This window comes from Lampetra planeri, chromosome 72, assembly GCF_965212315.1.
Source record: "Lampetra planeri chromosome 72, kcLamPlan1.2.h2, whole genome shotgun sequence".
NCBI lineage: Eukaryota > Metazoa > Chordata > Hyperoartia > Petromyzontiformes > Petromyzontidae > Lampetra > Lampetra planeri.
Window position 1 is genome coordinate 1,882,841 of NC_136177.1, and position 72,089 is coordinate 1,954,929.

The 72,089-nt window shown below is 46.3% G+C and overlaps 1 protein-coding gene across 1 annotated transcript; it reads right to left on the reverse strand.

The window, feature by feature from the left end:
• Nucleotides 1-23,245: 23,245 nt before the first annotated feature.
• On the reverse strand, nucleotides 23,246-44,063 carry LOC144737689 (putative methyltransferase DDB_G0268948). Its single transcript, XM_078620515.1, has 6 exons — nucleotides 43,741-44,063; nucleotides 33,007-33,167; nucleotides 31,031-31,244; nucleotides 27,721-27,821; nucleotides 24,791-24,928; nucleotides 23,246-23,618 (listed from the first exon to the last, which is right to left on the reverse strand). Exons 1-6 carry the CDS (start codon nucleotides 43,849-43,851, stop codon nucleotides 23,519-23,521), a joined length of 825 nt encoding a protein of 274 aa, XP_078476641.1. The 5' UTR covers nucleotides 43,852-44,063; the 3' UTR covers nucleotides 23,246-23,518.
• Between the last annotated feature and the right edge of the window lie 28,026 nt (nucleotides 44,064-72,089).

Below are 72,089 nucleotides of genomic sequence, written 5' to 3' on the forward strand. Positions count from 1 at the left end.
GCGTCATCACATCCGCGACAGGCGATTCCATCTGCCATTCGCGCCGACGCACAGCCGAGTCCCGGGGATAGCAGCCTACAGACGTCCAAGGCGAACGCTGCGCTACAACAACGGCTGCCTCCGCTGAAAGAATTTGTTGGTGCAGAGGGCGACTGGGGCGGCTTCCAGCGACGCTTCATCGCCCACCAAGAAATGGCAAGGTGGTCCGACGATGAAGCCCTCTGCGCGCTGCCGGCGCTCCTCGACGCAGACGCGCTCGCCGCCCTCACATCGGCGCCGAAAGAGAAGCGGTCTACTCTGCCGAAGGCACTACAGCTGCTGGCCGGGGTCTATGGACCTTCAGCGGAATGCAGAGAGCGGTTCTACGAGCGCAAGCGGGGTGAGAAGGAGTCGCCCCTGGCATACAGGACGAGCCTCCTAGCGCTGGCTAAGACGGCTTTTCCCCGTATGGACGACGATGGCGTGGACGCGATGGTCACGGAGAAAATACTCCTCCTGGCAGACGACCTGGACATCGCTGTCGTCGCACAGGAGGACGCCGAGATGACCTCTCTTCAGGCGGCGCGCCTCCTTCACGCCAACCTTCTGTCCCTGCGGCGGAAAGCCAGCAGGGCATCGGCAGGGCGTGCGGTGGCTGCAGCCACCCTTCCGACGGAGGAGCTCTTCGCCGTCGACCATCGACGGCAACAGGCGCAAGAAGTACGGTCGGCCCGGGACGGGTCAAGCCGTTTCAACCGCCCGTCGTCTCCACCGGGGCTCCCGCGGTGTTTCAACTGCGGCGTCCGGGGCCACGTCGCCTCGGGGTGCCGCTCTCCTCGACAGCGCGGGACGACGGCTCGACGGGACGCCGGGCCTCCTCCTCCCAAGCTCCAGCAACATGACCCGGCGAGTCGCGGCACCACACATGTTTGGCCAAAGCACCTACCCGTTGCACGCTCTCGCACCACAACAAACGGGGGGCCGATGTCGCGTTGCGAGGGGCCAACGCGGATCACTGCGGGGACTCAAATCGAGCCCAAACAGTGGTCCGTGTTGGCCCATCGCGTGGTAGCCGCGTCGTCAGGGTCGTCGGCCGTAGTCGGACACATTGACGGGGTAGAAGTACGCATCTTGGTCGATACGGGGGCATCGGCGACAATCATTTCGGAATTAATTTACAATATTCTGCCCGTACAAAGCCGGCCTTTACTGCCGGTTAACGTCCCATTCTATGCCGCTAACGGGGGCTCTCTCGGCATCATGGGACAGATTCGAGCGCAAATTTCTATTGGGGACATCAAATTGTCGGGGCCGATTTTCGTTTCCTCCTCGCTGGCGGTTCCGTGCCTGCTGGGGACGGATTTCTTAGGTAAAATGCCCATTCGTATTTTGATCGACCAAGGATGCATTGAGCTTCCATCGGGGCGGCGCATGGCGTTCCTGCCATCCCCTGCGGCGGCTCGGTCGGCGTTCGCGACGGTACCGGCGTTCGTCGTTGAAACTGTTCGTGTGCCGCCGGGAGCTCAAATGCTAGTGCCTCTGAAACTTCGTAAGCCCTTCGCTAAGGGCATAGGGGATCAGGGTGTTTTGCTGGGACCGTCTAGGGCCGGGGTTAATGGGCCTCATTTGATTCCGGCCCAGACCGTCGTAAGAGGGGACGGGGACCCTTTCATCGCGGTCCTAAATGTGGGATCGCAGACGGTGGTGGTTCCTCAAGGGACGGTGCTCGCTCACGCGACGCCAATGCCCTGCGAGGAACCTGTCGCGAACCACGTTGGCACTGCTTCCCGGATGCTCCCACATTCGGACAGCGATGAAGGGTGGATCGACGCGCTTTGTGCGGGATCGACGGACCTGACAAATTCAGAGCGCCAACAGCTTAGAACGCTACTGAGGGAATTTTCCGACGTTTTCAGTCGTGATAAATATGATTTGGGTTGCACTCACCTGCTGCGTCACCATATTGACACGGGTGACAGCGCGCCAATTCGCCAAAATCCGTTTCGGTTAAGTCCCGCCGAAAAGGACCATGTCAAATCGGCTGTTGATGACATGTTAGCCGCCGACATCATTTCTCCCTCCACCAGCCCGTGGGGAGCGCCGATCGTCCTGGTTAAAAAGCAGGACGGCTCGTTGCGGTTTTGCGTGGATTTTCGGCGCCTTAATAAAATTTCGGTTGCCGACGCATACCCGCTCCCACGGATGGACGAATCGCTGGACGCTTTGGCGGGAGCGCGATTCTTCTCCACACTAGATTTACTTTCGGGATTCTGGCAGCTTCCTCTGGACGATGATTCTAAGCCTAAAACTGCTTTCCGTACACCGCACGGCCTGTTCCAATTCAACCGGTTGCCGATGGGCTTACACTCAGCGCCGGCAACTTTCCAGCGATTGATGGAATTGGTTTTGGCTGGATTGCAATGGGAATCGTGCCTGATTTATTTGGATGACGTTATTGTCTTTGGTAAAACTTTTGATGAACATCTCCAGAGGTTGCGGGCGGTTTTCCTAAAGATGCGGGCTGCTAATTTGAAATTTAAGCCCCAAAAATGCCATTTGTTACGCGAGTCGGTGCGTTATTTGGGGCACATCGTAGGGCGCTCGGGTATTGCTACCGATCCCGCCAAAACGCAGTGTGTCAGCTCCTGGCCGACTCCCACCTCGGTGGGAGAGGTCAGGAGTTTTATTGGCTTCGCATCATATTACCGACGCTTCGTCGCTAATTTTGCAACAATTGCCAAACCCCTACACGCGTTAACATCTAAAGGGGTTCGGTTCCACTGGGGTCAGGATGAGGAAGCTGCTTTCTGCTCCCTTCGGGACGCGCTGGTGAAGGCTCCTCCCTTGATTTACCCAGATTTTTCGAGGCCGTTTTTGCTCGACACCGACGCGAGCAACACGGGTATTGGAGGCGTGCTTTCCCAGGTGGTTGACGGCGTGGAACGGGTGGTCGCGTACGGCAGTCGGGTGTTGTCTCCAACGGAGCAAAGATATTGTGTCACCCGTAGGGAACTGTTGGCAATTGTCTATTTCATCCAACAGTATCGCCCATATCTGTACGGTCGGCATTTCACCGTCCGCACAGATCATGCGGCACTGCAGTACGCCCTGAAGGTTCAACAGCCATCGGGACAATTGTCCCGATGGCTGGAGGTCCTCCAGGATTTCAGTTTTGAAACCACTTATCGTAAGGGCGTTCGCCACACCAACGCTGACGCTCTGTCACGGATGCCAACCGCCTCCGAATGCGCATGTCTCCTGGGGTCGGGGCGTTGCAAGCCAGTGGGGGACGTGATGGTTCCGGTCCTGGCGGCGGCCGCCGACGATGAAACGGTAGTCCCCATTGATATCGCCGAACAGGGGAGAGATTCCCTGCTTGGATTGCCCGTTGATGAATGGGGGCGCCTCCAGTTGGAGGATGCCTCCCTCCTCGCGTTGCGTCGTCGCGCCGGGGAGAGGGGGCGTGTGACGGGTCATGCCGACGCATGGGAAACCCATGCGGGCTTGCTTATGCATTGGGACGGGAAATCCCAGCGTCACCGGCTGGTGGTCCCTTCTGGCCTACGAGGTAAGGTGGTGTGGGCTGCTCATGAGCGCCTCCTCCACCTAGGTACCCAGAAAACACTCGCCTTGCTTCAGCTGAATTTTTTTTGGCCGGGTATGACAAGGGATGTTGCTGATCTGTTGGCGGCATGCCCTCAGTGTGCGCAGCGCAAACCACCGGCACGGGAGTCGAACCCGCCCTTACAATCCATCCAGGTCTCCAGAATAAATGAACTGGTCGCACTGGATATTCTGGGGCCATTCCCCGCCACCTCCAGGGGAAATAAATATTTGCTTACTGGGGTCGAATATTTTACGCGCTGGCCTATGGCCTGGCCCCTGGCGAATCAGTCGGCAGCAGCCATCGTCGACGCCTTTGTCCAAGGTTATGTCATGGACAAAGGTGCCCCGGAGCGGTTGTTGACCGACCAGGGTAGAAATTTTTCGGGGAAACTCCTAAAACAAGTCTGTGATCTCCTGGGAACGAAAAAAATTCGAACCTCCCCCTATCACCCGCAAACGGACGGGATGGTCGAGCGTCTGCATCGCACCATCACGTCTATGTTGTCGCAGCAAGTTTCGGACTCACAGGCTGATTGGGACTTACAAATTCAAGGGGTTCTAGCGGCATACAGATTGGCTCCCCATGCTGCGACGGGGTTTTCACCTTTCTTTCTTATGTATGGCCGCGAACCCGACCCACCTGTTCGGGCACAGTTGCAGATCCACGTGCCGCTGGGCAAATCTAAATTGGACGATCACGTTAAATTTAACCTTGACAAACTGACTGAGGCGCGGGATGCGGCGAGGCTAAATTCTGACAGGCGTCAGAAGGCGAACGAGCGCCTCAGACTGGCTCGCGCGCACGTGCTGCAGTGGAAGCCGGGGGACAGGGCATGGCTGCACTGTCCCCAGGTACCACTCGCGACCTCCTCTAAACTCGTACGCCCGTGGCGGGGCCCCGTCGAGGTTATTGAGGTTTTGAGGCCTCAGTGCGTTCGAATCCAATGGGGGAGGCGCCGGTGGTTTGTACACCCCTCTAGGCTGAAGCCGTTTGTTGCGGTGCGGGGGCCCACGCCACGCACGCGAGGCCAAGCATGTGGGGGGTCGACCGACTCGGAGGGTCCGTCGCTGCTCTCGCCTGATGTGTTGCCGGCTGTCCCACCCACAGGTGTACCGGGAATGACGGGCTCACGCCCTGGAACCCCCACAGGTGATGCCGACAGTCGCGCGACTTCAATCGCGACCTCACCTCGAATGGGACAGCCGCCACCGGATGGTCCGCCGTCCGGGGTTGCCCCGTGTGACGGGCCTGCGGCAAGGACGCGCGCTAAAATGCGCAGACTCTTATAATATACAGCAGGGAGAAAAAGAAAAAAAAAAAACTTTTCTTATTTATTTTCCTTCACGTGTCATGGTTACTGTATGCTGCGTCGGTGGTGTGCTCCTTGCACACTGAGTGTGTTGTGTTGTGTGGGCGCGGTGTGTGTGTTGTGGGTGCGTTGTGTGTCGTGGGTGTGCTGTGTGTGATGGGGGAGTTCCTGGCTAGTTGTACATACGTGCTTACGGATTTCGTATTTATGCGGGGGGGGGGGGGGTGCGTCGGACATTCCCTTCGGGGGTATGGTTGTTGTTCTTGTTGTTGTTCTGCTATTTGCATTTTGTTGAAAAATGAGGCACACACGGGGTCGAGGGGTAATTGTTCCTTTATTTGGAATTGTTGCAGCCGGGACGGCTGCGAGCTGTAATGGGGGGGGTGATGTAGGGCTGTTACGGGAGGGCTGTAAGTGCATACGATCCAATGGGTAACAAACACAGTGGGCGGAGTTACGGGAGTACACGGGGGGGGTGCCCGCAGCGACGTCCGCATCAGGCAGCCTGGGGGGTTGTGATCCTGATGGGGGGTATAAAGGGGGAGGACAAAGAGAGCTCGGGGCTCAGTCTGGGAACGAAGGAGGAAGAGTGAAGATCCTCTAGCTAGAGCCCTGGACTCCCCTCGACGCCGCCCTTGTCAGGGCTGCAGAGGAGCGAGCCAGAGGCGTGGTTCCGTGAACCAGGGTTAGACCCTGGGACTCCGGAGACCGTAGCCCGACTCACCAGTGTCGGGCCAGTTAGCCTCCCCTAGCTCGTTAGAGGAGGACTTGGGGATAGGTGAGATTAGCTAGGGGGTATCCCCAGTTATCCGGGTGAGGGGGCCGCTACCCCCTCTAGTGTTGTCCTGTACCGATAAGCTGAAATAAATATACGTGTGCCTCAACCTGGGTGTCCAGCGTCTTCACCGGTACTTCACAAGCAAGCACGCAAGTGAACTTAATATAAAGGATTTAAAAATGTGTCACGTTGACAAAAGACAAATAGTTCACTGCTTTAGCCCACCGGCTTCAACACACCGGTGGGCTAAAGCAGTGAACTATTTGTCTTTTGTCAACGTGACACATTTTTACTGAATGGCCGTGTCGGGTGGTGGAGGGTTACGACACATTTATAAATAACGCGATCTAAACCCAAAAACGTTGATTATGAATAACATTGGTCGCGAAAGCCTACGTATTAAACTGACTGTTGACACATCCGGTCCGGGTTAATTATGGGAGCTCGTGTTGAAGTGTTGAACCTCAGGATCATTCTGGACAACAATAGCTATCTATATTTATCTTATCTTTAAAAGTAATTTTGTCTGTTTGTCTGCCTGTGCGTGTCTGCCTGCTTGTGACGCGTTTAACGGACAAACTATTGGGTTTCAAATTTAACAAGTAGACAAATACAATAAATTAAGCTTCCAGATGAACATTTAATTTTTTTGGCCCTTAGTGCAGTGCAAATAAAGTATGGAAATCAAACTTTGCAGAATGTATGCTGATCTGCGTAATGATACATTAGAGCTGTGCGCACATCTGCGCATGCGCGGAACTCCGACTCGCGGTTGCACCAAGCAACCCAAAAAACGTTGCTTAGCGACAGTTGTCTTCAGGCATGATGTAGCTCACAGAACTTAAGTCCATGATGGCTGGAGTGGATGGCACCACCAGAGAAAGGAGCCTTGATGCTTGCTCCTACACAACCTTGCAGTTTGTCGATTTTAGTGTTTTTTTTATTTTTACTCATAATGTCTTTGCTATTATTTCTTATGACCACAAAGCACTTTTAGGTCCCTTTGTTCGGACCACACCCCCCCCCACCCCCAAAGCAGCTCAATTTATCTTACCTGGTGTTCTTCTGCGGAGATACCAGCGCAGACCGGGCAGGGGAGCCGGCGCTCTAGTGAGGCTGAGAAGATAGGCTAATCGACCCCCCACCCGACTTCCCAATCTTAGTAGCCAATGTTCAGTTCCGTGAGAAAAAGCTGGACAAGTGAAGATCGAGAATCTCCTACCAATGACATGTGATGGAGTAATGTCCTTCGTTTGACCGAATCATGGCTCTCCATACTGGTGTTGGACCTCGCAATTCAGCCCACTAGATGTTTCATCGACCGGGGGGGGGGGGGGGGGACAAAGGCACCAGTGAAAAGCAAAGCAGAAGAGTAAGGGTACGCTTCACGATTAACCACTCTTGGTGGATACAAAGCCCTCCCCCGTGGCCACCGTTCGGCAAATCAGATCACACTTCCATCCTGCTCCTACCCATCTATTAGGCAGACGCAGGAATTGCCTGTTACTAGAACTATTCAACACGGGTCTAACTAATCGAAATTTGTGCGTCAGGACTGTTTTTCTTCCGTGGACTGGGAAATGTTCCAGGTCACCGAGAATAACAATCGACAAGCACAAAGACTCAGTTACCGGGTTCATCAAGAAGTGCACAGAGGATGTTGTTCCAACAGTAACGATTCCTACATATCCCAACCAAAAACCGTGGATGGTAGTATTCATGCAAAACTAAAAGTGCGAACCACCACATTTAACCATGGTAGGGCGACTGGGAACATGGATTAATACAAACAGGCCAGCTACGACCTCCGAAAGGGAATCTTTGTGTTCATTCATCCCATGCATACAAGCACATAGTTAGTGCCATTTGGATTTCTTAAGATATTTTCGTGATTTTTTTTTATCTTTCCAATGTTTGTTAGACATTCTATTGCTATGTTGTAGATCTGACAACCTCAAACATTTCGTTGCACCTACAATAACATCAGCTTCACTGTGTCTGTGAGCAATAAACTTGACTGAATACAGGGAGTCAGCCAACGCCGAAGTGGATGATGCAGAAATGTTTCTACTCAAGCCAAGATCATAAAAGTTATAGGTTAAGGAAAAATATTTTTTAAATGACGTTTAATATTGTGCTTTTTTTACTTTAAAATGTTTTTAGTCATTGTTTAAAACCTGTCACAAATATTAATTCTATTAAAAGGAAAAACTTTTTAATTGTATAGGGCTGCTTCTAAATGCTCATCAAAATGGTTTTCAATTAAATGTTTTATAAGTGTGATGAATCCCGTTCAGACGACGTCTTGACTTTAGAGTTGTTTATTCGTTTCTCCCGTTTACAGCCTTCCACCGCATTCATACACTCGGTTCCCTTGCCTCCCTCTCCGCTCCCTCACGCTGCTGGCAGACAGCGTGAGAGAGACTGCCGCGGCCCGCCACGTGGCTGGAGCGGGACCACGGCACCAGCGTGGCTTCCCCCCCTTCATTCCTCCGCACACTGACCACGTGCTGTCTTTCTCCACGTCTTAGAATACCTGGCCCACGTGATACCACGTAGCCAATCCTCAGCCACACCGCTGGAAATTTCTCGAAGATACTGTCCAGCTCCAGGGCTACGCCCCTGGCTCGACTCCCCATTGGCTGAGGCCGGCAGAACCCATAACTATCGCACAAGGGGTAACCTCATTACATAAGTATAAATGCTGTTTGAAGATTAAAACACAGAATTGGTTAAGTGTACATTGTATTTGTAGGCGCAGCTTTCTTGTACCAAAAAAAGCTACGCATGAACCTAAATGGAGCAATAAGTCTGACACGTGTTTGATATGTCTTAAATAAAACTACTGTTTCTTATTTCTTATTTACACAACGAACGATTTCCAAATTTATATCTAGTCTTTTACTTTATCACGTTATCACACTGTCAAAGACTTGTCTACTCTCTCTATCTGGTTCTTCTCCTGGCTTCCCTTTTATACTGCCAGACCGGAAGTGACGTCATGAGTTCAACCAACAGTGTGTCTAACCAAGGGGGATTCTAAACAGTTGGAATATTGAGAATAGGTATCCCCCCATTCTGTTTTTCCAACAAAAAACAACGCTGTCTGATAATAGGTTCCCATTTTTTCTGGCAACAAACAGGTGTTAAGATGTTAAAACAACAAACTGAAACCTTTTACAAGGAATCATGTCCACATTAACCACAATGTTTGTGGTCAGAATGCAAACAAGAAACATATCATAATATATACATTGTCTTTTAAACTGATTGGTCCACACCAGACAGCTTTTCTTTTAGCCTAGTCTCAAAACAGTGTTATACAAGACCAGGACAAAAGGCGTCCCCTCTGTTGCCAAAAAAAAGGGAAAATCCTATTCACATATTTTGTTACTGGCAAAGGAGGTCCCATGAAGTTGGAATATTCCAAGTCAAGTATTCCCAAGCTTCAAAAATGTATGACAGATGTACAGTACATAAAATGTCTACACAGAAATAATACATTCACTGTCTAATGGCTCTTACCGTGATGAACTGTACAGTTCAGGTACTGCAAATGTACAGTACGTTTCCTGTACATGTACAGTACGTATTCTGGTTAGGTAATACACATTTCCCTAATGGAACAGCTCCTATGGGAGAAATTTCCCCAGCTTCCCGTTGGATCGGCAATGTATACATTCGTACGGTTCCCATCACCTACCATTTCCATATATTCACATGGGGGAGCGAATTCCTCGTTATACATCTTCTCGTTATAAGGTCGCAATTTCCTGGTCCCCAACCCCAATGTTTATATCGGGAACACTTCTGAATAACATTTAATGTCAACCATTCCTGGGCCCCTTCCCCCCCTCAAGTGGAGTGACTTTCACTTGCTCAGGCGGAAGCATTGGTCCTGGGTTGTCATTTGTAGCAAGCCCTTGTGTAAATAAGCGCGACTTCATAACAATGTATTTGTTTGGCAACTGGAAGCCAATGCAGCTCGGTGAGCACTGGACGGGCATGGTCAGATCTTACAGCAAGTCACGGCGCGTGCCAAAGAGGCCTGTACACACGCTGCAGTTTGATATTGTTTTTGCCAGACGTCTAGTCTGGGAACAGCCCTCGCTGAATGAAAGATTTGCCAGGTGGAAAATCAGCGGGACAAGCACGTCCGAGCACGATTCTAGAATCGACGTGCGTATGTAGTAGAGTGGCGATGTCTTTATTTGGCAGCCATGTGATGAATAGACACATCTGCTGCCGACGTTAGTGTCAGGGTCGAGTTTTACATTGATTCTCGGTTAAATCAAACTTAAATGGCAGACGGGGAGAATGCGCTGCCTTCCAGTTAGAAACCGCAGACTTGATCGTCATTATTTTATTGGCGAAGAATAGTTTACAAGTACTGTGCACAGACCGGTTTTATTGGTTGATGGGTGGTTTGAGTGATGAGGTGGTTGGAGTGGGGAGGGTCAACTCAATCTTTAACCCCTTTTAGGTCGATAAAGTCCCTCCCTGGTTGGATAATTGACTGATCGGTCTACGTTAGTCGTAAACTTATTGAAATTCCACCGCCCTACCCCGTAAAGGTCTCCTGGCTTGTGTTCTGGGTTGTGAGACTTGTTTAATCTCTCAATGACTCGTTGTCATGGGTATTTTTGTTTTCATTATTTTTTTACTTCCTGCAGGATTTTAATTTGCTTGCTAGTTGCTATAAAAAGGGAGGGATGTTTTCCCTCTTTGTACAATTAATGTGCAGTGTTGCAAGATTAATTTATGAATGACGCGATATAAAGTATGATTGCAGGGACTCCTACTTACGAATATTAGACTTCGGAACTTTCAGAGATACGACCAAACGTGTCCACATGTCCAGTTGCCCGTTTGGACCGAGAGTCATAAGTTCAACTGCCGTGCAATACATGGAGGCTGTTGCATCTACTTCTGCAGAACATTAAGTGACATGTACATCTACAGGAGATTATACAAGTGTAATGTAACTCAGAGACGCCGTCTTCTCTGTGTGTTTATTATCAAATAAATTTAAACCAATAACGCAACATGCAACTACGAGTAACTATATACACACGGGTGTTTCACACGACACTATTCTAGGATAACATAACTTCTTCTTGTAAGACAACTCGTGGGCGATGAAGACGGCCCGGTTATTTAAAAGCTTTTATTCCAACTATATACAGTCACCGTTTCAAACAGTTTCAAAACAATAACAACAACCCGCAAGAGGGACATTGCCGCGAATACAAGATCCCCTACAGTTCCATAACACATGGAGTGTACGGATAACAAAAACTTTGCTGGTCCATCCAATACATATCAAACAAGAGTCCGCGATTGCCGAACCGAGTCTCGCTCCTCAATTCCCGGTGCAGTGGCCGAAAACTCTTCCAAGTGCCGCCTGTGTCAAAGTTTGATACTTAGCAAAACAAGTCCCATAGATACCAATGGACATGTTACAAACGTGGTGTCTCACCAGGCCCCGTGGTGTCCAGCTCTCGTTGGTTTCTCTATTTGCGGTGCTACGATTCAGCTTTGTATGGTCTTGCAGCAATGTACCTGCGGGCCCCGAATGATCTGCCATACGACCGGGGTGTATATACTACTACCACGTACTTCAGGAGCAGGACGTACTACTCTCCCAGCCCTCGGCTCTTGCACTCGACGCTGGGGAAAAGGAGGTCGAGCCTTCTCAACCGTTGCTCCAAGGATCTGGAATGTCTGTCCTGTAGTGATCCGGCACCCTACATGCCTCTGTGTTGTTTAGGAGGAAGTGTATTTTATTTGAGTGCACAATGGTTTTGATACCCCTTGAGTGGAGGTAATATTACATTTAAATAAATACGGTATAAGCTACTGAACTAAAAAATAAACTACGTTTTTTTTTATTTTACCAGGTAAGGCCCCACCTAGCTGTTTTAGTCTGCCTCGGCAGCAGACCAAGCTTTCCCACCTGATGGACGCTTGTGTTGCACCAGAAACGTCGCGATTTATTGTATACCTACGTGACTTTACCGAAAGAGCCAAAGGAGTATCTTTATAGCCACTATAGTTGGCACTCCAACGGAGGAGAAGCAAAACTACTTCTTGACCAGCAGAACTCGACATTGGCATTCAGCCCCCGAACGTATTGCCGCCATACGCAGGAATATAATTCACGTGACAAATAGGAAACAGGACCCTGCGGGGTGGGCTGGTAGGAACGAATAATAAAAGAATATAAACATAATGTATTATTACACTTGCTTAGCCAGGAAAGCCTCACTGAGTCTAAAGGTTTTTGTAGGGTCCTGCCAAGTGTTTGCAGTAGGGGGCGATGTTGCTACACCTAATCGGACGATACGAAGGGTGAGTTTGAGGCCTAGTTCTAGGCTTTAGGCTTAGCTGTAGGCTTTAGGCCGCTGTGATTTAATTTTTAATTTAAATGTTTTAATTAATAATGTAAAAGCTTTAAATTGAAATGTTTCTATTTAAAAACCTAAGGGAATGTAACTTTGTTCAACATTAACTCCCTTTCACACACGCGGGGGTACGATACGAAGGGAGAGTTTGAGGCCTAGTTCTAGGCTTTAGGCCTAGCTGTAGGCTTGAGGCCGCTGTGAGTTTATTTTTAATTTAAATGTTTAAATTAGGAGCTATCTCAGGGAATTATAAGGGAATGTTACATTTGTTTAGCCAGGAAAGCGTCACTGAGTCTAAAGATTTTTTTAATTAAAAAGCTATCTCAGGGAATTATAAGGGAATGTTACACTTTTTTAGCCAGGAAAGCGTCACTGAGTCTAAAGGTTTTTGTAGGGTCCTGCCAAGTGTTTGCAGTAAGGGGCGATGTTGCTACATGGACGGACGGACGGACGGATGGACCATATAATCTATTGTAGGCTGGTTCACTTCGTTCCTACCAGAATAAATCCACGCCTATGCGATGGCTGTTAAATGGCAGTGCAGTAATGTTGTAATCTCCCCGTATAACCTGGTGGGTCCGCAAAGTCAAATTCGGCAAGAAAAACATCAAGCACGACCCACACGAAGACGCTACGATCTCGTTGCATTTCGGTGAATGCGTGGGCGGTGTTGTGTTGCATCCGAGAGTGAAGCCACGCTCCAAACATACACAATTCGTCGTGATTTTTTATTTTATTTTTTATTTTACTTTTATCAATTTTAATTTTTACCTACGTGACTTTACTGAAAAAACCTAAAAATGGCTCTAACAGTCGGAGATAAACGCGTAAGTTAAATTCAAGGGGGGTGGGGGGACCCAGAACAATACAATTAACCTGACGCCACACCGAGCACACAGTTTGGACAAAGATACGAATAAATGTCCTCGCGATCTCAATGCCGGTCCCAATTAATGAGCCCCCCGTGGCGTTCGGAGAATGAAAAAGTTGAATAATTACACCACTCAGTTCAACACGTGGTAGGGGTTTCGCGACCAATATCATCCATGATAGAGGTTAGTTGGGTTAGATCGCATAAATATAAATGCGTCGTTAAACCCGACACCACTCGACACAGCCAATTTGTTAAGGTTTGTCACGTAAACAAAACGTGGTCAATTCGATACTAGTTCAGCAGTAACGGGTTGCTGTGTTGGAAAGTAAACCCACTGCAACATTTACAATTCGAGTACCGTAACGTTTCGCCAGTAATTACTACAATAACAAGCAGCATCATCGAGCGACAGCCAGAAGTTGTGGATAAATTCTCCTGTTTCCGTTTGAAATAGAGGAAGGGATATATGTGATGTCGTCACTTGTGCGAAGGCCATTACCGGTTGGGTTAATTACAACTACCACAAAGGAATATTCTTAAACATCATCATGGTTACTACAACGATGCAACCTATGGCCCGACAGGATTGACGTTACTATTTTTGCATTCCCTTAACAACCACTGTTGACACATCCGGTCCGGGTTAATTATGGGAGCTCGTGTTGAAGTGTTGAACCTCAGAATCATTCTGGACAACAATAGCTATCTATATTTATCTTATCTATGAAAGTAATTTTTACGTGTTTGTTTGCCTGTGCGTGTCTGCCTGCTTGTGACGCGTTTAACGGACAAACTATTGGGTTTCAAATTTAACAAGTAAACAAATACAATAAATTAAGCTTCCAGATGAACATTAATTTTTTTGGCCCTTAGTGCAGTGCAAATAAAAGTATGGAAATCAAACTTTGTAGAATGTATGCTGATCTGCGTAATGATACATTAGAGCTGTGCGCACATCTGCGCATGCGCGGAACTCCGACTCGCGGTTGCACCAAGCAACCCAAAAAACTTTGCTTAGCGACGGGAGTTTCTTTCACATTAAAAACCTACTAATTTTGTTCACGGAAAAAAACTTCCCCCCAAAAATCTCAAGCCTCTCCAAGACAAAAACGAACACAAAAAGAGTGGCATTGTGGCATGCAAAACAAACGGTGGAGTCGTGGCTGTCTCACACAGCAAACAACGCAGGCAACTCAGTAGCACGGGCTGAGGAAACATTTTTTGTATTAGTGTAGTGGTTTAACATGTGCCAAGGGGGGGAAATTGCACACACGTGCGTGTGGGGTGCAGTGGGGCCATTTCTGGACACGCGGCTGTTACCAGGGGCCGAAGGGTGAGTCGGAGACGGGCCGCTGGGCAATTAAGGACGCGGGGCTGTGATTGGCTGGTTGTTGTGTGTGGGATGGCGCCTTCAAGTCTGGGAAAAGAGACAGGTGGCAGCAGGGGCTGGGGGCGAGGGGCGTCGGGGGGATGCCAACTAATTAATTGAGAATTAATAAGGATGGGGATAAATAGAAGGGAGTTTTGGAGTTGCGGGGAGTTGGAGTGGAGTCGTGCCTGGGAGCGGATGTAGATGGTCGGAGCTGAAGACAAGAAGTCTAGAGTAGCGGTGAAGTAACAGAAGAAGTCTAGAGTAGCGGTGAAGTAACAGAAGAAGTCTAGAGTAGCGGTAGAGTAACAGAAGAAGTCTAGAGTAGCAGTGGAGTAACAGAAGAAGTCTAGAGTAGCAGTGGAGTAACAGAAGAAGTATAGAGTAGCTGCTAGAGTGGAGTGAGGCGGAGAGACCGCGAGAGAGCGGCTGGAGTGAGACGAAGTAGCCGAGGGAGGGGGCCGGACTGTGACTGAGGAGTAGCAAAGAGAGTCGGGAGAGACGTCAGAGTGGAGGGAGCGAGACCGGCAGAGCGTGGCGAGTGGGGAACGCGCCAGAGAGTGTTACTGAAATGTGCTGCGTTAGTAGAAATAAAGTGACGACAGAAAAGCAACAAGTTGTCCTTGTAAAGTACAGCACTACAATCGTATTTGTGTAATGGATATGTTATGTTTTTTTAAGAGAATACAAGTTTTGAAATATCTATGTTTTTCCCTTGGGCAAATCTGGAGACTCCCTGCTAGTATATTCTAATTGTAAATTCTAAGCGACCAAGATAATATATGTAGTGCCTGAAATACGCGCCACACGCGGGAGTGTGTGTACGTGCGCGCAGAGTACAGTGGGAGCAAACGAGGTCGAGTTTGTTATTGTCGTTAGGCGTGAGGAGAAGGCCAGAGAAGGGTAGGGGGCGATTAAGGACACAGGGCACTGATTGGCTGGGAGTTGTTATTGTCTAAATGTGATGCCACGCTGTCTGAGGACAGTAACAGGTGGTAGGGGGCGATTAAGGGTGCTGATTGGCCGGGAAGTTGTTGTTGTCGCTAAGTGGCGCCGTGTTGTCTGGAAAATATGGCAGGTGCCAGTTGGGGCTGGGGGGCAAGGGGCGTCGCGGAAGATGCCACCGATTTAATTGGAGATTAATTGGCTTGGGGATAAAGAGAGGGGGGTTTGAAGGAGACAGGAGTTCGCGCCTGGGAGGAGAAGGATGTTGGAGCTGAAGCAGCGGAGCCAGAAGCAGTGGAGAGGTGTAGTGTAGCAGTGGAGAGGTATAGGGTAGCAGTGGCGAAGTATAAGGTAGCAGCGAAGTATAAGGTAGCAATGGAGAAGCCAGCAGAAGCAGCTGGAGTGTGACGGCGAAGCCAGCAGAAAGTGGCTGGAGTGTGGCGGAGAAGCCGATAGAGATACGGCTGAGTGTGACGGGGGGCTCCCCCGTCAGTAAAGAGCGGCTGAACTGTGATGGAGAGAGTGGACAGGAGAGTCGACGGAGGAGAGATGCGGAGTGAGCGAGGCCGGCGGAACGCGGTGAGCGGAGAGCGCGCAGGAATAATGTTAATTGGTGTTAGCTGGAGGAATGTTGATTGGTGTTAGCTGGAGGAATGTTGATCGGTATTAGTGAAATAAAGTGAGAGAGAAAAGCAAGAAGCTGTCGTGTCAAGTCAAGCACTACATATATACCAGCCATTGCATACCGCAGAAGCTAATAATTTTAAGGCTGAGTCAATCGAAGGAGGAGGGGTGACCAGGGCCGGTTCATACAACTGCCACTGTGTCGATTATGGGTTAGAACCAAACTCGGCAAACCATGTTCATCGGCGAACTTTATACTCACCATCTAACTGTACCTTGTCAGAAACATAATATGTATTTTTACTGAGGAATATCATTATTCTTTCATTATTTTTTTTCTCTTTTATATATAAACTTCTCCGCCCGCACTCACTTGCGAGGGATTTGGCTCAAGAACGGTGGGATATATCTCAAATTTTTTTTGCCATCCAGCATGCCATCAGCCCCGCGGTGGGAATAGGGTATTCCATTTTCACGTCCGTCACCTTTAAATTACGTAAATTAGCGATTTAGTGTGATTTAGATAGATTTATTTATTGCGCGAAATCGACGGTACCAACTCACGCCACTTGCGTGGGGGAGGGGCGGACCCTGCCAAGTCATGCGTGCTCACGGGAGACATTTTCTTTTACGTGTTTCACATTCTATAAATATATACATAACGCTATTTCTTCAGTCTGATGTCCTCTTCGCCGCCCCCCCCCCCCAACACGATGCGTACAGTTACTGATATAAAGTCCTTACATATTAATAGTACTACAGCGCTTACATAGTATTATTGCGGCTTGGGCGGGGTAGCGGCCCAGCCCCCAGCCTGCCAATGTGTCACTTTCTCTAGCTGGCCAATGTAGGCCAGGATGGGGGCTCCGCACGGGACAAGGCCTCACCACGGCTATAGTAAGTACAATTTTCCTTGTTTCCTACGCTAAGAACTCTGGTTCATTGTTTACTATTATTAAAGTAATAATTTGGCAAATATTACTATTATAATGTTTGTGTGCAGAAAACTCATTTTTCATTATTAGGTTGCTAAATATTTCCTTTAGTTATTTTTTCATGATGTTGTGATGGTGTACTGCCAGTCTGTGCTGTGGACTGCTGCCTGCTGATTAATTAACGTCAGTGCACTGGCACTCTATCTACATTGATAATTTTCCTTTAGACCAGTATGAGTGTATGCCAGTCTATAATCTGTTTCCTTCTTATTTACCTCACTCAGTGTACTGCCAACCTTTTATGTCGACTGTATCCTGCTTTTTCAGCTGCTGCCTGTATTGCCAGATTTTTATGTCCACTGTAGCAATGCTTATGTCTGCATTAACCACACGTGCTTATGGTAAACATGTAAACAAAAACATTATTGATAATATATGCATTGTCTTTAAAACGTATTGGTCTACACCAGACACAGCTTCTTTAGTGCCTATTCTCACCAGTGTAAGACCAGAGAACACCGAAAGGCGAACATTACAATGACAATGCACTATCAGGGCATTTATAGCTCGGGGTGAGCAGCTACAACATGAGTCATTTTGTGCCAGTATAAAAGTATGAAAAAATAAGATTAGGTTTTGGCCTTTCTGGCAATAAAACAGGCAGTTAGATGTTCAAACAACAAATAGAAACATTTTGCTAGGAATCATGTCGGCATTAACCATACGAACAGGCATAAAAATATATATTTTGTCTTTGAAACAGATTGGTCTACACCAGAGACAGCCTTCTACACCAGAGAGCCTTTTATCGTTCGCTGGTCTGACATTGGTGAGAATAGACCCTAAAAAAGGCTTTTCCTGGTGTAGATGTTGTATATACAAGTCTTTTTCCAAAAAGTTCACATTAAGAATAATTCTGCCAATTTTTTTTTTATAATTGATCGGGGCGAGCATGGGACATCAAAGGGTGCGGCACACCCCACCCATCACACAGCAGCTGCCACTCACACCGACCAGGCAGCCGGAGATAAGCCATTTAAAAAACCCCATAAACAAAAGAGAAAGTGGGGGGGGGGGGGGATTGCTAATGAGATTCTGGGGAAATCTCGACACGGCTTCAAAGCACGTACAATAACAACAGGCGTCACCAACTTCCCGGGCGGCGAAAACCGAACAGACAAGTTTTTTTTAGGTTATTTTAGTTAACGGAAAAGTCCAAAAAAAGATAGCGACCAGAATAAGTGGGCATCATAGACTCCCAACACACTCACCCAGATTAAAAACCAGACTGCAGTCACATTGGTGGCCTTGATTTGTTAATTACCTTATTTTACTCTCATTCACCTTGCATATTGTTTCTTGTTGTATCTTGCTATCTACGTGACTTTACCAAAAACCAAAGAATATGAATTCCAGCAGTCAAGAAAGCTTAAGTGAAAACTGAGTTAGGTCTCTAAACTCAGGACATCAAAATATAACTCGAGTAAAACAACACAAATCCCTAGATACAGACAGACAACAAAGGTCAATAAAATCCTAGGAATATACGTGGTAATAACAATGCGAAATCTCAAATCTTGGGAAACATAAACCAAGTAACAAATATGTCCATTGATGGCGGGATAGCTTGAGGAAGGCGACAGGAACCAGGCCTTGATGAAACTTATATTACTTCAATAAAATTAGAACACACACACACACACAGGCCGGACGAACAGCTGTTCCCACAGGCTGAGAGCGAAATCAAAGAAAGTTCCAGTCCTTTGTGAGAAGGCGAGCCGAGGGGAGAGAATTTCATATAAAAATAGAGACACGACACACACAATAGAGTGCTGCGATCGGTAGGCTCCGGGAACCTGCCCCCGTGACTGGCACATCATCAACGAGCTGCATCAGCAGAAGCCACGAGTCAACCGCCAGCTACAGAAGATTACTGCCAGCGAGCAGACTCTGGGGCATGGCCTCGAGATCAACAATGGGTGTGGTGTATCGCAGAGAAGAGGGGCGAGGTGATGCTTGGTGCTGAGTTCGGCATGGACCGACAGAGCATCGCTGAAAGTTTTATTCTACATTTATCCTGATGTTTTGAGTCGCTTGCAAAGTCAAGTAATGCGATAAGTTGTATTGTACTAAGCTTTCACAGTGGTTTAAGAGGTGTGCGAATACAATTTACAAGTTTTGAGAGTGAGTGCCAGCTCCCACGGGCAGCTGCAGCTCGAGTTGAACTGACGAGCAACGTCAAGCAATCAACCTTGAGAAAGGGCGGAAAGCGCCAAGCATCGACCAAGCCAGCATCACAGAGAACCAGCTGCACGCACAATCGTACACCGCCAGAGAGCATGGAGCAGGAGAGAGCACGCAGCAGCGCCAGCAGCGCCACCAGCACCACCGAGCAAGGGTGTCAGCTGCCAGCGGACAAGTGGCGAGCGCTACGAGCACCTTCAAAGACATACGTCGTGACAACTCAGCTCATCCAGCAGAGGAAAGAGCCTGACCAACCGCCCGTGAAAAAGAGGAGAGCGCCAGGGAGAGCAACGTAGGTTCGACCCCACACACCGACCAGCACCAGCTGGGAACCAAGACAAGAGTGAGCAACGGCGGCCAGCGGACGAGCTGCTGGCGCTATCTGACGACGGAATCATCATGCACCGCTGACGGCGAGCGTTGTGCCGACTCTCTTCATCCAGCAGTGGACAACAACTGCTGCTGCCTCAAAAAGAGAGAGAGAGAACGAGGAAGCTGTTCGTATGACATGCCCAAACTCACACACTACAACGCATTGCCCGGCGTCTGCCTGATGCAAAGAATTGATCAAGGAGACAAAACCACCACACACACATAAAACACATACCCGGACTAATAATAAGGATCAAGGAGACAACCACCACACACACATGAAACACATACCCGGAATAATAAGAAGAAGACTAATGATAAGGGTGCGTCAACTATTAGCTGATAACGAAGAACATTGCTGCCCATTGAGTTACGTGGATACGGTCGTTTAGAAGTATATTAGTCGTTATTTATCGTTTTAATTGCATACATTTTACCAATGAATTAATTGATGTAAACTAAACGTTTGAAACCTACGTTACAGAACTACATGCGCACAGGGAGAATATTGTGTTAAAATCTTTATTTTAATCACAGAATCTTCCCAGCGAATTTATTGAAGCCTTAGCCAATTGATAAGCATCTGCTGAAGGCACACTGCCGCACACCATTGTTCCAAGACATTTAGTGAAATGCATAATCTTACCGATGAATTCATTGGACGTATACTTTTGCCTTCGGGACATGTTTCTTTATTGCCGTTCGTATGAATATTGCCGCATGCATGTTTAAGGACTTTTTCCTATCGCCGTATAGGTTCGTGTTACTCTGAGGAATTAATCGAATGTTCTGTTACCCAGTTAACAACGTAATCATTGAGGGTTAAATGTACGGATCAATGAGGAGAACATCTCCAGGAGTACTGTGACAATTCCAAGCATAGGAATTCGTATATTAGAGTTGTGTTTTTGTTTAAAAATTAAAATTGCTTAACACAGAAGAGTCTGAGTGGTTCCTTCTTGAGTTCATGCATAATGATCTTATTTATAAGAACTGTATCCTGCGTTGAGATTTGAATTTGGAGACCTGACATAAAAACACTAAGACACAATCAGTAAATGTTAAAGTGAGAATAATAAGTGTATTATCCCGATTGATAATACAACCCTAGACAACTATGCAGAGCCTAATTATCATAACATCATGTATTATCATAATGACATGCATTTACTTCATATGACCACCTTCCTAATTAGCATAATGTATGCGCATACTTACATACATTAGCGTAAATTCGGCATATACAACATAGACCAATCCGTTTCAAAGACAATGCATATATTATTATCAAAGCATGTTTTTTTTGCATGTTCACCACAAGTACCTGTGGTTCATGCAGACACCTGTTTGCTTGCCAGAAAGGATTAAACCTATTATAATTTTTTCATGCGATGATCTACTGTAAATATATTCTAAACACATAGATAGTCCCTCGGTTTACAGTGACATCGGTTTAGGGTCTTTGCAGTTAACGTTTCGCCTCCCATAGTGACACTCATGGTTTCGAAAGAACGGCACAAATGTTGACTAACGGTATCATGTTTGCGTTGTGTGCACGTGGTGGCGCCAATTTCGGCCAATGTGCGTGCTCGTAAGTGGGGCTGAGCCAGGTCCTCATCCAATCAGCAACGTCCCTACCATTTATGAGCGGTTTAGACCTCAATTGGCTTTGTTTATGTAGCCGGTATGGGCTTAATGTAATGAATCACACTAATAATAATTACGAATAGTTAATGATGACCATGGACCCATAAACTCACGTGACTGCAAAGTAGGCCACGCCCACCAGTGGAGTAATCAATTCAGGATACAGGGCAGCTATTCAGATTCAAATGAATGCTGTACAGATACACGATACTCCTCAGAAGAACACTTGGAAATAAAGAGTTGCTATTCCACAACCCTCTGGTGTCCCGGGAGGGGAGCGAGTGGACAGTCTTTGACCGTGCAACAACGTGATACAGTACCTGAACAGGCGAAGATATAACTTTAGAAATCGCTAATTTTTGTGCAACTAAGAAATAAAAAAAATAGTTTGATTCAAGACACCTCAAACACGCGTCAGACTTATTGCTCCCACAAGTTAAGGCGTAGCTTATATTTTGGTACAAGAAAGCTGCGGATCCAGTATATAGTAGGGTAGTCTATCGTAGTGTATAGTAGTATATAGTAGTATGTCGTAATGAATAGCATATAGTGTAGTATATAGTAGTTTAGTGTATATTGAAGTTCAGTCTTCTTCATTGCAAGGCCACCACGGGCCTCTGGCGGCCCCTGGTGGCTTTTAGTATGGCCCCTGACAAGACACAAACAGTGAGAACGCCCCTATCATCATCGTGCTGCTATCACAAGCCCACTCTAAAATTTAATAAAGAACCCTGCCACTATAGACGTATCAACCAACTCCTGATGCCATCTAGTGCAGTGCTTCTTAACCTTTACTGCATACTTGCATCCATTTGGTTCTCATTCGTAAAAAGAATGTATGTTAATAAATACATAGGTTTGATGAAACAAAGCAGTTGCACTTATCTGCCCCGTGCTTAATTTGTGTTTTGGAAATGTACCTTCTAAAAAATCTGGCATGTCTTGCACCCCCAGAAAGGGCATCTCGCACCCCAGTTTAAAAACCACTGATCTAGCAGCTCACCAATCAATTGATTGCGCAGTTGTATGAAACCGCATTGAACAAAAAGTCCTTTTAAATGCCGTTCGAAGGAGAAAGGTCGTTGTTCGTCATAAAGGTCAAGACCTCGTCCTCTGCCATTCTCACCACCTTAATTTGCATGGCAATGGGTTTAGCCATTGTCTGTGACTCACACCCGCTTGGAGATTGGTTGATACGCTCTGAAGATAAGCTTGCGTGCAGTCACTACTGACTTGATTTTGAGGTCTTGTGTTGGAATTTATCTACCAATCCAATTCGAACTTCTATACTTTATGACATTCTTACGTGTTTATTCAAGGGGCGCCACGGTGGTATGATGTTATCTTCCTCGCCTGGTATGCAGGAGTTCGTGGGATTGATCCCCACCCTGACGCCAGCTGTATATGTGGAGTTTGTGTGTCTCCTGACACACATTAAGAAAGATGAATTCATAGTATTTTTCTGCTGTAAATTTCCACACAATGATAAGTTACTTCGTTGAGCTGTCATGTGGACACGTCGCTTCTAAAAAAAAGCTAATAGCTCAGTGGACTTTAGCTGGTAAGATACACATTTGTGTACGCTTATTTGTATAAAAGTGTTTGGTTTACCTGTCTTATATTTTGCACTCCTATCGTGTGTGTGGATATTGTTTGTTGTATCTGTCTGACCCCATGCCCCTACTGGACATTAGTGAAAAATACCTTCACAGCCTATCGGATTCCTCCTCCAGTATAAATACATATTTTGATTCTTGTGATTTAATGGGAATAACGAGGCACAATGGCAAGACCTATCCCATGACCACATTTGTATGTTTGTTGAACTTCTTTTGCACTGTACGTAGCCAACTATGCTAAATTGAAGGTGTGGGGGAAGGGAAACAAACTAAACAAAACAATCACTCCAAATAAATGAGTTTGTCAATGCAGATTATTTAAAAGTAAATAGCTCCAGTGGCTTTCTAATATCGGAAGGAAGAGCATTCCAGGTGACCGCAGAAGTGCATCTTAAAGAGCCGCGCGATGTGGTGACTCATTTTTGTTCGATGGATCTCATAAATTACTAAACGTTAGAATCGAGTTATACCTTGAAATGCGTGAAAATGCATTCCTGACGACTCCAAAAGTATAAGTAAATGACACAGACAATCACATCTGCAATCCCTGCTGTTGCTTTATTTGAAACGACACCACAGTGACTTTTCCACTTACGAACGAGTGAGGTTCCAGAGTTATGTTTGTAAATTGATTTGTTTATAAGTCCAACTTTACTCCTGTCGATTCCAAACATGTTGTACGGCATGTACACTAAACACGGTTCGTTCGTCGAATCTATGAAAGTTCGTAAGTCAAAAGTTCCTAAGTAGAGGAGTCCCTGTATTGTTTGCTACAAACAGGTGGCTTCGAACGCTCGGTCACAGCAGTGGCATTATGAGCTCTGAGAGTTGTTGCAGGCCAGCAGCAGAACGGTCTTCACCACGATCTTCATTTCAGCAGTGCCTGCCGCGTCACCTAGAGTCTCTTTTACTCTGAAATGCAACGAGTAGACCATTTGACCAATACTCATTGGTGTATGGATCAGTGATACGTCTGTGAAGCCGGACCACAAAATCCAAATCGCTCTCATCAATCGCTTGCAGCTGCTTTGTCCACGTCTGAGCGAGGAATTGTGTGACAAGCACGTTGTGTCTAGGCGTGGCTAAAGCGCGTCTGGCTACGCCACTTTACAATAGAGTCCCGCCCCCTTTAAGTTCCACCCTCCCCCTCACGTCAGGATTGTAACACCCAATTACAGTTAGCACAACGTGAAGCATGCGATGAAACACGTGGCTGCAAATTGCTGAGCAGATCGACGCTTTAGGGTTGCTTATGCGTCTGCACATGAGCAGCAACCGGTTTCAGAGACGTCCACATCTAAGCGACTCAGTTGTGTACAATCGGGTGTAGATCATTTTTCACAGATATTACAAAACAATATGATAAAGTGCTTGAATTGCGTATGTGTGCATTCACACTTAAATGAATACCTACATGAATATGGGTAGCCCAATTACAGTTCACGAGCCACTGAAGAAAACGAACGAACCAGGGAAGCCTCCCCATTACAATCCACGCATCCTTCTCATTCGAGTAGAGTCTCGGGCCATCTGCCCATGGCTTGTGACGACGAAAACGATGATGATGTGTGGTCAAAGTGGCCTTGAACCTTATGGTATAAACGGTGCTCTATAAATAAAGATCAGTTTTACAGTCGATCATCAACTATCTGGCAGCTTCGGGGAGAAGGAGGTGTCGTATTGTAAAAAAAATCCAGATAATCACTAAATCATTATTTAAAATAGCGTTCTTGAAGAACATGTCTTAATTAATTTGGATATGTTTTTTAGTGTTTTAAATGTTCTTACTATGTGAAATTGGCAAAAATTAACATAAGCTGACAAAAATAAACATCCTATTGTAAAAAAGTTACTGTATTTACCGTAACGTATTTACCACTCCAATCTCGGAGACTAAATGGGATGATGTACACAGTCCTAAGCTCTGGTTTCAACACAACCACGATTGCCAGCCTGGGTTACAGCCTTTGGAGTGGTTTTGTCTGTTTTGTCGGATCGGCCTGGGATCGCTGGATAATGTTGGAAGAAGCCGGATAATCGCGTGCCAATATAATCGATGAAAAACTATTATTACTGGAGCTTACCTTTTCTCGGTGTCCTCCATCAAGGCCTGTGCAGCAAGAGGATCTTCAGCTTTCAGCGCCTGGTATTCGGCGAAGCTGCTGATAAACCCCATTAATTCTGGCAGCTTGACGAGTCCAATTATCCTGATGCTCTCCAGCCTGCCGATGATTTAAAGAAACCCGGAATGTCGATATTATTAACTCTCCTTAAAGAAAAATTTTACTCGCCTGTCAGCACCAGTAGAACCGGCTTTCTATTGCATTGCTTAAAACCTAAATTGTAAAGTTAACCAACAAAACCTACGTAATAACACGCAACTTCTGCTATCGAACACAACTGGCGTGCTTTACTAAACTTGAATTTAATGACAAAAGAGTATGGACCCTTGCAGTCACGAAAACTTCAAATCTAGAATTGAATTTAATGAATTGATATCAACAAAATTCAACAAACTAACACCACATTTATGTTCTTTGGGTCATTCGGTAAAGTCACATAGATAGGTTCAAAGAAAATAACAAAAAACTATGACGTTTCGATTGCAACACAAGCGTTCGTCATCAGGAAGAGGGGGTTAGCCTCTAAAGGTAAACTGTTTATAAAGGTTTGAAATGGGCGTAGCCCAAATGTCACCTCAGGGCGCCCGCCGTGGAGGCCGCTCAACGATCTTACATTATCATGTAAATTTTTACTTTGCAGCCCTTTGATTGGTGGAAACCCCTACCACTGTCGCTGCCCACCACTTACATTAACATTGGCTGCTGACATTTGGGCTACGTCCATTTCAAACCTTTATAAACATATTCTTGGTTCTTTCGGTAAAGTCACGTAGAAGGGAAATAATAAAATAATATAAATATGAAACAATAACAATTCTCACGACGTTTCGACTGCAACACAAGCAATCATCATCAGGTGTGAAATCCACAGCCAGAAATTTCTCAAATTCTCAAAGTCGAAACGTCGTGAGAATTTTTATTGTTTTATATTTATATTATTTTATTATCTCCCTTCTACGTGACTTTACCGAAATAACCAAGAATATGAATCTCTGCAGTCATGAAAGCTTTAAATCAAAACCTTTCTAAACAGTTTACTTTTAGAAGCTAACCCCCTCTTCCTGATGACGAACGCTTGTGTTGCGATCGAAACGTCGTAAATTTTAGGTTTTTTTCTTATTTTAACCTCCTCTACGTGACTTTACCGAAAGACCCAAATAATATTAATTCCTGCAGTCATTAAAGCTTCAAGTCAATATTTAACACCACATTTGTTTGTTTGGGTTAGGCCATGTGATATTTGTGCATGCCAGACATAGAGCAGACATTCATGGAATTCATGATAAATACTTTTTTTGATTAGATCGTGTAAATATGAATGTGGCGTTCATCCAAAGTCCACCCGACACAACCATTTAGTAAGGGTTTGTAACGTGCACAAAACATGTCAATTAGTTACTAGTTCAGCACTAACCCATTGTGTGTTAGAGAGTTTACCCACTGCAACATTCACAATTTGAGTTTGACGGTTTGCTGGTGATTACAACAACAACCAGCTTCATCAAGCCATTATCAGAATTGTGAAGAAGACTTCCTGTTTCCGGTATTATATTGCTTTTAATGTTATGCTGTGCACATTACACCCAGTGGCAGTGCGGGTGGTAACATGCTGCCCTTACTGTGTGGACCGGATGTCACATGAAGGAATATCAGGAAGTAGCTCTGTAATATCTACTTCTGTGGGTTATTCTCTAACACAGAGGTAGTTTGCACTGCTCTGCAATAATTTCAAATCCACAAAGTACGACCCTCGATTATCCACTCTAATGAGGGGACGACGGCCACGGATAAGTAAAAAGCGCGGATAATCCAAAAATAAAAAATTTCTATGCTAAAAAACTTAAAGAAATTGTGTTTTTTTACGAGCTAAACGAACTAATAAAAAATCGATTTAGAACTAATACTAACGATCGCCCATATCGATGTGCGTGCGCAGTGATAACACTTTCCGGCTCCCGTGCAGCAGAAGAATTGGTTCACTAAGTGGAAATAAAGAGCCACGCCTATTAACATTAAACTCAGCCCACTTTTGTAAAGTTAGTTTATCAAAATTTTTACTTAAAACTTTCGTGACTGCTATAATTCATATTCTTGGTTCTTTCGGCAAAGTCACGTAAATAGAAAACTAAAAATCTAACATTTTTTACAATAAAATATAAATAATAAATATAAAATAAATTATCTTTTTAAAAATAAAAATATATATAAATTGAAAATAATAAAAACAAAAAACCCACGACATTTCGATCGCAACACAAGCGGTCTTCATCAGGCGCCTGATCGAAACATCGTGGGTTTTTTGCTTTTATTATTTTCAATTTATTTTTACTTCAAATTTTAAATTTACATATAATTGTATTATTTTTCCTTTTTTATTTGTTTAAAATTGAATTTTTTTTTCTATTTCCTTGACTTTACCAAAAGAACCAAGAATATTAGTTTAACTATTGTACCGTAGACGTGATCACGTGGATTTCACATGAACCGGAGAAACATATTTATTAAGTATAAGCAAGTGACTTGTGATGAACATTTCCAAGAATAACAATGAATGACAATGTTTATTCATTTGGGCTTAAGGGAAAATTCATGAGTTATTATTCATAATCTCAGGTGCGTGGTTAATCAAAAAATTCGGATAAACTGCACGTGGATAATCGAGGGTACTGTATTTATACTTTGCCTCATGGCAAGACACTGATAATGAAATGGGGGATGAGAATGGGGGTGGGGGGAACTAAGCATTACGAACCAAAGAGTTGTGTCTTAGACTTGTATGGTTTAGTTCAATTCGCCCCAGACTTAAAGAGCCAGGCACCTTTAACAGCATTGCCTTCCAGGCTGCTTCGTTTTTAGAATGTTGTGGTGTTGGCCGTTAAAAATATTCAAACCTCTTCTTGTCCGCAAATGGAATGGCCTCATACATGGCAGTATAATCTTCACGCACGTGGTTCATCTTGTGACTCTCGTACGGGCGAATATCTTCGGTTACCTAACAACAACAGCAATCCACAATAAACCATTACATTGAACGCGTTAGGCCCAGGGGGTTCTTTAACATATTCCGGTAATGGGCAATACAAATTGCCGTGGGTTTTTTCGCCATTTCAAATGGTCATGGCATTGGCTTGCGACGCCAATCTTTTTTTTCCAGATCCCACTCAGATCCGGTGAAATGTTTTCTTTTTCTAACAGTGGAAAAACCATAATAAGGTAGACATCGGTTTAATAGTTTTCTGTAAATGTTCATTCGTTCGTTTCTCAGTCCTGGTGAGGGTCATGGTAGCAGCATGTTGAGTATGGCTGTCCAGACCTCCCTTTCCTTGGCAAATAACTCTAGTTCTTCCTGGGAATTTCCCAGGCATTCCCAGGCCAGCTGAGCGACATATTGCCGCCAGTATATCCTGTGCCGGCCCTATCTCAAATAGCTCCCTCTCAATCTAGCAGAGCAGCAGCTCGACTCTGAGGCTCTCCTGGATTACCGAGCTTCTCACCCAATCTCGGAGAGTGAGTCCGGAAATCCTGCGGAGAAACCTAATTTCGGCCTCTTGTACCCGCGATCTCATCCGTTTGGTCATTACCCAAAGCTCCTGACCATATGTGAGGGTGGGAATGTAGATTGACCTTTAATTCAAGAGCTTTGTTCGAGAACTCAGCTCGTGCTTCACTATGACACACGCACGGGGCTCTCACCCAGGGTTACTTCGAAATAGGAGAGAGACCACCCCAATCGAGAAGTTTGGTTCCAGTGCCAAAATTGTGTGTGGAGATGAGACTGACTACGTCTAGTCGGTACCTTTCCACCTCCTCCACCAGCTCTGGCTCCTTCCCCCAAGTGGTGCGACATTACATGTCCCAATAGCTAGTCTCCATCACCAAGATTCAATCTGTCTGAGACCATTCCTCTCCCTGCCATACTGGCATTGCACCTGCCCTACACCCTTCGTCCTGCAGATGGTGGGCCCACAGGACAGCACCACGTAGCTATGTCAGGTTGGGCCCGACTGGGTTACGTGGGTCAACCAGCTACCAGGCACTTACCGGCAAACACCACACCCAGAGTATCCATTGTCCGGGGGAGGTTCTCCGATTTTTGTATTGTTTAATTATTCATGAGGGGCTTTTAAATCGTTATTTTTCTGTCACCTCCCACAGACCTGTTCACTAAGGGAGACCCTACCAGAAGGACAAGACTCCAGGCGACATAGCTCTGAGCGTCATTGGAACACACAAACCCCACCTCCAAGATAAGGTTACGATCCTTCGGTGGGGTTTTCTGCAAATGATGAGAGTAAAACGTGCGAATGTGTCTTGAATCGGTGCTGCCACCATTCCTCGTCTGTTATGTAACATCACCACATTGCGTGAAACCAGCTCATTAAGTTAACATTGTGGCCTTAGTATGATAAGTATTGTTATGTTATGAGCTTCTCCCCACTGTAATCAGGCCAGGGCTTGTCCATGTAAATGTCGCAAGGCACAAATCATTGGTGGGTGATAATCACCACATTCAATTTAACACAGTAGTAGTCTTTAGCGACCAATATTATCCGTAAGAAGTGTTTTGGGTTCGATCGTGTAAATATAACTGTGTCGTTAAACCTGCCGCCACCACCCCGACTCAGCCCATCTGCAAGGTGTGTCAGGTAAAACAAAATGTAGCCATTTAGTTACTAGTTCAGCACTAAACCAGTTGTGTGTTGGAGTGTAAATCCACAACAACAATTACAGTTCCGTTACTGTGACGTGTCGCCACTAAATACAACTAGAACCAGCCTTACCAAGCGACAACTCTGACATCAGACGGGATTAGATATTCGCATAAGAATAACATAACAGCAAATACATATTGAATACTCACAAACAACTGTCGGCAGTTGCAGAACATGCTTGCCAACAAGGACATTCACGTTATTTTTGAAACGTTCATGTGTTGTGTAAAACTAATTATTACTGGCCAAGACTAATTATATTAGAAAATCTATTGACACTGAGAGAAATAAAAATAATTTTCACCGTTCTCACAGCTGCAGCCTTAGTGCTGCTGGGAAGAATATTATTAAGTAATACACCTTCCAGTTGTATGCCGTGACAAGGCATCGTATTACTAATTAATGGTGAAATCTTGACTTAAAGCTTTCGTGACTGCAGGAATTCATATTCTTTGGATCTTTCGTTAAAGCCATGTAGATAGAAAAAAAAATCGAAATATCACGACGTTTCGATGGCAACACAAGCAATCGTCATCAGGTGAAAAAAATATAGCGGGAGAGCTGCTGAGGCATTAAAAAAATGTAGCGGGAGAGCTTTTGAAGCAGGATGTTATATAGGTTTGAGATGGGTATAGCCCAAGGGTAATTGATGATGGTAGTAGTGGTGTTGGTAGTAGTGGTGATGGTAGTAGTGATGGAAGTAGTGGTGATGAAAGTAGTAGTGATGGTAGTAGTGGTGATGGTAGTAGGGATTTATCTACGTGGCTTGACCGAACGATCCAATGAATATGATTAACGGTGACTAACCCACCTGTTCCATACAAACATAATCCATTACGTTATGATTACAATGAAACCACCCCTCTAGCTCTCCGCATCTGATTGCCTCACAGTGATGACGTCATCTTACTCCATTTAAGGCTTCAAGCGAGGAATATCTCTTTAGATTGACTGTCTTTGTGCGATGGTCAGCCAAAAGCAGCTGCTGCTGAGGATGAGCGGAGTTGGCATGATGATGGTTTATGCTCCTTGAGATCGGCGAGGTATTGTGGTTCTTTTGTGGCGTGCACTTTGTGTGTGTAATGAGCGTGAAAGGTTGAAGCGGATACAAAAATAAAGTCACGTAGATGGAAAATAAAAACTAAGTAATATAAGAATAAAAATGAATTGGTAATAATTCCTGCATTCATGATAACCTCAAATCAAGATTACAAAATTAAAGTCAAGCAAAAGGAAGCACAAAACCCTGATATTGAGTTTTTACTTAAAACCTTCGTGACTGCAGGAATTCATATTGATGGTTCTTTCGGTAAAGTCACGTAGAAGATATAAAATATGAAATAAAATTTCATTAAAATTTAAAATAACGTGGTTTTTAGCTAATATTTTTTATTTTGATTTATTTTTTATTGTATTTGATTTTTATTTTCTATCTACGTGACTTTACCCAAAGAACCATGAACCTGATATTGAAGTTGCATGTTATCACCTTCCACAGGATCTGTGTGAGTTTCTCCGAGAAAACTCCACACTCGATGTCAACTGGGTACATGTAGGAGTAAATCACGAGGCAGCCACGCGGCTGCAGCACACGCTCGACTTCGTGCATGAAGGCTGGCAGGTCGAACCAATGCGCTGACACGAAGGCGGTCAGCAGCGACACGGAGCCATCCTCTACGGGAAGGCTCTCAGCTGGCCCCACCCTACGATGGGGTCGGGGGGGACGAAAAAAACAACCGAATGTGCATCGTGGCTTGTTCATTGTTACACGAAGCGACATAAACAAGAGACAAAGATGTCCTGCTTAACCTGTAATAGACTGTTGGGGACGAGTGCTGTTAGTATCGAGCAGTGTTGCTTTTGAAGGCCTGGCACTGTGGCGCACGAGGGGGTGGGGTGGTCAGCATAACGGCCCCGGCCGACTTTGTTTCCCCAGTGGCGATGGTTACTACACACCGCACCAAGGAACTAATTTGAGGCCAAGTCGATCGAGGGGATGCCCAGGACCAGTCCAGATAATTGTCGCCCTTGTTGGTGGTCGTGAGTAGGAATCGAACTCGGACTTCGCAGCCGGAGACGTTGTGCCATAGTCTCCTGGCTCGCTGCATTTGCATAGCATGCTCACATAGTAGCAGTAGGACCATCGATGTTACAACCATACTGAAAAACTGCCATCTCCTTGGGTGTCCAATCTGTAACCAATACATGTGTAATGACGTATATTGAGTCACTACGACGTTTAGCGCCATCTACTGAGAGAAGAGTGCAACTGTGCGTGTTATAGCCTCTCTGGCACCAGAGTATGTATGGCATGGAAGGGGGCCCTAGGGGGCATGGTTCTGGTGACAGTCAGGTTGAGGGCAGTTGAGGACGTGATAGTCTGGATGAACCCGAGAGGGCACGTGATCAGGACAGGATAGTGAGGGGGGTCAAAGGGTGGTGAGAGGGACACGTGATGTATGGCCCAGAACCTTCTAGTAGGATCTAGAAGGGGGCGTGGCCGAGGGCGGAGCCAGGCCATGCTCAGGGTCATAAAAGGGAGGTCCCGAGAGCCGATGGAAACTGTCTGTGGAATGGAACCCGTCGGTGCTACATCTCTTCGATCCTCAGGTCTTGGTCTTCGGCTTTTACGCTCGGCATCGTGGGTCAAGCAGTGTGTTACTGACTGATCCGGTTATGTAGTTACCCCGTTGTGGTCTAGTCACCCGAGTTCAAGTGTGTGCCTCCGGGGAACCCACTCCACATGGAATTAAAGCTACTTTGCCTTGTTACTGATTCTCCCAGTTAGTTTAATGTCCCCGCACGTGACAAGCATGTTCTTTGGTGGTGTAAAAATAGACCACAACATTGAAACAATTGCATTGTTCTAAAGTTAGAGGGTTGCAATACACGGATATAAAAAAGAAACATCGATGGTTCAGACGTACATGTATTTTTGCTGATCCTTTACTTGGTGGCAGGGCAAGTGGATGCCACCACAATATTACGACCCCGCGGTAGCTAGGACATGTTAGCCACCTTACCTGGTACACAGGAGGTCGTGGGTTCGATCTCGACCCGGACACCTGTATATTTTGAGTTTGCAAGTTCTCCCTGTGGTCGTGTGGATTCTTTTCTGGGTTCTCCGGTTTTTCTCTGCACATTTTATAACTGTGCGTTTAAAGTGTTCGGCTGTTATACATGTCCACGTGATAAGCCACTTCGCTGATCTATCATTTGTGGCCAGGTCACTTCTGAAAAAGGCTACACAGCTCAGTGGGCGTTACCCAGTAAAATAAAAAATATTCGTTTAGTTTTTGTTAGTTTATATGGCATGATATAATACACAAACATTGCCCACCAAATCAGCCTCTAATCTCTCTTGACTCACTCAATCCTATATACACACTTAGTGTGGATGTTTGAATGCATGCCCATGGAAGGCCAGAGAGTCCTTTATCTCTGCGCGTGTGGTTGTGAACCTACATGTAGGTGATGTTGTCGGGATGTTTGGCGCGCATCGCCTCTTCAATCTGCGATGGGCTCACATCGATCCCCAACACTTTTGTGCTCAAAGAATCCAGAAGCTCTGTGCCCTGGCCACTCCCACAGCCAACGTCCACAGCGCGGGTGGGCTTTGTCCCCGTCTACACACACACACAGATAGAATTAGGCGGCTTAGCAATGTAGCCTGTTCGCTCCCCAAGCCTTTCTACAATTATTTTCAGATGGACTTCCGAGCATGTAACCTGGGTATGGTTTCCAGAGTGCGAGAGAGGGAGTAGGAAAACTGGGATGTGACAGAGCTAAAGGATCATCTGTGGTCTTTCAAAGTAGACTATAACTCAATGCACGTCAAAAGGCTCTCTGTTACGAACTTCATAATGTAAAAATTAAATAAATCGTCTAATCTCAATCGATTGAAAGGATGCGACACCTCCTCCACAGTATATGATCAATGAGACGTCCATGGTACAGGGGGTCCCCAATATACGTCGTCTCGATGTACGTTGTTTCGCAATAATGTTGCTGACTTATGATCAAACATCCTGTACCACTAGCATTTCGCACATGTGCCGCCGCTTTCTTCTCAGTCCCATCGTGTTCTCTCAAGTAACTGCTTGAGACAAAGGGACTCTATGACTTTGAAATCACTCGAGTTTGAAATCGGGCCACAGTTTGCAGGGTCACTATGGCTCTCAAGACAACTTTTTGGTAGGCATGCGATAAACATCAACACCTCTGCCACCGACGTTGTTGCCAGTGTCGAGTTTCCATTGGTTCCAGGTTGATCAAACTCAGATGGCAGACCAGGAGAATGTTGTTGCATTCAACTTAGAAACTGCCCTCTTGATCGTTACTATGTTATTTGCGAAGAACGTCCCAAATACTGTGCACAGTCCAGATTTCCTAGTTGATTGATGGTTGGAGTGCAGCAGAACCCTTCACAATGCGCCACAGACCACGGGAGTCACGAGCCGACTCATTGACGTGCAGAATGTAGAACAATCTGCGATCTGCCGGCGGCTATGTAAGGGAGTAGTTTGACGGGCTCGAAACGCTGTGACATCAAGCACCATATCAATTCCAGGCAATTGATCAACGCCAGGTAAGGCCCACTGGGCAGTTGAAGGATGTAGCAGTGTGTCCTTCCTTACGTTGCAGAGTTTCAATCATCATGCTCAGGGAGCTATTCATGCAAAGGCAGAAAATAGTTAACAACCAAGTACGGAAGTGATATAGACGTTTGAAAGTAACTAAAGAGAGAAAGACATTTGAAGATTTGCAGTGTCTCCGACGTCCTAACCTCGAAGGGAAAGGAGTTCCAGAGTTTAGGTGCCGCAATTTCAAAAGGCACGATCACCTCAAGTGTGACGCCAAGACCGTGGGATACAGAGCAATGTACAATCTGAAGATCTTAATGATCGTGATGGATCAAATGGCTGAACGAGGTCAATAATGTAGGGAGGAGCAAGTCCATTTAAGTCCTTGAATATCAGTAAGATAATTTTAAAATCAATACGGGTATGTACAGGAAGCCAGTAACGGATAGAAGCACAGGTGTGATGTGATCCTTCAAGGGTGTAGTAGTAAGCACCCTGGCGGCCGCATTTTCAACATTCTGCAGCCTATTTAGAAGTTTGCTCGGGGTTCAAAAAAGCAGGGCATTACAGTAGTCAATGCGTGAGAAAATAAATACGTGGATCAGTCTTTCAGTGTCTGTAGTGTTAAGGATGTGACGGTGCCGAGATGTTTCTCAAGTGCAAAAAAGAGGTTCCTCATGTTGCTATTGACATGAGAGATTGGATTGGATAGATGGGGTGTACAAATTAAAATACGCTGTGCTTTATCATCATTAATATCATGGAATCTGAGCCATCAAGGCTTTACCATGAGGAATTGTCTGTGCTAATAGTGAAACAGTAGATACAACATCCAATCCCAACTGTAGGTATATCTGAGTGTCATCTGCGTGACAGTGATAGTTGAACCCTTGGTGTCGTAATAAAGCTCTACTGTGTTAGTTGTAGATTTAGAGGTGCCCATCATAACACATTGGTTGTGGTTTAAGAGATAGGAGTAGAACCATTTCAACGAAGTGCCCGAGATCCCCGTCAAGACTTTCAATCGGTCGAGCAATATATTATGATCAATCGTGTCAAAGGCCGCGATTAGGCCAAGGAGGAGGAGAGTATTTGGAGAACCTTTATCAGCAGCAATTAGGAGATCATTCATTACCCATACTACGGCTGCCTCAGTGCTATAGCTAGATCTAAAATCAGACTTAAATGGATCAAGTAGATTCATTGACAGCAGGTGTAAATTAAACTGTGAAACTCAAGAATCTTCGATCTGAAAATGAGATTTGGGATTGGGTGTAAGTTACTAAGGACGGCTGAATCTAGATCCCGTTTCTTGAGAAGCAGTGTTACTGAAGCCGTCTTAAATGTAGATGGGACAATCCCAGTTATTAGTGACATGTTAAGATACAGAGCAATGTTGGACGAATAGAAATAGAGAAAATAAATTATATCTAAGGACATGGGCAGGAAAAGGATACAGAGGACAAGTGATCAGATGAAATGTGTTAATTAATTAAGTCAGTTCAGAGACTGCAATTTCAGAGAACCCAGCTAATACTGTACTGTAAAAACTTGGAGATGGGTACTCAAAAGTATATGGATGATTGGGGAGTAATTGAGACCGGGTGGATAATTTTTTTCGAGGAGGAAATGCTGTAGTGAATTTCAGAGCACATCAGAGTGGCTGGTCAAGTGGTTTAGGTTGATTTAAGAGCTTTTGTGGTTGTAAATACAATTTTTGGGTTTATTTCTTGGAAGCAAATTGGTTGGTGAGGAAGAAAGACTTTGTGAGGGAGATTGCATCCTTGTAAGTGTGAAGTGAGGCTTTAAATATTTGATAATGTATGGTTAAATATGATTTCATCTAGACACGTTCAGATTTGATAACTACAGTTTTTAGTACGCGCATTTGTGGGGAGCACCAAGGTGAGAATTTGATGGCTGAAATGCGTCTGGTTTTAAGAGGGCCAGGGAATCCAGTGTTTTGTGAATGGAGTTAAAGGACAAGTCTGCCTCATTCACCAAAAGCGAACTAAGCTTAGTTATGGGAGAAAGGGAAATAGACTGGGTGATAAAAGTAGAGGTGATAGACTTTACACTGCGATGCAATATTATGTTAAGGGAACCAGATGGGGTGGGGGGGAGTAACTCAAATATTATTCAGAGCGATCGGAAGGGCTTATATCAGCAATAGAAAGGTTTTAAGTTGAGAATACAATGTAGTAGACTAAGTCCAAGGTGTGGCTAGCTGAGTGAGTAGGGCCCTGCACATATTGTGAAAAATAAATAAGTCTAAGATGGCTAACACATCTCTTACTGGAGTGATAGATGGGGAATTTACATGAATGTTAAAGTCCTCGCATTGCAGAATCTTATTGAATTTAGAGCACAAATGGGCGTCACTGATTGGCTGAGGGCTAGCTCAGTCAGACATATGAGTGCTTTGATTGGCCGAAATTAGCGCCACTGCGTGCGCATAACATAAAAACGTCCCCATCAGTCAACATTTTTTACGTTCTGGCGAAACCATGGGGTCACTATGGGAGAAGAAACGTTAGCCGCATAAACGCGTTAACTAATATCACTTAACCAAGGGACTACTGTTTATACATATGTAGTTATAGTCTACGTATTACTGGATATGGATTAAAAACCATCTGTGGCCATTTTAGTACAAGTGAGTCGGGAGAAAGGAGAGAGGCCCACAGTCGTATCTTGCATACCCACCCCTGTGTTGAAAAAGGTTGTTGCACCCCTGAACTATACACTGGCTCGCCTGGCAAGGAACCAGTGGACAAACATAAATACATTCTAAGGAATAACACCGGCGGAGGTAGCATTACATCACTGCGATCAGTGCCCTTTCAGTGGGAATTACAGACAGCCATTTACTTACGAACGGGTCTCGGGAACGAATTATGTTTGTAAGTCAAGGACTGCCTTTACAAACAGCAGCAGCATCATTGCAATACTTATGCCGGTAACTTGGCAGAACCCTTCTGGATAGGAACATTCAAGACTCAGCGAGGCATTCCTGGGTTTAACAAGCAAAGTAACAATTTTACCGCTACCGTGTGCCGCACCTCCATTGCAAAACTAGTGTTGGAGTAGAAAGTCAAGAGGTCAATCACGCATACCGTACGCCCCTTTTAATTACCTCTATTTTTTTGCGTTGTTGTGGGTGCCAAGAGTACCGAGGGGCAGATTAAAAGTGGCCAAAAAGCACTCGGTGGGGGGGGGTGCCTGCTCAGTTGGACTTATGAATAAATCAACTTACAAACAGACCACTGGAACCTAACTTGTTTGTAAGTAGAGGAGTTCCTATACTGTTTTTAAGAATTTCGAGCATATATAATTATTTAATTAAATTCCCAAAGGCACATCAAGAGCATAAAGCTCCTCCCACTTTCACGCCCCTCAAGCATCCATCGGGGTCAGCCTCAGGTCATCTTTGGTTCTGGCTCGCAGATATTCTGCTACCTGATGTAATACATCCTAACATACTCCTTTCCTCCGGAGGTCATCCCAAGACTTGTGTAAACACAGAGCTACTTTATGCTTCTGTAGCCATGTGTTTAAGTGTGAAACGGCATTCCTCCCTTTGGGTGTCCGTGTCCCTTTTTATGAGCCTTTTTTGCCGAGTTCAAGTCCCACTCACAATCAACACAGTGGCGGTTGTCTGAACTGTTCCGAATTAACCCACTGGGAAGACAAAGGCTTTCGGGCGTGGCTCTGGCTATACACCTTGAATACATATAATTTTTGATTGCGCAGAATTGACAATTAGAATATATATAAACACATGTTATTGTCCTGAGTGATCCTTAGGTTCAATACTTCAAAATGATCTTCCATGATTCCGTTATTATCAAGTTTCACATGCTTAACTTAGACAGTATGTTATAACGGTGATCATTAATAAACACATGCAAATTAGTCATTTTCAAACCCTCCTGACTCTGCTGTATTGTCATGTAACAATACATCCTAAATGATATTACCATATAGCACCACGATCTTTAAGATTATTCATATGCAGGTGGTTGTCAATTTGAACATTTCAACTTTCCAGACACCAGGCTTCGTGAATTTAAACAGTCGTTTAAATGGCAAGGGACATTCTTGTCTTTTTGCCCTGTATTTGTCCTCGGTTGGTCAGTGAGTTTATGGTGTTTTACCACAGATCGTCCCTTTCGCATACTGTTCTGCTCAGTTATGTGGAGACGCTGATACCATTGCAACGTCCATACATTTATCTCTCAGAAATGTCCCTGGGTCACTCCTGGCTCAAATGCCAATTGGTTCTGGCTCTTATGGATGTTTAATTTCCACTCAGGATGCACTAAATGCACATATTTGTCTGCAAGGAGCTATGATATAAAAAAAAATAGATAGTCACAATTAATATTAATGTTTGGCAAATATACAACATTGCCTCTCTCCCTGTGCTTGCGTGGATTGTTACTCCGGGTCCTCTGGTTTTTCCCCTCCACATTTAGAAACATGTACGTAGAGTATTTAGCTACTGCTATAAGTTTACACGTGATAAGCCACTTCGTTGAGCTATCATTTGTGCTGGAAATGTATCTTCTGAAAAACAAGCTAATAGCTCCGTGGACCTTTCCTGGAAAAATGTAATAGTTTTTAGTTTAGTTAACATAAAAAAACGCAATCTGGTTTGGTTCATGTGAACAACAGAGCCACCGAGCGATGCGAAAAAAATTCCATTTGCTGTCCATTTTACACTCGCATCTTAATCCGGACGTCACAGGCACAACTGGGAGATGTGCGCATGAATCTGTCATGCTGGACTCGATAACATTATCGGAGCTGTTATACTACATATACAATGCACAGCAACAAGTAATGTATGCTGAATGGCAGTTATATCGTCCTTCTGCATTATCTATTACTCAAGCAAAAACGACTACATCATCATATATTCAAATAGCAGTGATTGGTATATGTCGCTGTTATCGCCCCCCCCCCCCCCCATGTGCCAGATTAATGTCACTTTCATGACCATCATTGAACCTGAAGGTCATTATTATCAGGCAAAATATATATTTTGATTAAAAAATAATAATCATCTATCGTCTACCCTTCAAACCGGTTAACCTCACTCTTCATAAGAATGAGGCTTGACCTTCACAGCCAGATGATAAACAGGGCACCGCAGAGGCTAGGGGATGATATCTACATTGTTTGGTATGCAGGAGGCGTGGTTCGATCCCGACCCTGACGCCTGCTATATCCAGGGGTGTGCTTCAACAAAACATTTATATGGGACTATAGTTTTTAATGGAAAAATCACGGATAATACACTATAACATGATAATAAATGTATGTTAATAGCTTCAAAAAGGCATAGAGTCTCGGCAAGTTCGCCATCATTGTCCACACGTGCCTGGAATCTTCCTGCATATTTGGAGTTTGTCTGTCTCTCTCATAATTATCGTGGCTAGGAGATGTTAACTACCTCGCCTGGTATGCAGGAGGCCGTTGGTTCGATTCCGACCTCGACGACTACTGTGTATTTGGAGTTTGCGTCTCTCTCTCGGTGGTCGTGTGGATTTTTATCCGTGTCCTCAGGGCTTTATCCTCCACATTTAGAATGAACATCACGCGGTCAGAGTTATTTGGCCGCTGCTATAAATGTCCAAATGATTATAGGCCCACTTCGTTGAGCTATCATTTGTGGCCAGGTCGCTTCTAAAAAAAAGCTACATAGCTCAGTATGTCTTACCTGGTGAAATAAAAAAAGTTTTATGGTTATATCTATGGGAGGTGCGTCGAGCCAGCACTACGACCGGCCACCTTTGTCTCTCCCAGTGGAGATGGTTACACACTCATACCAGGTAACTAATTTAAGGCTGAGTCGACCTAAGGGGAGAGGCCCAAGACCGGTTCGGATAATCGCTACCACTGGTGTTGGTTGCCGTAAGCCGGGAATCGAACTCGGGTCTTGGCCGCTGTATCGTAGCGCAGCGTAACGCTAACCGCTGCACCGCCACTCATCCCCAAGAAAGACAAAGATCCCACGTATAGCATAGAACAGGCTGTAGGGGCAAGTGCTGTTAGTAGCGAGTAGCACCATCCCTTCATGGCACATGAAGGTGACCTACACCAAGGCCGCCTGGCCGCCTTTGTATCTCCACCGATCATGTTTACACACCCAGGGTACTATTTACAATGCTGCGTGGGCCCCATTGTCTTCAATAAAGGGCTTAGTTATTCTGTCACATATAAAGGTCGGTAACTGTGGACAACCACTTACACCCCTACTCCACTCCATCAAGGCTGAGCTGCGTGTGGTGGTGGTGGTGGTGATGGTCGTGGTGGTGATGGTCGTGGTGATGATGGTGGTAATTATGTTGGTGGTGGTATTGGTTTTGGTGATGATGGCTTTGGTGATGGTGGTGATGATGGTGGTGGTGATGATGGTGGTGGTAATGAACTCCCACCGCCGATTCCTTTATCTCCCTCTCCAAATGATAATTCTCACCCACACACCAACACACCCACACCAACACACCCACACCAACACACCCACATTAACAAACCCACACCAATACACCCACACCAAACACACCCACACCAACTCACCAATACCAACACACCCACACCAACACACCCACACCAACACACCCACACCAACATACCCACAAGCGGACCTTAAACTTTCCGCGGAGCTTATTTCCCGCTCTCGTTTAAAAAAAATCAACTTCGCAACTCCTCAGTCAAACATTTCACCCCCCGGCCCTCAGCTGATGTCGCCGTTCCTGTGGCGAGTGCTGTGTTCGAAGTGAGGCCAACCCCGCAAGTGTTTCACCTCTCTCGGTCCCACCTTACCACTCTCAAACCCCACCTCACCCCTTTCAACCCCACCTCACCCCTCTCAACCCCTCACCCCTCTCAACCCCACCTCACTTCTCTCAGGCTTATATAAAGTTTATCGTTAAATTTAAATTTCAAGTATACAAATGAACAATTACAGGAGTCTGGTGGTGGTTGTTTTGGCGCGCTTCTTTTTGTAGAGAACCGCGGGAACTGTCACTTCTGGGTTCTAAATCGGGCTGATGAGCAGAGTGTGAGTGTCGCAGGCGTTTGGCGGGCGAGGTGGTGGGTGGGGGAGTATCACTGCATCACCGCTGGAGGGGGCGGATCGTATTTGCCGAGTGAGATAGGGCAAGTGCCAAAGTAGAGGATTGTGGATAGGTATTGGTTCCGTGAAACACTTTTTTAAATACATAGTTTGCTGCTGCTGCTTTGTAGCAGTGGTACACAAACTAAACTATTCAACTATTTTTAGTTTACCATGTAAGGCCAACAGAGCTATGTAACTCTTTTTTTCAGAACCGACCTGGCCATCATAAATGATAGCTCAACGAAGTGGGACTATCATCGTCGTGTGGAAATTCATAGCAGCAGCCAAATACCCTCTAAACGTGTCGCGATGTTTATTGTAAGCGATTGAGAGATGCAATTTGCATCTCATAAGACTGTTCGGGCAGGTGCTGTTAGCAAGCAGCACCTGTGAAGGCTCGCATGGCACAAGAAGGGTTGGGTGGCCGACACTACACCCGGCCTCCTTTGTCTCTCAAGTGGCGATGTTTACTACAAACAGCACCCTAGGTACAACTCATTTGAGGATGAGTCGACCTATGGGTAGGCCCAGAACCGGTTTAGATAATTGTCACTGTTATTAGCCATGAGCGGTAATCGAACCCGTGGCCGCCGGGGTTGGTAGCGCAGCGCGCTAACCACTACACCACCGCACCCCACGCTATTCATATATATACATATGTATAATTAGAATCTCACTCAGATGTTTATCAGTTCCTCCCAGATTGTACGGTATTTTAATACAGTCATACCTTTAACTGCTTGATCAGTTTTAATGTTTGTTCTATTTCATTTGGTTTGGGCATTCAGTGCCCTTTCCTGTGCATCATTGAAACCGTTAATTGCAGCACTTCTTTAACACGTTTTATCTCACTCCTCAGACTTTTACCATTTGACACATTCTTAGCCCGATGTTTGAGTGCCTTGTTGAGAGAGGATTTCTGCGGTGGGTGATGGTGTGACTGCGTTAGTGTGCGTTTTCTTTCAGTAAATGCTCTTTTATATAACAGTTTCTGCCATACCTGAACAGAATAGATTTATATTTAGCAATCTAACCCAAAAACCTTTTAATGGACACATCTGCATGTTAAATTTTGATCCAACTTTCTTGTACCTCCTGAGGAAGACCTATTGCCCAAAACGTCAACTATTACATAACTCCCTGTCCCAACCCGACGGGGCTGCCCTGAGCTCGTCTCCGACTCTCCTCTCTGCCCTGAGGAATGCCTCGCTAAAGTGTCCATTCTGATCCTATGGAAATTTACATTGAAAAAGATATGCATCCGTTTTGGTGGATTGTGTAAAAAAAAGCACGCTCATACATTTCACGTGATGATGAAAAGATATGTAAGAATGGGTTTCATGGCTTCATAACCCTTTTTGTCAATACTAAAACAGTTCTGTTAAGATGTCCAAACAACAAATAGATGATACACAGTATTGCAAGGCATCAAGTCTGCATTAACCACACGTACTTGTGACAAAACATGCAAACAAACATGCTCTGATAATATATGTGCATTGTCTTCGAAACGGATTGGCGTACAGCAGACACATCCTTTTATATGGCCTTGTCTCACCACCAGTGTTCGTTAAGTAACTGCAAGCGAATAAGTAATATTAAAAAATACTTTAAATTTTATTTACAAGATTTGAGGATACGACAACAACGGACAGAGTGAGTTAATAGAAAGCGTGTAAAAAGATTGTTTAAATTTGTTTATTTTTTATGATAGCATATAGGATTGTCATCAGTAAGACATAAGTATGCGAAGTTTGCAGTCGATACCACATTGGGAAGTGGGTTAAAATTGAGTTGCAGGATTTGAGTATACGACAACAACAGAGTGAGTTAAATAAAAGCGTGTAATAATAATAATAAAATAAATCAAGGGACGCTCTGCATGTTTGACATAATTTATTCGCGCTCCCTGGTTACGCTTGGAAACCACATTGTTTACGATCAATGAGTTTAAAAAGTTTTTTTTTAAATATCTTTCTAGGTTACCATATGGATTGAAAATGTTCGATTTTTATTTTGGCAGCTAAGGCCCCACCACTGAGCGATGTAGCTCTTTTTCAGACCCGACCTGGTCATCACAAATGATAGCTCAAAGAAGTGGCTTACCATGTGGAAATTTAAAGCAGCCAATGCATGTTTCTAAATGTGGAGGAAAAAAACAGAGGACCTGGAGAAAAATACACGCGACCTCAGGGAGACAGACATGCAAATTCCAAATATGCAGCAAGCGTCAGAGTCGGGATCGAAAAGACGACCTTGTGTATACCAGGTGAGGTCTGCACTTCTCTAACGAAGGAGGAAAAGCAAAACCACGTGGTTGACCAGCATATCTCGAAATTGCCAATCAGCTCCTGAACGGATTGCTGGCAAACGCAAGAATATAATTTATGCACAAAACACCTACAGCATGCACCACACACACATACACCATCTGACAATAAAGCAACTCGCACACGCAGCCTGTAGCACACACACATAATACTCACGTACCTTTTCCAACACGTAGTCCGTCAAAGTTTTCAAGACATCTGCCGACAGGGTGGGCCGGTACCGCTTGTACAGGCAGGCATGTTCAGTGCCCTCGAACATACGCACAGACATTGCTGCTTCGAGGAGGAGGTGGACTGCGCGGAACTTCTCTGGCTCAAGGTGTCGAGGATGAGGAGGAAGAGGTGGTGTGGTGCTTCCCTGATGGTTCTAGACCAGAGAGCGATACCCCTTTATATAAAGGATCCAACGACAATCCCCACCCAAATGTGAGTTTGTGTCTGTGTGTGTGTCAAGGTGTGTATGTATGTATAGTCAGATGCCTTTCGTGACCTCATGTCACAGGTGCTAGCTTAAGTTGCCCCTCGGCATAGTCATGCTGTTGGGTGTGTTTAAAGTCTAACTGACTGATGACACTGATACGTGGGCTGGAGTTTTTAGAAAGTATGGGCCAGATTAGCTCAGTAACAATGCTAGGAGGCTGCTACATTTATGTGCAGCCTATGGGCTTGTAATTACCAACACCCTGTTGATATAGGTTAGGATAATAGAGGTGATTGTGTCTGCGAGTGTGAGTGAAATCTCCTGACCCTCTCCTTTACCATTATTTTTTATGGGAAAATAGCTTTTGACATTAGCGATTTTCAGATATGCGCGTTTTTCCAGGAACCCGTCTATCGTGTATGTAAAGGAGTGTTTGTACTTGTTTTCTTCCATAATACAAGGTTAGATCGCATGAATGAAATCAGAAGGTTTTAGTGAGCTTCAAGGAAGGAAACAGGAGGACTTCTCTGCAATCTGGCTGTCGCCTGATGAAGCTAGTTATAATTACTGGTGAAACGTCATACTCAGATTGTAAATGTTGTGTTATTGCTCTCCAACGCATCGGTGTGCTGCATAAGTAACGAATTGGCATGTTCTGTTTACGTGACAAACCTTACTAATTGCCTGTGTCGGGTGGTGGCGGGTTTAACGACATATTTATATATTTATGAGATCTAACCCCAAAAGGAAATCTGTTTTCAGGGTGATATTGGTCGCGAAAGCCTACGTGTTAAACTTGTTTACGTTTTCATTCGGGTCCCCCCTTATGTCTGACTGGACCCCTATACGTCGCATAATACTGCCACACATACCTGCAACACCCCCCATAGGTGTGCCCCATCACCCATTCATCCGGGGATATATACACCAATTGATTAGGAACATAACGTTTTTAGACAATCGTGAGTGATCGGTCTCAACAAGTAGTAACTTTTTGCACCACTCCACCACCACCGTCGCCGCCAGCCTCCCGTCCGTGAAGGTTTCCTGGCCCGGTTGTGAGAATCGACTCACTTCTCAATTGTGATCACGTTTTTGTCATTTGCGACTATTGTTTTGGTTATATATTTTTATCTTCATGTTTTGTGTTTATTCTTATTTTTTTCCTGCAGGGTTTTAATTTGCTTTCTAGTTGCCATAAAAGAGGGATGTTTGAATGAAGCGATAACAAATATTACTACAGGCACTCCTTTACTCATAAACATTTGACTTACAAAATTTCAGAGATACAAACAAACCTGTTTGTATTTCCTGTTGCCTGTTGTTGTATATGTCGGGTCTTGAAACATTGAAAAAATAAAATAAAAAGTAAAAAAAAATGCGTAATTATGTGAATGTACGATTATGCTAATATGTGCAGTTATGATAATTGTGCTCAGCCTCGTTGTCTAGTGGCGTATTATCAATCGGGATAATACAATGAGTTGTATGAAGTTGTGCAAGTGTGATCTAATTATGCTAAATTAAACTCGGCTTCGTTGTCTAGGGTTGTATTATCAATCGGGATAATACAATTATTTTCGTTTTAACATTTACTGATTATGTCTTAGTGTTCTTATGTCAGGTCTTAAAATTCAAATCTCACCGCAGGATACAGTTCTCATGATTGAGATTATTATGCATAAACTTAGGAAGGCACCACTCAGACACGTCTGTGTTAAGCAACTTTAATCTCTAAACAAAAAAACATAACGCTCTAATATGCACTCTTATGCTTGGAATTGTTAACACAGTACTCCTGGAGATGTTCTCCTCATTGATCCGTACATTTAACCCTCAATGATTACGTTTATTAAACTGGGTGACAGAACAATCAGTTAATTCCTCGGAGTAACGCAAGCATATACGGCGATAGTAAAAAATCCTTAAAAATGAATGTGACGATATTCATACGAACGGCAATAAAGAAAAATGTCCCAAAGGCAAAAGTAGACCTCAATGAATTAATTGGTAAGATTATGCAATTAACGAAATGTCTTGGAACAATAGTGTGCGGCAGTGTGCCTGCTTCAGCAAATGCTTATCAATTTGCTAAGGCTTCAATAAATTCGCGGGCAAGATTCTGTGATCAAAAGAGATATTTTAACACCATAGTCTCCCTGTGAGTGTGTAGATTTGTAACATAGATGTTTCTAAATGTTTAGTTTCATCAATGAATTCATTGGTACAGTTATGCAATTAACAAAAATAATGACTAAAACACTTCTAAACGTCCATATCCACTTAACTCAATGGGCAGCAATGTTCTTCATGATCAGCTAATAGTTGACGCACTCTTATTATTCTTCTTCTTATTATTAGTCCCGATATCTGCGTTATGTGTGTCTTTGTGGTTTTGTCTCCTTGTTCAACTCTTTGCGTTAAGCAGACGCCGGGTGAAGCGTTGTAGATGTGTGAGTGTTAGCGTGTCATACAAACAGCTTCCTCGCTCTCTCTTTGAGGCGGCAGCTGCAGGCTCCTTTCACTGCTGGATGAGCTGAGTTGGCACGACGCTTGTCTTTGTAGGTGCTCGATCGCGCTCGCCGCTCGTCCACTATTTCTCTCTTGTTCTCTTGCTCTCTCCTTGATCGTGCAGCTGCCGGGTGGGAGCTGGTACTCATTGTAGAATAACTTTGAACGATACTCCATCTGTCAGCGCCGAACTCGTACTTGGTGACACATCACTACTCGGCAAGCCTCGCCATCCTTGGTCGATTGCAGGGCCAGAGGCGTAGCTAGGGGGGGCAGGGGGGTACATATGTCCCCGGGCGCCAAGATAAAGAGGCGCCAAAATGAGGCTTACAACGTTACATTATAACTTATTGCGGCGGGCGCGGCAGCCTGAAACTACTGCACAAATCTACACCTCAACCTAAAAGTTTATATATCCCGCCACACACAGCCTACATGTCATGTAATTACATTTTGGTACGCGCGCCTATTAACAACTTACATGGAAGAACGTCCCAAACAACAGACAGGCGCAGTCTTTCAGCCTTAGTCACTGGCCTGATTTTTGGTGGCGGAAACTACAACGGCCTGAAACACGCTGGAGTGCACGATCAGAAGCTGTTAAAGCTATCTATGAAGGACTGGATGAACTAGTAGGGCTGCTAGACAAATTATCGGAGGACGTAACTATGACGCCTGAAACCAGAAGTGATGCAGAACAGTTACAGACATGCGTATTACATTTTAACTTCATAGTTTTATTACATTTCTGGAATGTCATTCTTGTAAAAATTGATCGTGTTCAGAAGCGCTTACAGGTTTTTACGACTAAAAGACCTGAACACAAAACATCAATGGCCACGAACTTTTCACAGAAATTGGAGATTGCAAAATGCTGCTCAGTAGCCGGAATGAAGTTCTACCAGAAACTCCTTTGGATCTTCTTGGTTTTATTGTGTTTTATGGAGACGACATATTTCCGAATTTGCAAATTTCACTGCAAATTTTATTAACAATAGCAGTTTCAATTTCAAGCTGTGAGTGGTCGTTCAGCAAATTGAAACTTATTTTGTTGTTTTAAAGCTTTCGTGACTGCAGGGATTCATCTTCTTGGTTCTGTCGGTAAAGTCACGTAGAAGGTAAATAATAAAATAATACAAATAAAACATAATAAAATAATTCTCACGACGTTTCGGCCACAACGCAAGCAGCTGTCCTCAGGTGAAGAACAGGTCTGTCGGAAAGACAGCGTCTGAATGAAACACCACCAGGCTTGGAGCGTATATTTAAGCTGGGTTGGAGGGGGAAGAGCACCTTGACAAAATAATTTGAAAATCAAGAGGAATTTATCATATTTATGGGAAATGCAGATATGGGATTAGTCATTACTTGTGGAATGCGTAGGAGGTGGGCGGGGGGTTTCAAAGTCATAATATGCACGGGCATTATGCAGGATTATCAGCATCAAAGGGAGGGAGTAGGGTTAGCATTAATAAAGGGAAGGAATGTTAATAGTATGGAGCTGCAGCAACTAATATGCTTATAGACTATACATTGTAATATTACACTATGTATTATTCTACCCACCCTACTGTATACCACACTGCTGTATATTCACTATACAATTTCGATACTATATATTACCTTATACATTGTATTAAACATTACACTTTTATACTATTAGTACCTTTCATGCGACGGTCAATGGTATAGTGTATAGCAGAATATATAATAATAAATAGTATAAAAGTGTGATGTTTAATATTCGCACACCTCTTACACCACTCTGATAGCTTAGTACAATACAACGTATCGCAATCCTTGACTTTGCAAGCGACTCAAAACATTAGGATAAATGTAGAATAAAACTTTCAGCGATACTCTGTTGGTCCATGCCGAACTCAGCACCTCTGCGAGACACAACACCCATTGTTGATCTCGAGGCCATGCCCCGGAGCCTGCCCCTTGCAGTACTCTCAACATGATCTGTGTCTTTGGTTATATGTGAAATTTTCTCCCCTCTCTGCGCATCTCTTGTGAGAGAGAGAAAAAACAGATGCCCTCTGTCACCGTTCTCCTCATTGGTCGCAGCCGCCTGGTTGCCCCCCCCCCCCCTTTTTGACATTTGACTGGATGTTTTCCATCACAGTTTATGTTTTTGTTTGCATTCCCCCCTCTCGTCGTGGTGTTTGTTATCTTAACGGGAGACACCCTTCATACGCATTTTATGGCTACCATGTGTTGTGTCAAATTGTTGGAAGACAAAGGCGACCGGGGAGGCTCCGATTCCATGGAATACATATTATCTGGTCTTGTGTGTTTGACCTATTTTTCTTGTATCTCTTTTGAGTTACTCTAGGTCTAATGCCTCGTGATTATTATTTGGCTCATGTTTAACCAAGATTTGTAATGTACCATTATATGTTACCTCCTGTATTTCAAGGGTTTTACTAACGTTTGTTCCCTGTCTGTATCCAGGGATCCGTGCTTTTTATTCTCGAGTTATATTTTGATATCCTGAGGTTGGAGATACAACTAAGTTTCCACTTAAGTTCTCTTGACTGCCGGAATTCATATTCATTGGTTCTCTTGGTAAATTCACGTAGATAGAAAGATACAATAAGAAATAAAATAAGGAATACTGCAGTCTATAATGTCGACTTATTATTATAGCCTAGCTTCGAACTTTTACCGTATTAAAAAAGAAAATATCAGTTATAATGTCCGTTTGCCCTGTGCTCTGCGTCCATGCCAGTGAGTCTGGCTATTTGTCTGTGAACTGTCCAAAACGTCGGGGGAGGTCATGTCATGCGGTTCTTTGACAATTTGGAGATTTCCCAGTTCGTCGTTAACCTTCCTTTGCCCCGGAGTTTGTTATTTAAATTTTTTACGACCTCCAGATGCTTGGTGTGGCTTGTGAGACGTAGCAGGATTGAGAGTGTTTGTTTCATTTATTATAAAAAAAAAAAATTATTGGCAGAATTATTCGTAATATAAAATTTTGGAAAAAGGCCTACATATACAACACTGTTCAAACCGAGAGTCGTAAGTTCAACTGCCATACAATAGATGGCTGTAGTTGCATCTACATCTGCAGAAGATGAAGAACCAGTGGCATCTACATCTACGGGAGATTTCCAATTTGTAAAGCCATTCCCCGTGTTTAATGTTTATGCCATACACCATATTCGGAATCAACAGGAGAAAAGTTGGACTTACGAACAAATCGACTATCGAGCAGACCTCTGGAACCCAACTCGTTCGCAAGTAGAGGAGTCCCTGTATTACTACCTAAACCGGGGGGCACAACTATGGTTTGGGTGTCAGCGTTTTGCGACACATCGGGCCACAGTCGGCCACAAGGGGCATCGAATCAACAGATAAACACCAGTACAAAGATGCTAAGACTAAATTATTTGAAATATATATGAGAACAATATATAAAAGTCTCTCGGTCAACGTTTTTAATACGTTCCACGAAAACTAATGATAACCGAATTAACACTTAATCGAATATAGGAATTACATATTAAAATAATGAATCCGTTTACTGCCAAAAACAGAAAAGGTATAATGTTAAACAAAGCAAGTCCGAGGTCTCACAGTGACAGTTATTAATAAAAACGATTTAAAGGTTACAATACTCACAAAAAAGTTATTGTGTGTTTTTTCTTTCAACATGGCCCATCAGCTCTAGGATTTCCTCAAAGGGGCATGGATCGCACAACGTTATGCTGCTATATTGATACAATATCCACAGATGCATTAATCTGGCTTGGTTCATGGCAGATCGCAGGTATTTTTTTTTACAAATACATTTAAAAGAGAAGAGTGGTCTGGGATATCTGGATCCATCACATTCAGTTCAGACAGTGAAGGCTCATGAGAATAAACCAAGTCTAAAGTTACATCATGGGACCTCCTTTGCCAGTACCAAAATATACTAATTTTCCCCTTTTTCTGGCAACAAAACTGATACCTTTTGCAAGGAATCATGCTTACATTAACCATAATACTTGCAGTCAAATGCTAACAAAAAACAATACTCTGCTCCTTTTGGCGTCATCTGGTCGAACACCATATGAGACAAGGCTCCAAAGAAAGCTGTCTCTGGTGTGGACCAATCAGTTTCAAAGACAATGCATAAATTATCAGAGTATTGTTTTTTGTTTGCATTTGACTGCAAGTATTATGGTTAATGTAAGCATGATTCCTTGCAAAATGTATCAGTTTTGTTGCCAGAAAAAAGGGGAAACCCCCTATTAGTACAAGTCTAAAGTATTTTCATCAGACTGTGTCGGCTGTTTGACATGCTGGATGAAACCAAGAGTCAATGATGGCCAAGAATTCCCTGACATGAGGTCTGGATGGTGTATCAACATGAACATTGAAGTCACTAATTATGATAATCCGTTCAGAACGAGCACACACCACCAAGAGGAAAGGAATGTGGGAATTAACCTTAGCGGGTGAAACAGCAATATTAGCAATGCTGGGTACAAATTGGCCTCCAATATAATGCCAGACGCTCAAGTGACTGGAAAGTTGGCAACAGGACAAGTTTAACAATTGCAGAATTTGCATGAAATAAGGCCAGCCCCCCCTCTACCTGATGACCGTGGATTCTCACACAAATAGAAACCAGATGGAGTCGCCCCTTTCAGTGAAAAACTGGTGACTAACAATGGGCCCAGAAATTTGTGAATTACACCCAACCTCAAAATGGGGCTGTGGAGTAGCTATATCTCGAGACTGAGACTTACCGTGCTGGAGTTTTATATACTTTGCAAGCGCCACGACCCCCCCCCCCCCCGGTCCCCAAACTGAATACACAAAAGCAGCGCATACACGTATCGTCCTGGCGTGGGATTTCTTGGCACAACGGGTTTTAATCCGAAGGGTCACTATGAGGAAAGTCCCACGGTTTCCCCAGTGCAAGGGGATTGGCCGACCCTCACAAGACAATTTACATCGCGGTGCCCCTGAATTGGCTTAATAGTTTTTGGGCGCAAAAGGTTACCGGGCCAGCCGCGAGGAGTCACTCACGATATCGGGAGAAACCGGGGTGGAAAAAGCGAGAAAGGCAGACGATGAGGTGCTGGAGGTGGTGGGGTGAGATGGGGGTGGTGGGGTCGGGTAGGGTTGGTGGGGTGAGGTGGGGGTGGTGAGGTGGGGGTGGAGGGGTGAGGTGGGGGTGGTGGGGTGATTTTTCACCGCAAAACTGAGGAGTAGCGAAGTTAGCTTGCGAAGTTTTTTTATTTAAACAAGGGCGGGAGTTAAGCTCCATGGAGAGTTTAAGGTCTGGTCTGTGTGTGGGTGGGTTGGTGTGGATGAAAATTAACCTGGGGAGAGGGATATGGAGGAGGCGGCGGTGGGAGTTCATCATCACCACCACCACTATCATCACCAAAACCATCATCATCAAAACCATCACCACCGTCATCACCAACACCATCACCTCCACCACCACTCGCAGCTCAGCCTTAATGGAGTGTCGTAGGGGTGTAAGTGGTTGTCTTACAATTATTGGCTTTTATATGGGACAGGCTAACTAATCCCTTTGTTAAAACAATGGGGCCCATGATGCAACTAGGTCGACTCAGCATTAAAATTAGTACCCTTGGTGTGGTATGTAAGCATGAGCGTTGGTGAGACAAAGGCGGGCGGGCGGCCTTGATGTTGATCACCCATTCCTTTGTGTGCTACAGCGCCGGCCTTCGTAGGTGCCTTTTGCTACTAACAGCACTTGCCCCTACAGCCTGTTCCATGCAATACGGGGGATCTTTGTCTTTCTTGGGGATGAGCGGTGGTGCAGCGGTTCGCGTTACGCTGCGCTACGATACCCAGCTGTGACCAGCACCGGTGGTAGCGATGATCCGAACGGGTGCTGGGCCTTTTCGCCCTAGGTCGACTCAACCTTAAATTAGTTACGTGGTGCGAGTGTGTAAGCGTGTCCACTGGGGAAGACAAAGGCGGCTGGACGTGGTGATGGCTCAACCCACCTCCCATAGATAAAACCCTAAAATCAATTTTTATTTCACCAGGTAAGACACACGGAGCTATGTGGTTCTCTTTCAGAAGCGACCTGGCCACAAATGATAGCTCAAAGAAGTTGGCCTATCATCTCGAGGAAATGTATAGTAGCTGCCAAATAATTCTAAACGCGTGATGTTCATTCTAAATATGGAGGGGGAAACCCCTGAGGACCCGGGGAAAAATATACACGACCACGGAGAGAGATGCAAACTCCAATTATACAGCATGCGTCAGGGTAGGGATCGAACCCACGACCTCCTGTATACCAGGCGAGGTAGTTAACATCTCCCTAGCAACCGCGCCGCCCCCAACAGTCTGTTCAGGGATAAACGAGGGAGGGGTGGGATCATTGGAGTCTCTCGCGGTTCGGGACACCGCCAACGTGGCTGTAGTTCTGTGTTCAAGCAGCCCTTCTCCCACCACCACCGTCACCAGAATGCTGCAAACTTCCCGCGCGATGAGATTCAGACTCTCCGCTTCCATCGTCCTCCTCCCCGGCGATTATGATTTGCTATTTATTTTTTTTAAACCCGCCACCACGCGACACAGCCAACTTTTAAGGGTTTTAACGACACATTTATATATTTACGCGAACTAACTCAAAAACCTATATTATGGATTAAATCGGTCGCGAAAGCCTATGTATTTTTTTATTTTCTTATCTGTTATGCTTTATTTTTTTTACCGTGACTCGTTGCGTTTGTCGGAGAAGCGGTGGTGTTGTTTTGTTGATGAAACCCGATTTAAGAGCTTCTTGGCTCCACCGGGTAGTTAAAATAAATTAAACCGAACATTGTTACGTTCCGGTTATTCGAGACGAATAACCGAAGTAGTATAGAGTAAAATCGCGTTGACGTGTTATTAAATTAATTCAACCAAAGATCCCCAATAATAAATAAATAAATATACGCATGGCTTGTGAATTGAGTGGTAGAGAATATTACATGAGGTATTTCACAAATACCTGGGCCCATGTTTAGTCGACAATCCTGTCAACTGGCGGTCTCTTTGCCGAGGGCGACACGTGATTTATTAAATAACAACGATTAAAGAGACACACCTGTGACAGGATGTTTATCTGTGGCAGTTTAGTCTCGAACGCCACATATCTATATATCTAAGTCGTCTTGGGTTACATTGTGAAATGGTGGTTGTGGGAGCTGCTGCGAGTGACTCCGTAATAGTCGAGAGATGATAGCACGCGCACAGTTAGTATTGGTGATGGTGGGCGCAAGATGCAAACAGAACTATAGCGGCGTTGGAGATGTCCCTATGATAGACATCACCACCATCATCATCACCATCATCATCACCACCAACACCATCACCTCCACCACCACACACAGCTCAGCCTTGATGGAATATAGGAGGGGTGTAAGAGGTTGTCTCACAGTTACCGACCTTTGTATGTGACAGGCTAACTAAGCCCTTTATTAAAAACAATGGGCCCCATTCTGCAAATAGGTCGACTCAGCCTTAATTTCGTTCTCTGGGTGATGTGCATACTTGAGCGTTGGGGAGACAAAGGCGGGCGGGCGGCCTTGGTGTTGGACACCCATCCCTTGTGTGCCACATTGTCAGCCTTCGTCGGTGCTACTCGCTACTAATAGCACTTGCCCCTACAGCCTGTTCCAGGCTATATGGGGGATATTTGTTTTTGTTGGGGGTGAGCGGTGGTGCAGCGGTTAGCGTTACGCTGCGCTACAATACACGGCCAAGTATGTTTTGACTAATTGTTGAACTCTCGCTAAGGCAGACTCTAAGTATTGCTGAAAGTTTTCTTTAAGTTTTTCTTCGTATTTTAGTCACTTGCAGAGAGTCAATAACTTCGATAAGTTGAACTGTACCAAGGTAAGAGTTGTGATAAGTTAAGAGGTTTGCGAAGCAATTTTAAAATAATACCGTGCTAAGCTAAGACGTGTGAGAAGTTAAGTGGAAATTTTAGTCAGGCACCAATACCCGAGTGTGCATGAAAAATTGTCCAAGCTATAGTCCGGAAAAGTTGATGGTCCAGCCCAGTGACTGACATTGTATGAGGTGGAGAGGCCGGGAGTGTGTGTGGACAAATGCAGGCTGCTGCACCGCTGGGGATCTCTAAGGGTGAGCAACCAAGGGTGCTCGCGTACCAAGCGACTCCCAAGACTGCTGACAGGCAGCGTGCTGGGCCACCGTGTCCGCAGCGTGTTCCAGCTGCAGATAGAGTCTGGCCTGCAGACAACCTGCACGCGCGCGTGCAGCGCAGCAGCTCATGGTTGACTGGCAGTGTGCTGACTCTAAGAGCCGAGAGCGCATGCCAGTTGTGAACCAAGCCTGTCGTTCTACACATCCTTGTGGGATTGGAGAACATGGGACGTTAACTTTCCACTCACTCACCAATTAACGGTACCTTGTACAGGTTGTGGGCCAAGAAGAATCTCAGCTTTTATGATAATTTATTATGGATTAATGAGTATGTCATGGGTACTGTTGTGAATAAGCTGCAAAAAGGTTGGTGATGCTTCCTCTGATCTGCGAATTGCACACTTTATCCAACAAGTTCCACTGCTTGAGCCTAGACGTTAAAAGCTCGGCATTGGACTTGGTGAGACCAAGATCTCTGATCAAGTCGTTGAGGTCTATTTGGTTGTGGTCGTATGGGTTTCTCTCCTCAGCTCCACCTCTGAAATTGTCATCTGGATCTACAACGTCTTCCTCGCTCTCTGACTTGCAGCCTCTTGATGCCATCTCAGAAAAATGCAGACATGTATCCATTTAGGCAGCTGGAACTAAACTGAACTGGTGTGCTTAAGGCCTCTGTATTTATAATACTATTTATATTACTGGAAAGTTTTACAATGTTATAGAAGTTACTTCAAGTTTACTTGGAACTGAATCTATCTGGAATGTTTTGGAAAATCGGTACATTTCTAAATATCAATGTCCTGGTCACGAAAGCAAAGTTTGTGGGGAATAAAAGCCATTTGCTGTACTTTCGAGGTACACGCAATTAGGAAATAACACTTAATACCTAGGAACAATATTTTTGTTAAACAGTGTTATCACTATTGATTAATACATACCCTTAGCTAACGAGATACCCAGTAATAATAATCATAATAGGAACTTTTGATGAATGTATGTATAATCGCTCCCTAATCGCAAGAAAGTTAATAGTAATCATTTATTATTATTCTCCATCAATAATCATATACTTACCAACACACACATTATTAATAATTATGCATGAACAACACATAATCTTAATTATACAAGCACATTTAATTACATTAACATTTTACTGCATTAACATTAAACAATTGCCTTTTTTATATATTTCATAAACGTAATTTTTGTATTACTTCATTATTTATTCATATCACATTCTTTACAACAACACGCAAACTCCAAATATACAACAGATGTCAGGGTCCAGATCGAACCTGCGACTTCCTGTATATCTGGCAAGACAGTTAACATCTCCTAGCCATCGGGGGGGACCAATGAAATGGATAAACCGCAAGAATATTAATGTTTTTTACTTTTGGGCTTGACACCAATTTTAGGCAGTTAATTTACTTTCCTACGTCGATGCCATCAAAACATTGCTCCATCTCGATGCACCATAGAAAATCCTGATCGCAGAGACCAGGCAAAGTCTACAAAGTGACCCGCTAAGCATTCATTACTTTTTTGCCTTGGCAGCCCTCCCCCGCCCCCTGATCAATCTTTCGATCTGCCCATCGGCACTCTTTACACCCACAACAACGCTTAAAATATCAAAGTAAAGGTCATAAAAGTAAAGGTCATAAAGGGGCGTACGGTATGCGTGATTGAACTGTTGACTCTACCCTGAAGCTAGTTTTGCAATGGAGGCGTGTCAGATTCTAGGGGTAAAATTGTTACTTTTATTCTTAAACCCATGAATGCTTCGCTCAGTCTTGAATGTTCCTGTCCTGGAGGGTCCTGCTAAGTTATCGTTATAAGTGGTGTGATGTTGTTGCTGCTGTGTGTAGGGCAGTCCTCGGCTTACGAACATCATTCGTTCCCAAGAACCGTTCGTAAATTGATGACTGTCCGTAATTCCCACTGAGAGTGCACTGATCGCAGCGGTTTAATGCTTCGAGGACGCCATCTCCCTCAAGGGGAATTCCTCGAAATGTATTTGACTTTAACGTGTGTATAATCTCATATAGATGCCACTAGTGGGAAAGTGGGAAAAGTCGGCGCTTGTGTGGTGTCATGGCCTCGAAGTCACTTTGCAAGTGCCGCGACCCCCCCCAGCCCCCACACTGCATACACAAACGCAGCGCACACACGTAGTGTCAGGCCGTGGGATTGCTTGTCAGAACGGGTTTTAATCCGAGGTTCCCTATGAGGAAAGTCCCATGGTTTCCCTTTACCACGGGATTGGCCGACCCTCGCAGCACTATTTACATCGCGGTGCCCCTGAATTGGCTTCGGGAGAAACCGGGGTGGGAAAAAGCGAGAAAGGCAGACGATGAGGTCTGTGGAGCGCAGCGCTACGACCCCCCCACCACCAGTCGGGTGTTAATCCGGATTAACGAGGGTGAGTAATGCCATCCTGCGTACGGAAGGGCTGACAATGGATTGCAGGAGCACCGGCTGCGGCGATCCATGTAAGGGCAAAAAAAAGGGAAAAACTCGAACAGTAACCACAGGCAGGCACATGATTGGCCGCGCGTTACAACGTGACCCCGGGCTTTTGAAGTCAGGGGGATAAAAAAGGGGAGCCTGGGGGCCATTTGAACAGTTGATCTTCAACATCTTTGCCGTCAAGACCCCCCTGTCCTTCTATCTTCAGCCGCTCGCAGCGTCTGTGTGAAACCAGCGATTGCCGCTACGAGTCAGTGTTAGGGTAGGCTTTCTTATCATCTTCCCTCCACTTCTCACAGCGTCTGGGCGACGCCGTGAGTACAGCTACGAGGGACGTGGTAGGACGCTTGAGTGAGTGAGCGCATGAACAGCAGTAGGCTAGGCTTTTCTCGCAAGATACTCCCCCTGAGTAGTGCTGTGAGGGCCGTTGGCCCCCGGGGTCCCTCCCGCCTGCATCCCCTATTTCGTTGTCGTTACCCCACCTCCCTATTACCCGCTACGGTTTCGCCGGCATTCGAACGCGACGCCCCTACTGTTACAGCCTCGCGCCGCGCTCCCACGCTGCGAGCATACGTGCGCACAGCATCATCAATCAAACGCCACACTCCCCCTCTTTACACCGCTACGTACAGCTCTCGCACACTGCGAGCGTGTGCCCGTCTATAGCCCTGTGCGGCACGTTACCAATGCGCATCCGTATCCGACACGTAACGAACGTATGCGCACTCACGCACACAGCTCTGCGCGGCACTCACTCAACACTGACCCCTCACGTTAGGATCGCGCACCTGTATTATACACGTCGTGAACGTGCGCGCACACGCACATACAGCTCCACACGCGATACCCCCTCTTGCGCCGCTCTGCGCCGCGCTGGCCGCTCACGTTATGATCGCGCACCTGGGGTACGCCGATTACGCACGCCGCGAGCTTACGCATACACAGTACCACACGCGTACACACGCTCACCCACGCGCTCACGCTGCATGACAAGATCACGCGAGACCACGCTTCGCTATTGATGATTTATTATCTGCTACCTGGTAATTTAATGTTATGTCAGTATGAGTCGACGAGGCTGGCCTATCCTACTTCCCCTGGACCTATTCCCTATTTATCGGCTTACGATACCCTACTTCACCTTCTTACTCCCTGTTAGATGCCCACGGCGGTTCGTTGATCCCGTACTCGCAGCGTGCCTCGATGCGTCTCACGGACGTTCGGGTCGCTGGACTGGAGAGCGTCCTGTCGCCTGGCGCTGGAGAGAAGAGAGCCCGATTTCCCCTTTGCGCCCACTATTTATCCTCCCTACCTCAAAGGGAATGCGGCTCTGGACAATAGGCTCGCGACCCTCTGGCACGCGCACCGCGGTTCCGGGCGCTTTTGATATGCTACTTAATGCTCAACCTGCGCGGCGCAAATTCCAATCAATCCGCTTTTGATATGCTAATTAATGCTCAACCTGCGCGGCGCAAATTCCAATCAATCCCTTTCTCACGCAGGCCCCCCCATTATCGCAGTTTATGCGGCGGCGTCCGTCACAAAGGTGCGCCGTGGGAATTTGTGCACGGCTCCCCGCGTGACCGCGCTCTCCCGATTACTCATACTAACAGCCTTATCCTTTAACTCCCCTAACAATGGTGCCTGCGTGCCCAAGCGTAGTTATGTCGTCCCTCCGCTCCCTGTGCGGGGGTGCCTGATTATGCAATTCAGATGCGCTGCGTGTTTTCTAATGATGCTCCTCCATCACAATGCTTATTCCCTCTGCCTGCCCCGTCGATACTTGTGTGTGTGGGGTGTGTGGGATGCGTTTCACCCGCGGTGGCCGAGTGGCCCCTCGCTGCGACCTTGCAATCTTAAGGCCGGTCGCAGCGCCGCGGTGCAAGGTAGCGTCGGGGGAGGTCGTCCAATTCCCTGGTCGCCGGAAACCGTGAAAGTTTAATCCCGGTAAGGGCTTCTCGGATAAAAACCGGTCGGCCAGGTGACCTCCCCTCGGAGCTCTATGGGGGGGGGGGGGGGGAAATGCGTGCGGGTGTGTTCATGTGAGGTGAGGTGAGGGGGACGCGGGGTCGGCTCCGTCGCTTGGTGGTGGCGAGGTCGGAGATGGGGCGCCTGCTGAACGGCTTCGTGGCGGCGGCATGACAGTGCCGACTGGGCAGCTTACTTCAAGGGATTGTGGTTTGCGCTGAGAATAAAAGTTAGCACAGCGCATAGGTGGTGCTTTGTCTGAGATTTCTGTGTAAAGCGACTGCGTGTGCAAGTTTAGTGCTGGGTAGCAGTGGGGGAATATGCAGCGAGAGTGAACGTGGGGTAGTGATCGCGGGATCGATACCACTATCCTTCGTAGCACAATATCTAGTGGAGACGATGAGCGATGAGACGACAGCAACGACGAGTCGAGTCCACTCCCAGAACCGGCAGCCTCGAGCTCCCGCTCCCGGCTCCTTTTATGCTACCAGATTAGCCAGGCTCAGCCCTGACCACACCTCCCTTCTCGAACCCGCTAGCAGGTTCCAGGGGCCTCCAGATGGGGTTCTTCGTGACCATTACCCGAGTTCCTCCTCTCTGCCAACACACCATGGACACCACAGTTGCCGCTGCTGTCCATCAGCCGGCGCTATTACACTACACATATTAAATACAATACACTTTATAAAACATAATGTAGTTTCATGTTACAAATTATCACCTGCAATCACACATTAAAACACTATTACACTGGAAAGTATATGCATTAACGATTGCTTATGCATTAAACACACATTAACACCTGTATCCTTTCATTCAACCAGAATTAACGTAAGCTGTATGCACACATCAACACTTGTATATTTATTACAAAAAAAAGTTATTCACATAGACAGGGATTTCTCTTATAGCCTATACAGGCTGTTGGAAAGAGTACTGTCCGTGCGTCCTTATACACACATTAACAATATAGCACACTCCTCAACACTGGCACACGTAAAAAAAATTACACGCTTTCTTTTAACTCACTCTGTCTGTTGTTGTCGTTGACGTTGTTGTATCCTCAAATCTTGTAACTCAATTGTAACCCACTTTCCAATGTGGTATCGACTGCAAACTTGGTATACTTATGTCATACTGATGACAATTCTATATTCTATCATAAAAATATGTATATATTTGTAAACATTATTTTTTATATGTTATGTTTCGGCTTGGGTCTAATTGTCCATGCTCAACTGACATTGGCTGTAATTGGCCACGGTCCCTTACGTTATGGCAAGCTTCGGGGCCACTTCCTGGAGTCATGGAGTTCTGCCATTACTAGTGTAAAGGAGAGCCGACACAAGATTGCAGGGGGTTCGTCTTTTAATCCTTTTCTCCCATCCACACCTGTCCCCAGCCGTCCCAATCTCATTCCCGCCAAAGGCCCCCTCTTTCCGCCCGTTCTCCCCTTATATATCCTCCATTACCCCTCCCACTAACCCTCCTATTGGTAAGAATCCTTCCCCTGACACCCCTATACGACGACAACAACAACGACAACAACAACGACAACAACAACAGACAGAGTGAGTTCAAAGAAAGCGTGTAAAATTGGAATCGAGAGTATTCTATATGATTAAAGCACTCCACCTAGCATTTACCGTTATAAACCTTTTTATGTGTAGTAGTACCCCAGTAATTACCCTGTAATCGGGTAATTTGTATGGGGTAAGGGTGAAAGGTAGGGTAAAGGTAGGCTCGTTGCTTTTTACCTTTTACCTTTAACCTTACCTGCTAAAGGGTAAAATGTAGGGTAGAGTGATTGTGTAATAAACGACTGGACCACGATGTCTGGCTCAGTGTCCTTTATTATTCGGTTCGTGCTGTACACCCACACGGCTGTCTTTACTCTGTAGCTTCTCCACGGTGCTGACTCCAATGTCGGCCCGATCCACAACAGCAGCTCCGCTGCTGTTTCTCTCACACAGCCCCCCTTGGCTGTACTCTCTGCTGCTCTTCTCCCTCCGCCGCTCTCACAGCTTCTTGCTCTCTCTCTCTCTCTCCGCAGCTCCTCCTGGCAGCCACACCGCTGCCTCTAACAAGCAGCCCCCTCTCTCTCTCTCTCCGCAGCTCCTCCTGGCAGCCACACCGCTGCCTCTAACACGCAGCCCTCCTGGCTGTCTCCTCCCCAGCTGCACACCACTCCGCAGCTTCCTCTTATCTTCGGGGTTGGCTCCCGATCGCCGTCGGCGCCCCCCCCCTCTCCACACTTGCCCGCGTGGCCTCACTCTTTTCCGCTCACACCCCGACTACCTTCCCCTTCCGGTTTACCCGCTTAAAGCCCCGAACCTTACCCCCACGTCACATGACTCCACCCCCCGTGACGTCACCTCCGGAAGGTCGCTTACGCCCGCATTACACCACCCTCCCCCGTAGAAAAATCCCAGCCGACCTCGGCTGACCAATAGCAAATCGTAATGCGGCGAACCGAGCTTCCCCCCCTAAAGGACACTAAGCATATAATGTAACAGCAAGAACAACAACAACGCAATCAACATCAACGATCGTACAAAAGCATGCAATAAATACAACTGTAAGAAAAAAATAACAAGACAGCAACAATCAACGAAACGTAAGCGATTTGGAACGTGTGCGGGTCGCCGGCCCGTCCCGGACGGTCGGCGGCCCACTCGCAGAACGGGAACGCGATGAAAGTCGAGGAACGACAGGGGGTAATCCCCCTGTCGCAGCTGGAAGTCCACCGCCGTCCCGTGTCTCTAAAGAGTTAGTCTTGGGCTTGTCCTGTGACCGTGCCCGCAGCTGGGTCGGAAGGGCTGCAGGGCTCGAAGGTCCCGCAGACCTGGCAGGCGTCCTCCGAGCAGGGCCCCTCGTCCCCCGCAATGTCACGGCCGGCCTGTCTGGAACAGGTACGACAGGCGCTCTAGCGAGATCAATGGACGCAGGCAGGGGAGAGTCAGCAGCAACAGACCCCGGCAAGGCAATATTGGGGGATGACGCATCATGTAAGGGAGCAACATATGGTTTCAAGCGCGACGTATGCACAACCCAGCGACGAGACCCAATCTGGACGCGTGCTGTCTGTGGGTTGGGAACCGCAATGAGGCGTACGGGACCATGCCAGGGTTTGTGCAATTTCGGCGAGGTCCCCGGATGTACCTGTGGACAATGAAGCCAGGCTAGGTCCCCAACCTTCCAAGGGCACTCCCCCTCAGACCGTCGCGCATATCGCTCGTTCCGGGCCTGGGCTTTGGCCGTAGCCACGCGGGCATTCTCCCGCGCCTCCGTGACTCGGCGAACCGTGTCCTGGATGTATTCAGGAAGTGGTTTCCGAGGTCCCTTCACCCCAGTTCCCAATTGCACATCCACCGGCGGCACGTTTTCCCGACCATACATAAGGTAAAACGGCGAATATCCTGTAGCCGCATGAGGCGTCATCCTGTACGCCGAAAGCACCCCGGGGATGTGCAGATCCCAATCTGATTGTTGTTCACTCACGGTATGGCAAAGCATGGCAGACAATGTCCTGTTCAGCCGTTCAACCATACCATCCGTCTGCGGATGGTATGGGGATGTCCGTACTTTCCTAGTCCCAAGGCCCGCGCACACTTCCGCCAATAATTTAGAAGAGAAATTCCTGCCCTGGTCCGTGAGGAGTCTCTCAGGCGCCCCCTTATCCATAATATACCCAAACAAAAAGGCGTCGGTAATGGCCGCGGCCGACTGATCGGGCAACGGCCAGGCCATCGGCCAACGGGAGAGGTACTCAACCCCTACCAGCAAATATTTATTACCCCTCGCCGATGGTGGAAAAGGTCCCAATATGTCCAGTGCCACCAATTCATTGACTCGAGACACCTGAATCGACTGGAGAGGTGGCACGTAAGGATGTTTCGGCGGCTTACGTTGTGCACACGCAGGGCACGCGCGCACGTGCCCTACGACATCTGTCGCCATGCCGTGCCAAAAATAATGACGTTGCAACGTCAACAAGGTCTTCTGCACCCCTAAATGTAAGAGAGTGTCACAATGGAGGGTTCTAATCAACTCGAACCGCAAGGACGTTGGTACCACCAGGCGCCAACGTTCCTGGAACCCCTCCCGCCACATAAGCAGACCATCTCGGAGAGCGGTTTGCGGCCCCACAGCCGTACTCGGACTCCCATTGTCCTTAGCAGACCGCTTCCGCAAGTACACCAATGACTCATCCATCATCTGTTCCCGGATCCAGACAGACCGCGGCAGATTCAAAACCCCGTCAGCCGGTCCCGGTTCCATCGGAGTGTCCGACTTCTCGACGGCCAGCGTGAGCGGCTGAGGGGGGTTTGGAATCGGCGAACACCTATGCGTCCCCGACTCACATTTACAAGGGCCGCGCCGCGGTAATCTGGAAAGTGCGTCAGCGTTCGCATGGCGCACACCCTTCCGATGTTGAATTTGGAAGGAAAATTCCTGTAGCGTGTCCAACCAACGTGCCAACTGTCCGGATGGCTGGTCAATTTTAAGGGCATATTGCAAGGCCGCATGATCCGTACGCACAATAAAAGAACGACCGTAGAGGTATGGTCGAAATTGCCGTAGGAAAAAAACAACCGCCAATAGTTCTCTGCGAGTGACACAGTAGCGGGTTTCCGCAGGAGACAAGACTCGGCTACCATACGCCACGACACGCTCTACACCCCCTTTAGACTGTGATAACACCGCCCCAATACCTGTGTCACTCGCGTCCGTATCAAGAATGAATGGGTGATCGAAATCGGGATAATCCAATGTTGGGGCCGTGGCCAATAGATCACGCAGACTCCGAAAGGCCGCCTCCTCCGGCTGTCCCCAAACAAACTTCCGTCCTTTACCCGTAAGGAGATGCAAGGGCCTCGCAATCGTCGCAAAACCCGGCACGAATCTTCGGTAATACGAGGCAAATCCCAAAAACCGCCGAACATCCCCCACGGTGGCCGGAGTCGGCCAATCCCGGACGCACGCCGTCTTTTCCGGATCCGTGGACACTCCCTCAGCGCTCACAATGTGCCCCAAATAGCGGACGGACCGTTGCAGTAGGTGACATTTCTTTGGTTTGAATTTCAATTTGGCAGAACGCATCCTCGTAAACACTGTCTCCAGCCGCGTCAAATGTTCATCGAATGTGCGGCTGAAGACAATGATATCGTCCAAATATATAAGACATGTCTCCCACTGCAACCCCGTCAAAACGAGCTCCATCAATCTTTGAAATGTAGCAGGGGCCGCATTCAATCCTTTCGGGAGACAGTTGAATTGAAATAACCCCTGAGGCGTACGGAATGCGGTTTTCTCCCGTGAGGACTCGTCAAGGGGAAGCTGCCAAAATCCCGAAGAGAGGTCCAGTGTGGAAAAGAACTTAGCCCCCGACAATGCGTCGAGGGAGTCATCCATACGCGGCAGGGGGTACGCATCTGCCACCGATATCTTATTCAATTTGCGGAAATCAACACAAAATCGCAATTTGCCATCCTTCTTCTTAACCAAGACGACTGGAGCGCCCCATGGGCTGTTAGATGGCGATATAATGTCCGCAGCCAACATGTCTTCCACTGCCCCCCGTACGTGTTCTCGCTCCGCAGGACTCATCCGATGCGAATTTAATCGAATAGGGGCAGCATCGCCCGTCTCAATGTGATGGTAAAGCAAGGAAGTGCGGCCCAAATCCAAATCATCGGAGCTGAACACATCGGAATATGTCAACAACAATTTACGCAGCGCACCACGTTGCTCCATGGACAGGGAAGAATTTTCGTCACATAATTGAGCAACCCAACGATCATCCGAACTCCTTGGCTCGGAAACCCCAGCAACAACTCCCCGGCTATGTGGACAATCATGGGTCGCAAACGCCGTAGTGGCATGTGCCACAACCGTACCGGCCGGGACACGGACGTTTTCTCCCCCCGCATTAAGCACCTGTAAAAACGGTAATTGATCCGGCCGGACGATGGTCTGTGCCCCCACTAACGCCAACCCGGTTGTTATCGTGGCGGACGGTGACAACAAGACCCCTACTGCTCCTAGCCGATCAGGCAGGGGCTTCCGATACCGCAAGGGTATAAGCATCTGTGTACCAGGTGGGATGTCCACAGATGCGACGGACAGCGCCTGCACTTGTACGGCCGAAGCAGGTCGCCCCCAGGGCGACGGCAGAAACGAGATTTGACGGCCCCCCGGCAGTTCAATACAATTCTCATTGATTTTGATCAAAATGGGCATCTTAGCCAAAAAATCGGTGCCTAACAAACAAGGAACCGCCAAAGATCTCGATATCAACACAACACCCGAGGCCGACATATCCCCAATAGATATCTTAGCATCCACCTGACCCACGATGCCCATGCTACCCCCGTTCGCAGCGACGCACGACCCATAAACCGGACGCACAGCCCCCGACGGAATGCCCAACAGATGGAAAATGACATCCGATATAATAGTCGCAGACGCCCCCGAGTCGACCAAAATGCGCACGTCCACACCTTGTATGGACCCCGGTACAGTGGACGAACCCGTAGCGGCCGCGACAACTCTCCGTGCCAATTTGCGCCACTGCGTAACTGAATGACAAGGCCCCGTCGATGGCCTTTCTTTAACAACAACAATAGGATCGCGCAACACAGGTGGTGGGTGAGGTGGAAAGCCTTGCCGAGTGTCTGGTGCGTGCCGACATGCCTGTTTCGGAGGATCTTTAGCCGACTTGACCGGTGCCGAGGCCTCCTGCTGCGGCGGAGCCGGGAAGCGGGCCCAGCAGTCTCTGGCGTAGTGGCCCCTACGCCCGCAGCGGAAACATTCGGCCTCGTTGCGCCGAAGCGCAGGCCTCGCCTCCTGACGGCCCCGTTCTGGTAGCACCGCGCGCGGTCTCGGCCCGCCGCGTCCCGTCCATGGAGCGGAGGCGGCCGTCAGTTGTTGAGGGCCCCGGTCATCCGGAACATAGACGGCCTGCGCAGGGTTCCATCCCAGCGCATCCCCATCTTTGACGGGCCCCCCCGTCCACGCCGTCACTTGTTTCCAGCGACGGAGGTTGAATTGCGCATCGAGACACTTAGCAGCCATCCGGGAAGTTAGCTTCTCATGCCCACACACAGGCATGGGGATCCCTAGATCCCGAGACAGCTCCAACATTTTCCCTAATATGAGAGGCTCAAGCAGGTCCTGTGGCGTCTCAGGATAAGCTGCCATGGCCAGCTCCAGCACCGCACCCCTGAACGCCACGGGCGACTCCTCTGGTGCTCGTTGTCGTTGAGCGAATCGCCGATGCGCATCATCTGGTGGCTCATAAGCATCGGCCATTTCTTGAAAAACACCACATAAAGTTGCCTTCTTATCGGTCGCTATGGAACGGAAGAATCGGACAGATTCGTCGTCCAGAAGAGTCGGCAACACCTCCAAAGCCTCCGCATCGGTCCATCTTGCTGTGCGTACCGCCGCCAAGAAGCGGCAGGCGAACGCGCTCCAGTCCCCACCGACGGAAAATTCTTTAACCGTTGTAAGGTGGCGACTCCGACTCCTCTTCCCGCCGTCTTCCAATGGTGGTGGTTGTGATGGCAAATTCAAAATGGCGTCGGCCCGCGGCGTGGCCAAGATGGCGGTTTGGCGCCACGGAGCGCGCAAAATGGCGGCCTCTTGCCGCGTGGGCAATGGCGGCGGCAGGACAGGCAACGTGGCGGCCCGCGGAGCACCACTTGCATCATCCATCGTCCCTGGCGCGACGAGATGGCATAGATGCGCCAGGACGTCCTGAAGTGCCTCCAGTTGTACCGCCATCGCTTGCCATCGTTGATCCGCGTCTGATGATGTCGACGGACCCGCCACCGCGCCAACATCCTCCACACCCGTTCCCGTGGTCGCCTCAGCCTGGCTCTCCTCCACCACCCCAACAGGATCCGTGGTTGGAGGGAGTTCGTCGTCGTCGGACGAAGAAGCCGATGCAGGCGCCGGATTAACTTTCTTCCTCACTTGTTTCGACATGCCGTTGCACTTCCGACACCAGTGTAATAAACGACTGGACCACGATGTCTGGCTCAGTGTCCTTTATTATTCGGTTCGTGCTGTACACCCACACGGCTGTCTTTACTCTGTAGCTTCTCCACGGTGCTGACTCCAATGTCGGCCCGATCCACAACAGCAGCTCCGCTGCTGTTTCTCTCACACAGCCCCCCTTGGCTGTACTCTCTGCTGCTCTTCTCCCTCCGCCGCTCTCACAGCTTCTTGCTCTCTCTCTCTCTCTCCGCAGCTCCTCCTGGCAGCCACACCGCTGCCTCTAACAAGCAGCCCCCTCTCTCTCTCTCTCCGCAGCTCCTCCTGGCAGCCACACCGCTGCCTCTAACACGCAGCCCTCCTGGCTGTCTCCTCCCCAGCTGCACACCACTCCGCAGCTTCCTCTTATCTTCGGGGTTGGCTCCCGATCGCCGTCGGCGCCCCCCCCTCTCCACACTTGCCCGCGTGGCCTCACTCTTTTCCGCTCACACCCCGACTACCTTCCCCTTCCGGTTTACCCGCTTAAAGCCCCGAACCTTACCCCCACGTCACATGACTCCACCCCCCGTGACGTCACCTCCGGAAGGTCGCTTACGCCCGCATTACAATTGTATTGTGGTAAGGTAAAAGGTAAGGTAAAGGTCGGCTTGTTTTTTTACATTTATACTTTTACCTTACCTTGCCGAGGTCTAGTGGTGACTGCCAGCTCACCACTTCGGCTGACCATCATTCTGTGCCTGCCTGGTTGTGTTTGAGCCGTCTGGCACGGTCGGGGCAATGTATTTTTCTTGGAAGTGTGCAGCTGCTGCCTCCACCACTGGTGCTGTCTCCTCCCAGGCATTGGCCTCCAGGCTGCTTTGGGCATCGTACTGCTGGCCTGCTGCTCTGGCTGCTGCATCTGTGCCGGCGTTTGAGGGGCCATATCAGGATGGAGCCTCAAAGTGGTTCAGCTGGGGCCCTGTTTTTGTACGGCTGTGACAATGCCTGCTTTAGCTGTGCTGCTTGCTGCGGCCATCATTCTCCGGCCTGCCTGGGCCTGCATGCGGCATTTCAACAGCATTCTTGGCCCCAGTGACTGCTTCTACGGTGAATGGTCAGGACGGGGCCACTTGATTGCTGTGCTCCGTCAATTAACAAAGTCACGGGTGTTATACCCCATAGCTGCCATTTACGCCATCGGTTGGCAGGTTGGCTACAGACATTTCTGCAGACTTTACAAATCTGTGTTCTATCTTTGGGTCTGTGTCAGTTGTCCATTTCATGCTGCATGTGACGCACCCCAGCATTGTTTTTTTTATGGCTGTAGCCCTTCATCTTTTCGATTTACCCTTGCCTGTGCTAATTTCTGCCACATCTGTGTACAAACATCGCTGGTAGATCTTCTTGGTTCTTTCAGTAAAGTCACGAAGAAGGGAAATAATAAAATAATACAAATTAAACATGATAAAATCATTCTCACGACGTTTTGGCCACAACGCAAGCAGCCGTCCTCAGGTGAATTCCAGGTCTGTCGGGGAGACAGCGTCTGAATGAAACACCACCACGCTTGGAGCGTATATGTAAGCTGGGTTGGAAGGGGAAGAGCGCCTTGACAAAAGAATTTGCATATCAAGAGGAATTTAGCATATTTATGGGAAATGCAGATATGTGATTAGTACTACTTGTGAAATGCGTAGGAGATGGGTGGGGGGTTTCAAAGTCATATTATGCCCGTGCATTATGCAGGATTAGCAGCATCAAAGGGAGGGGATAGGGGTAGCATGAATAAAATGAAGGAATGTTAATAGTATGTAGCTGCAGTAACTAAACAACCACGTAAAAAACTAAAATATAAACTACATAGTATCATCAGTATACTAAATATACTCTCCAATAAGCTGAGCTACTAAGAGTAAGTAATACATTACAATTCTATGTTGCAAAAATATAATATGCTTCCAGCTAAACTTTTTTCCCTGACATCACACTGGTCTATCCCGTACTATATACTGCCATAGACAAACCCAACATTAAATTATATACTGTATTACTATACACCACCCTATACCTTAGACTATACATTATAATATTACACTATGTATTATTCTACCCACCCTACTGTATATCACACTGCTGTATATTCACTATACAATTACGATACTATATATTACCTTATACATTGTATTAAACATTACAATTTTATACTATTTGTTATTATACAATCTGCTATACACTATACCATTGACCGTCGCGTGAAAGATACTAAGAGGAAGCAACAAAATATGTCAATGGGAGAGTGGTAGTAGGAGACTTGCAGCGAAGCAAAGAATCCATTCCCTGCGGATAATACAAGATATATAGTCAATACCAGTGAGTGGACTGCGGTCTGAACGTCACTATAAACGTGAACACAATCAGTTAAGATCCATCTTCTCGGTTGAAATTGTCTCTGTGTTTGTATATGTGGATCGCCTCATGAACGAATCTCTCATGGCAGCCAGATGGCTTGCAAAGAACCTCTGTCTTGGAGAAGTCAATGTCATGTGAGCCCACTGAATTGTAACAGTGATCTGCCACGGCGGAGGTGTTTGTCCTACCGTGTTTCAGGTCTGCTTTATGTTCACGGATGCGGTCCGAGACATGTCGTTTGGTTTCTCCAATGTAACTGCTACCACAGAGGCAACTTAGTTTGTAGACGCCAGGGTACTGTATGTCTGGAACCACATCTTTTACAGACGGGACCAGATCACGGATTTTATGTACTGTGTTGAATCGGACTTGGATCTTGTGTTTAATCAGGATTTTGGAGATCTTTTTTGTGACCCCAGCAATGTAGGGTAAGGTGATGGTTTTGAAAGTCTCCTCAACAGGATCCTTCTTGATGGTTGGAGTGATGGCTTTGCGGATTGTGTAGTCGGAGTAACCATTAGCCTTAAGAGCTTGGCGCACGTGTTTGAGTTCACTGGCAATGTGTTCCTGGTCGGAGATGCGCATTTCACAAGTAGTACTAATCACATATCTGCATTTCCCATAAATATGCTAAATTCCTCTTGATATGCAAATTATTTTGTCAAGGCGCTTTTCCCCTTCCAACCCAGCTTAAATAGACGCTCCAAGCGTGGTGGTGTTTCATTCAGACGCTGTCTCCCCGACAGACCCGGTCTTCACCTGAGGACGGCTGCTTGCATTGTGGCTGAAACGTTGTGAGAATTATTTTATTATGTTTTATTTGTATTATTTTATTATTTCCCTTCTACGTGACGTTACCGAAAGAACCAAGAAGATGAATCCCTGCAGTCACGAAAGCTTTAAATCGAAAAATCGCTGGTAGATTTATGTTTATGATGACAGCAGTCTGACGTAAAGATTTCTGTGTACCCTAGAAATATATAATTGAGTTTGTGCTCTGTTTATCGATATCATGATGCACAGTTGTCCTGACTGTCTTTTACTGGGTATTTTCAGGCGATTGCCCTATGTTCATCATGGTGCTGGTTGTAGCAAAATCATCAGTTAGCTCACAAATCAGGTCATAACATCGGATCTCTTTTGTCAGAGCCCTATCATATCCATTGGTACCTCTTCCATTCATTGCCGATTGGGGCTTGCTCAACGATCAATGTTAAAGGGCCCCATGTCTGGTTGTACTAATTTAGCCTTACTTAATTACGTTTGACCACAAGTACGGGGTTTACAGTGAATAAACGTATTACATACCACTGTCTTGACTTCCTTTCTCTGATTGAGACCTGGCAAAGGCCTCTTGGCTATTTTTCACTGAAAGGGGCGACTCCATCTGGTTTCTCTTTGTGTGAGAATCCACGGTCATCAGGTAGAGGGGGGGGGGCTGGCCTTATTTCATGCGAATTCTGCAATTGTTAAACTTGTCCTATTGCCAACTTTCCAGTCACTTGAGCGTCTGGCATTCTATTGGAGGCCAATTTGTACCCAGCATTTCTAATATTGCTGTTTCACCCCCCAAGGTTAATTCCCACATTCCTTTCCTCTCGGTGTGTGCTCGTTCTGAACGGATTCTCATAATTGGTGACTTCAATGTTCATGTTGATACACCATCCAGACCTCATGTCAGGGAATTCTTGGCCATCATTGACTCTTGGTTTCATCCAGCATGTCAAACAGCCCACACAGTCTGATGGAAATACTTTAGACTTGGCTTATTCTCATGAGCCTTCACTGTCTGAACTGAATATGATTGATCCATAAATCTCAGACCACTCATTTTATGAAATGTATTTGTAAAATAATTACCTGCAATTTGCCATGGACCAAGCCCGATTAATGCATTTGTGGCTATCGTATCAATAGAGCAGACTAACGCTGTGCGATCCAAGCCCCTTTGAGGAAATCCTATCGCTAATGGGGCCATGATGAAAGCAAAGACACACGATTACTTAATTGTGAGTATTGTAAACTTTAAATCGTTTTATTAATAACTGTCACTGTGAGACCTCGGACTTGCTTTGTTTAACATTATACCTTTTCTGTTTTTGGCAGTAAAAGGATTCATTATTTAATGTGTAATTCCTGTATTCGATTAAGTGTTAATTCGGTTATCATTAGTTTTCATGGTACGTATTAAAACGTTAACCGAGGGACTATTGTATATATTGTTCTCATATTTTTTTTTTTATAATTTAGTCTTAACATCTTTGTAATGGTGTTTATCTCTTGATTCGGGGCAAAATGCTGCCACATACCCAAACCATAGTTGTGCCCCCGGTCTAGGTAATAATACAGGGACTCCTCTACTTACGAACGAGTTTAGTTCCAGAGATCTGCTCGTGAGTCGATTTGTTCGTAAGTCTAACTTTTCTCCTGTTGATTCCGAATATGGTGTCTGGCATATTCACTAAACACGGACAATGCCTTTACAAATTGTATAAGCTCCAGTAGATGTAGATGCCACTGGTTCTTCATGTTCTGCAGATGTAGATGCGACCACAGCCATCTATTGCAGGACGGTTGAACTTACGACTCTCGGTTTGAACAGGCAACAGGAC

Bases quoted from the DNA above. Each gene is read 5' to 3' on its own strand.
- LOC144737689 (XM_078620515.1), bottom strand. From the start codon at position 43,851: ATGTCTGTGCGTATGTTCGAGGGCACTGAACATGCCTGCCTGTACAAG. The intron at 24,929-27,720 runs GTTTGAATATTT...AATCATCGGCAG, and splicing joins CCATTTGCGGACAAGAAGAG to GCTGGAGAGCATCAGGATAA. The intron at 23,619-24,790 runs GTAAGCTCCAGT...GTTGCATTTCAG, and splicing joins ATGGAGGACACCGAGAAAAG to AGTAAAAGAGACTCTAGGTG.